The sequence below is a fragment of the Neolamprologus brichardi genome, chromosome 23 (assembly GCF_056152115.1).
Source record: "Neolamprologus brichardi isolate AB-2024 chromosome 23, ASM5615211v1, whole genome shotgun sequence".
Taxonomy (NCBI): Eukaryota; Metazoa; Chordata; class Actinopteri; order Cichliformes; family Cichlidae; genus Neolamprologus; species Neolamprologus brichardi.
The window spans coordinates 11,207,156-11,276,472 of NC_142125.1; the positions used below are offsets into that span (position 1 = coordinate 11,207,156).

General features: G+C 43.8%; 5 protein-coding genes across 11 annotated transcripts; 3 read left to right on the forward strand and 2 right to left on the reverse strand.

Annotated features, from left to right (window-relative positions):
• Nucleotides 1-424: 424 nt before the first annotated feature.
• slc35a3a (solute carrier family 35 member A3a) lies at nt 425-7,607 on the forward strand. Of its 2 annotated transcripts, none has more exons than XM_035907614.2 (8): nt 425-773; nt 870-1,086; nt 3,061-3,215; nt 3,302-3,424; nt 5,444-5,612; nt 6,123-6,241; nt 6,382-6,515; nt 6,606-7,607. In XM_035907614.2, the coding sequence occupies exons 2-8, from the start codon at nt 897-899 to the stop codon at nt 6,694-6,696; spliced, it is 981 nt and encodes a 326-aa protein (XP_035763507.2). In that variant the 5' UTR covers nt 425-773; nt 870-896; the 3' UTR covers nt 6,697-7,607. The 2 variants fall into 2 exon arrangements, with proteins under 2 accessions (XP_035763507.2, XP_006790394.2); XM_006790331.3 differs by having other exon boundaries at nt 425-757.
• Nucleotides 7,608-12,293: 4,686 nt separating this feature from the next.
• fam78bb (family with sequence similarity 78 member Bb) lies at nt 12,294-18,732 on the reverse strand. The gene is made up of 2 exons (XM_006790332.3): nt 17,619-18,732; nt 12,294-15,173 (listed from the first exon to the last, which is right to left on the reverse strand). Exons 1-2 carry the CDS (start codon nt 17,882-17,884, stop codon nt 14,651-14,653), a joined length of 789 nt encoding a protein of 262 aa, XP_006790395.1. The 5' UTR covers nt 17,885-18,732; the 3' UTR covers nt 12,294-14,650.
• A 1,744-nt stretch (nt 18,733-20,476) lies between these two features.
• Nucleotides 20,477-25,273, forward strand: rex1bd (required for excision 1-B domain containing). Of its 2 annotated transcripts, XR_015717235.1 has the most exons (6): nt 20,477-20,598; nt 21,427-21,509; nt 21,668-21,872; nt 23,907-23,995; nt 24,163-24,372; nt 24,793-25,273. XR_015717235.1 is itself a non-coding variant. In XM_006790333.3 (5 exons), exons 1-5 carry the CDS (start codon nt 20,596-20,598, stop codon nt 24,233-24,235), a joined length of 453 nt encoding a protein of 150 aa, XP_006790396.1. In that variant the 5' UTR covers nt 20,477-20,595; the 3' UTR covers nt 24,236-24,762. The 2 variants fall into 2 exon arrangements, 1 of the variants encoding a protein (XP_006790396.1); XM_006790333.3 differs by lacking the exon at nt 24,793-25,273 and having other exon boundaries at nt 24,163-24,762.
• On the reverse strand, nt 23,592-34,652 carry crlf1b (cytokine receptor-like factor 1b). Of its 2 annotated transcripts, XM_087836928.1 has the most exons (8): nt 34,561-34,652; nt 31,909-32,187; nt 30,718-30,847; nt 30,394-30,566; nt 28,082-28,239; nt 27,065-27,233; nt 25,786-25,967; nt 23,592-25,032 (listed from the first exon to the last, which is right to left on the reverse strand). In XM_087836928.1, exons 1-8 carry the CDS (start codon nt 34,616-34,618, stop codon nt 25,009-25,011), a joined length of 1,173 nt encoding a protein of 390 aa, XP_087693054.1. In that variant the 5' UTR covers nt 34,619-34,652; the 3' UTR covers nt 23,592-25,008. The 2 variants fall into 2 exon arrangements, with proteins under 2 accessions (XP_087693054.1, XP_035763392.1); XM_035907499.2 differs by lacking the exon at nt 23,592-25,032 and having other exon boundaries at nt 25,598-25,967.
• On the forward strand, nt 31,747-46,187 carry tmem59l (transmembrane protein 59-like). 4 transcript variants are annotated; one of them, XM_087836929.1, is made up of 10 exons: nt 31,747-31,777; nt 31,885-34,805; nt 35,984-36,466; nt 37,417-37,522; nt 38,138-38,232; nt 38,362-38,514; nt 42,560-42,665; nt 42,763-42,877; nt 43,393-43,502; nt 44,433-44,584. In XM_087836929.1, exons 3-10 carry the CDS (start codon nt 36,302-36,304, stop codon nt 44,450-44,452), a joined length of 870 nt encoding a protein of 289 aa, XP_087693055.1. In that variant the 5' UTR covers nt 31,747-31,777; nt 31,885-34,805; nt 35,984-36,301; the 3' UTR covers nt 44,453-44,584. The 4 variants fall into 4 exon arrangements, with proteins under 4 accessions (XP_087693055.1, XP_006790397.1, XP_035763390.1 ...); XM_006790334.3 differs by having other exon boundaries at nt 31,748-31,777; nt 43,385-43,502; nt 44,433-46,187; XM_035907497.2 differs by lacking the exons at nt 31,747-31,777; nt 31,885-34,805 and adding an exon at nt 34,988-35,448 and having other exon boundaries at nt 43,385-43,502; nt 44,433-46,187.
• The last annotated feature ends 23,130 nt before the right edge of the window (nt 46,188-69,317 follow it).

A 69,317-nucleotide genomic window follows, 5' to 3' on the forward strand; every position in this document is an offset into this window, starting at 1 on the left:
GAGATACAATACTGTCAGAAGTCTTTTTGCTTCCTACTAATGTAAGAATCCTTCCAAGGAGACAGATTAAATTCTATTACATGCCTCAATGTGTTTCTATGTATATACTGTAGTTTATTTCATTGGTAGCCTGTCCAGGATGTACCTGGCCTCTCACCCTATGGCAGCTAGGATAGGCTCCAGCCCCCCTCCGTGACCCTGAAATGCACTATAAATGATCAGACCTTGAGAAAAATGTTCCATCCCATTAACTTCAGAAGTTTAAAACCTTTACTGAAAATGCAAATCGTTTAAATGTAAAATAATAATAATAATAAAAGAGTCAGATATTTTCTGTTTGGAGTTTTCTCCCGTTTATCCTGCCGAGGTGCTGTTCCGTGTCAGCCCAGCAGGAGGCAGAGTCTCACACGAACCCGAAAACGACGAGAACACGAAGAAGAGTTGCTAACGCGGAAGTCGTCCGGGATCTTATCTTCACCTGGCTGGAGTTTTCTTCCCCGTGGAGACTCTCCGTGCAATTTACTCTTTCTTCTGGTGGATGCTTTAAGCGGGATGGCGGGTTGTGATGCATTGGTCGGTGTGAGCGTGCTGAAAAGTTAACGGGCGGTTGATATCCGGTGCGGGTCAATGGACGCCAGGACCTGAGCTGCTGTTTTGACAGCTGTGGTGATCCGCCAGCACCGTGTCCATCTGTCCGTGTGAGGAGCCGCAGAGAGCGGACAGCGCAAGACCGAACTGAGCGTCTGCGAAGTTACTGGTGAGCGAACCGAAAGGTGAGACCAACCGTCGGCATTTCCCACCGCCTCGGAGTAAAACACCTGCTCCTGTTCTTGCACCCCCCGGCTCTGTTCTCCTCTGCTCATCTTCAGTCTCCAGCTGCTCGCCGAAACGTGGCCATGGCTTCTCCCCGGCTCAAGTACCTCTCTCTGGGTGTGCTGGTGTTCCAGACCACCTCCCTGGTGCTCACCATGCGTTACTCCCGCACCCTGCAGGCCGAGGGCCCGCGGTACCTGGCCTCGTCAGCGGTGGTGGTGGCCGAGGTCATGAAGATCCTCACCTGCGTCCTGCTGGTCTTCAAGGAGCACAGTGAGTCCGTGTAAACAGCTCCCGGTACCGGCACCGGTCCTGTCATGTGTGATAAACTTTAGGCCACAGTGAAGTGTTATAAATGCTCAAACAAGTCCAGCTGGATGTGAGCAGGAACCATCACGGTGCCGTCTGAAGTCTGGCTTCTTAAATATGCCTGTGGCTGAGCAGCTCCTGCAGCAGGATGGCAGTTCAAACTGATCCAGTGATCCAAGACCAGCACTGTGAATGCTTGTGACTAAAGTGATTTTATCTTATTTCAGCTTCAGTTCTGTGTTTCAACTTCATCTGTTCAGAGTTTACTGATGTTTGCTTCATCGGAGGTCATTTTTTCCTGATTAGCTGAGAGGTTCGGTTTCTGAGGTAATCAGGATGAATTCTGAGAACTTTCACTAAAAATACAGAAAACAGGGATTCACATGTCCATGTGAGCTTCCTGATTGGATATCATCAGTCCAAAAAAACAAAACAAAACAAAAAACAACCCTCTAGCTGGTCTGTCGTGGTTGTTATTTTATCTTCCACCCGTGGGTCTCCGTTTCCCTGTGCCTTGCTTCGCTCCGGTGCCGTATTTGCTATGTGTCTGGGTTTGTGTCTGTCATGACTGCCTCACACTTGCTGTTGATCTTTGTCTGTTTGCAGAGTTACAAACATCTCGTGTGCACAGATGGTCACGTAATACTCGTTTGTAGGCCTCTTATTTCAGACAGAATCTTTTTAACACGACTGAAACTGAGAGTCCTGCTTTAAATTGGAAATGTGTCAGTGTGCGTGCAGCCTGAGGATTTGCAGTCAGGTTTGGTGGACTGTTCCTGTCGTGCTGAAACTACAGTTGGTGGGTTTTCTAGATCAGTGAGGCTCCGAATTCGTTTTTGGATAATAGCAGTCTTTTTTTTTCTTTTTCTGAAAACTGAAAAGTACTTCATTCACTGATCAGCAAATACAAATGTTTTTAGACACAGTCTCTGTTTTCAGAGGCTCAGAACAGAAGTAATTGGATGACTGCCTGAAACTGTTTCATTGCCAGGTGAGGCGTGTTCCCTCAAAGTATTTCATTGTTGTTTTTGTGATTTTTTTTTTTTTTTCTTTTTTCTTTTTCAGTGACCAGTAAAAGTCTGAGGCACTTACCCGGTTCTGTTATTGAATTATTATCATTAACATTAATTATTAACATGTGCTCAGGAAACAGACGTTCATTAACTTGAACTTGAATTACAGGAAGAGAAAAATATGGAGGAGGAGAAAAACGACTCGTGATCTGAACAAATAGCACATTGTCTGTCAACCGCAGTGGAAGCGGCATTACGACCTGGGCGCGTACGTCCGGGTCTTAGTCACCGGAACCAGCCCACTCACACTTATTGATGATGTGACTGCTGATGGAAGCAGCAGGATGAATTCAGATTCAGCCAAATGCTGCAAAACAAAACTGTCTTAAGAGCCTGAGTATGCTGCAAAAGCAGCTCGAGAGGTTCTCACAGCAAAGAAATGTGATGGTCTTAACCGCCAGGGCAGTCAGCTGATGTCACTTCAAGCTTTTCAGCTATTAAACACTAAACTGGAGGCAGAAGAAAGTAAAGATAGCTGCCGTGCCGGGCTCACGGAACATCTCAAGGAAGGAGACGCAGGATTTGGTGATGGCTGTGACTTTAAAGCTAAAAGTCGGCACTGCAATCATATCTTGGTTGTTTTATTTAAAATCCAAGTTCCTGGCTCTGGCTGTAAAGTTGGATTTCTGAGCCTGGACTAACAGGAGCCCGTCAGGCGATGTGTTTCTTGCGACGGGCCACAGCTTGGGCCAGAGAGACCACTTCTCTTTTTACTTTCTGAATATTAAAAACGGTGACGGGGAATCCTCAAGAGGCACCGAAGCGCTCAGTCATCTTTGCTTACTTTGATTTCACTCTAAAGCTCCAAGCTTGGTTAGAATTTATCATCTATACGTGTGGTTTGTGTCTTCTGTCCACGCTGCAGGTTACAGCATGCGCGCTCTCAACAGCGTCCTCCGTCAGGAAATCATTCACAAACCCGTAGAAACACTGAAGCTGGCGATCCCCTCGGGGATCTACACACTGCAGAACAACCTGCTGTATGTCGCCCTCTCCAACCTGGACGCAGCCACCTACCAGGTAAGCAGCACGGCAGGTTAATCTGCGGGCCTCGTGACCGCCGTGACGACCGGAGGATTGATCGCTTGCTCCTTTGTCTCCATCAGGTGACGTACCAGCTGAAGATCCTGACCACGGCCCTGTTCTCGGTGTCCATGCTGGGCCGCAGGCTGGGTGTGTACCAGTGGCTCTCGCTGCTGATTCTCATGGCTGGCGTGGCCCTCGTGCAGGTGCCGTGCATCTCGAATCACTTTTTCACCATTTCTTGAGACAATCAGCTGATCGTTGCATCTTTTATTTGCTCTCTTAAAAAAGCTAAATGTTTAGAGATAGTCAGATATAAAACGCAGGAATGAAAATGCACCTCTAAGGCTGAAGGAGGTGAGCTCAGAGATGTTTTGAGGCTAACAAAAAGACATTCAGGAAGTAAAATGGATTTGTGTATTCAAATCACAGTGAGCTACTTTACTTATGTTCACTGAGCTCAGAGAGAGACTGGAAAAAAGCAGTGTGTGCACGCAGCTGACACTTTAGTCCTCTTTGTCTGCTGAGCATTTACTCATTGAGTGTGCCGTTTTTTTTTATTTGTTCTGATATTTAAAGGCCAAATAAATAATGAGGCTTGTACTAGAAGACTGAGTAAATGTTGGCTGCTGATGAATGATGTGTCAGAGGAGGAATGACTGTTTTCATATCACCTCCTCCTCCTCGGCTAAACAAAGAAAATGGCAATCAGTCGGCTTTACACTTATTCTGAGAAATGTTTAGCCGTGAACGGATCTCAGTTTGTCCAAGGTACGTGCAGGAGTGACCGTGGCTTATCAGCGGCACTCCGCGAAGGCTCGCACTCACGTCAGATATGATGCTAAAGAGCAACTGTTCTGTTTCCATCTCAGACCCTACAAGCACACAGAAAACAGAGTCTGCAGAGAAACCCCGCTTCTGTTTCGCTGCTCGTTTCCAAGCTGTTACTTTTCACCCAGCGAACTTTGTTGCGGAGCTGATGGTGCTGATGTTGGAGGAATATACCAAACAATAGCTTCACTTTGTCCTGATTCTTTATTTATCCAAAGATGAAAGTGTGAGATTTCTTCCTCTGCACATTCAAAGCTCAGCATCATCTTTTTTGTGCATTAATGCCTGTGTTTTCCTGCTTACTGCAGCATATCGCACAAGAAGTCTCGCTCTGCAGCTTTTTCACAACGCAGCAAAGCTGTGACGATGCCGTGTCTGAATATTAGGTACCCGGCATGAGGGATTCAGTGAGACTTCACTGTGAATGATAATCATTACACAAAGTTCCAGTTTACTAAGTACATACGAGTTTCTCTGGAACGCGCACGTTGTATCCGCTGGATGTTTCATTGGATGTAAAATACACAGCCCAGGTTTGTTTGTTTTCTCTGAACATCATCACGTCGAACCGTGTGACACACTGGATTGTGTAGCACTGATTATTTTTGCAGCATGTACTTTTATTCAGCAGGAGATGTACAAGAGAAGAGAAGTCTGCTCCACGCAGTTATCATAGACTGTATCTAAATGATGGAGGAGGCCATAGCGGTGTTACCCATTGGCTCCTGTTTGGAAGCTTGGGTGACTGAATGCGGATGAGAGGTGTAAGTCATGAGCCAGTATCATAGACTGTGTGTGTAATACACAGGCGCCGATACCTGCTCCTCAGCTGTAAAGTAAACAATGCTTTTCGAGCAGCAGGTCCCATTATTTTTAACGTAACTGCATCAGAAATGCTCCAAAAAACACAGTGACTCCAGTTCACTGATAGCTGTGCCTGCCTGTTTTAGGACCCACCTGCTAGTCAAAGTAACTGTGACCTTTAAACAGGTGAACCTGGGTAAAGTGTACTTCAGTATTGAACAAATAAAGAAGCTTGTTTCTGCTTCCAAGACGGACGTTTCTCACGGCAGCTTGTAGGGAGTGACTCACGTTTAGAGCCAGAGAGCTGGTTGTGAGATCTGGTCTGGTTCTGTCAAATTGGCCTCTGAGCATCTCTGACGCTCGCCTGTCAGTCTTTTAAAAACGAAAACCTAAAAGTTGCTGTGCTGCAGGAACTCAAAACACACAAAGCACACTTTGGACTGTTTCGCCACATTTTGAGGTGGATAATCATTCCTTGAAATGTTTGTTGGGTTACGATTCAACTTCCTAATCGTACATGTGGGGAGAAGAAAGCTTGAAAGAGTTTTTTCACCTGTTAAAATTTAAGGCTCTCCGGTTTGTGTTTGCAGTGGCCCTCTGACTCTGCCTCCGAGAAGGAGGCCCCGTCTGCTGGCTCCCAGTTCGTCGGCCTCGCCGCAGTGCTGGTGGCGTGCTTCTCCAGCGGCTTCGCTGGTGTCTACTTTGAGAAGATCTTGAAAGAGAGCAAACAGAGCGTGTGGGTCCGCAACATCCAGCTGGGTTGGTATCTATCACCAGGCAAATCAGTTGTGAACTGATATACAGCCTGTATATGTTCTTGAAACGCAGTCCAGCGCAGTAAAAAGTATGAAAAATAAAGTGAAGGCCAGAAGTACAATGATATGAGATGCTGTTGCTTAAAAGTGATAAATGGACCAGGAAGCTCCCGTGTGTGCAGCGGTTCCTCTGGTCTTTGCTCGGGGAGCCAGCTGGGCTTTTTACCCTCCGATATGTTTCTGTTAGATGAATGTTCCTGTCTAGTTTATTTTTATCCTGGAACGTGTGAGTATGTGCTGAGTCTCCTGCGATTCCCACTGAGCTTACAGCATCTTCACCTGTGTTAAACCTCAGAGCCTCAGCAGCAGGAACAAAAAAGACGATCAAAAACGAGAATTTAATCCTTAATTTTAATCCTGATTTTAGTGGAAATATTCTTGGTGTATTACTTAAATAATAGAAAACAGCAGTGTTGGGAATGTCGCTCTGAAGTGCTCCGTCCCTGCGTTTCAGGGATGTTCGGCCTGGTGTTCGGGCTCTTCGGGATGATGGCCTATGATGGGGAGCGAGTGAGGGAGTCTGGAATGTTTCAGGGATACAACACGGTCACCTGGACTGTTGTAGCACTGCAGGTAACTTTCACTCGCTGTGCTGCCGCGTATATTGTCGAACTTCTGGGCTAACAGACTGTTTAAAGCTGGGGCTCGGACTCCCCGTTGGCCCTACAGGTCATGCCTCTGTCCATCTGTGTCTCTGTTTGTTTTCTCTTCAGGCCCTGGGTGGTCTGGTCATAGCAGTGGTCATCAAGTACGCAGACAACATCCTCAAGGGCTTCGCTACGTCACTCTCCATCATCCTGTCAACACTGATATCGTACTTCTTGCTGCAGGACTTTGACCCAACCAGGTAAAGAAAGCAGTCGCTATCTTTTTCTCTGTTTTTTCCTTTTCGCTTTTCTTTCTTTGAGCTCAACGAGTTTTCTGCTCTTGCCTGCAGTGTTTTCTTCCTCGGGGCCGTTTTAGTCATCGCGGCCACTTTCCTGTACGGCTACGAAGGCAAGCCTTCCCCCAATCCCAGCAGGGCGTAGGACACACGGCTGAAACTACAGCAGCCGCGGGAGGTCGTGCTGCCACGAAGACATGAAGGGAAAGGAGGACTGGACTGCCTTTATGTTTTCACATATAGTGTGAAAACATAAAGGCAAGCAGGTTTGGATCAGAGGAAGGTTTTTGTTTTTTTTTAATTTTATAACAACGCTGTGACAAGTCTCACACCAAAAGTGCCTCAGCTGAGAAGGAGAAGCAAGGGGAGACGAAACCAGGAGGGCGTGTTTTACTTTTCTTCTGCGACTACAACAGCACATATAATCCAGCTGCCACGCCCGGTGAAGGGAAACTGGACTGACTGATTGTCTACACCAGGAACTAGTCTGACTGCCTGTTAGTGTCACGGCCACATCAGTCACCCAGTGTAACAAAGGAGCAAAGAACCAGAGGGTGGGCCTTTCTAACTATTCTTCCAAGCCACATTTGCCACGTAGCCCAGTGGCTGCCGCCTTCACCTCGGGATGTTTAACGCTCTAACAGGTACTCCTGTCCTGTTTAAGCTCAGAGTCTGAATGAGCTTCAGCTCTGAAACTACAGCACCAAGCGGAGAAGTTACACTGAATATTGGAAATCCTGTTAACGTTTGGTGTAAGTATTAGCACTGTTGACATTTAAATCTATAAATTAATGGGCGGTTTAACTTATTCATTAGGCTTAGCTTAGTTTTCAGAACCACTGTTGACGGTTAGCGTGTCCCCTGCCTGTGTAACAGTGTCATTTGGTGATTTTTGTGGCGGAATAATCAGAATGTGGTCCAATGAAACTGAAGCTGGTTACATCATTTACAGAGAAAGTAACGTTTGATTTAATGATTTGGGGTTTTTTTCCCTGAAACTACTTTTTTTTGGGATAAAGCGGGTATAATTAAGAACTTTATTATTTTAATTACCAATATGTGAATCTTTTATAAAAGAAACATGCTTCCTTTGACTTATGTGCATGTGTCATTCTGTGTCTCCTCTTTGATCATTCTTACTTTACCACAACACACGGCATTTACATTTTCTACCCCAACACATAGACTGTATATAAAAGATGGATACCTGCTTTCAAATCTGAAGTTCGTTGGCTGCATGGATGTCCAAATTATTTGGTTCCTGTGACATCGCTGAGGGTTAAAAAAAAAAGTATTTTATCCTCCATAAAACGATGAGTGTGGCTGTTCCCCTCCAGGTGTTAGAATAAAGTTTAATATCCAGGCATCCATGAAAATGACGATTTACCAGATGTACTGGAGTTAGAAGTTAGCAGGAAGTTGGCTCGCTCCATGTTCCGTCTGAAGGATTTCTGAAAAACTGAAATGTACTGCTGTATTTTTTCTGGCTCATCTAGCTTTAATGCAGCCGTTCAGATCAACCGCATAATTTCACACGATCAATTTGCAGCATTAATATTTTTCGGGTCAAGTTAAATTTTTCTGATTTTTCACACATGAATAAAACGGATCTGACCAATCGGATCACTGCATTTGGTAACAAGTGTGATCAGAGCTGAAACGTGCACCGGTAGTGAAATATCAGTGATTTGGAAACGGTCAGATAATCCCGTGTGACCTCAGACTCACAGCCAGCTGCTGCTCCGGGTCAGTCGGCTCCCTGAAATGATTCCTCTGCCTCCTCAGATGTGGTCCCAACTCTGCTGATTCCTGAAACGTGCGCAAGATCATCGACTCAGGGATCGAACCAGAAAATTATCCCTCCTGCTGCCTGCTCCTGAGAGTCAGATGATCCAGAATCTCAGTTTCTTCCTTTTCTGGTTCAGAAACATTATTTAATTTTTCCACAATTTTTTTAGTTTTTTGGAGCAATTCACATAAATGCATTTTCGCTTCATGTTTTCACAACTCGCTCGGTGAGTAAATCTATTTCCTAACAATAAAAGATGCCAAAAAGTGGACCAAACTGTAGTCGAAAGGACCTCTGAGGTGATCCATTTGTTAATAACAACCACAAGGTTCGTCATGAATCTGCTGCGTAGTTTGGTTTACGTGCTATTAGGGCTGCCACGATTAGTCGACTAGTTATGATTACATCGACTCTCAAAATTGTCGATGACTAATTTAATAGTCAACGCAATATTTGAAGCTTTGTAAGATCCTGAAAGACGCAGGAATAAGTAGTAGGAGTTAAGAGTGTAATAACGGACTGAAACAGAAGATGGCACCAATGCATCTACAAGGATGCCAGCTGCTGTTAAATGGCAAAGAAGAAGCAGTCTCAGGTATGGTAGCTGTATCCAAATTCAGGGGCCGCATCCTTTGGAGACTGCATTTGTAGGCCGATTGCATCACAGTGACGCAATGAAGGCTGTCCAAATTTGACGACGCCGACAAATGCGTCCTCCCTTTTCCCCAGATTTAAAGGATGGGTCGGGTGTATCCTTCATCGCCCAACCTTTCTAGGGATGGGTATCGTTTAGGTTTTATCCGATACCGGTGCCAAACTGGTACTGGTGCCAGTGCTTAAACGGTGCTCGAACCGGTGCTTAAAGAATGGACAACACAAACCTCTCATGTTTAGCTGTTTTTTTGTAAAAAGATAACAAGTTTAGCCTTTTCTGCATCTATAGGGCATATATGATATCACTCTTGGCTGGAAGCAGTGCTTAAACAATGGAAAAAACACAAACTTTGTCCAAAAACCTCTCATGTTTAGCTGTTTTCCACTTTTTCTTTGGTCATTTTAGCCTTTTTGGCCAGGGTGAAGGGAGTATCTGCCATCAAACAAGAAGACAGCCGCATGTAACTACGACGGTGTTTGCTAGTTCACCTTACATGTGTTAATGTAATAACGTGGTTAGCCTACTCAACGTAAATTACACACGAACAACATTAAGCTACTCACGCAGAGAAGAACGGCTGCTGCTGCCATCATCGTCCGTCATCATTTCTGCTACAATGGCAGGGCTAGGGGCCAGGACTCTCCTCTTGGGGGATGTTGCTAATTCCGGGTCCGATAACAGGCACTACACCCGCAGTAGATGTGCATGGTGTGAGGGCTCGCAGCAAGCTATCAAATACGGTGCATTTCGGCTTTTAAAAAAACGCTATGCGTCGCCAAGTGTTTCATTGGATTTGAGGTGTTACCTCCTTTGCACAGTATCACCTTAAAGCACTTGTTGCAGGCTGCTGAGTTTGCATCTTTTGCTGTGAAGTATAGCCAGACTTTTGACCGCTTCGCCTTGGGCATTTGTAATCTGTAGCTCTTCTGTAAAAGAACGTACGTACCTGGGCCCGCCTACTATCCTTGGAAAGGTAAAATGATTGGCTAGAATCCAAAGTGTATGACATCTCAGGGAACAAAGCACCGAAATAAAGCACCGAAATGTGCGCTGCTTTTCGGTCTGGTTACTACCGTTTATGTCAGAACTGGTGCCATAATGGCACCGAATACTGGTACCCATCCCTAAACCTATCCCAGAATTCTTAGCGCGGCCCAGCCAATTCCAGTTTCTAACAATGACGGCAGCGACTTAATTTTAATATTAGTCTTTCTGGGTCACAAAATAAACTTTTAAGATATTTTCCGGCGAGGATGTAGCTGTGTAAACTTCAAATATCTGCTCAATTTATCAAGATATCACATATTTACAAAAGTGCTCTGACATTTTCAGAGACGTCTGTTACCCACCAGCTCGATAGATGACCGGGAGGTGAAGGCTCACTAGAGCCGGCGAGAACAGTGAACTCCCAGCACATCATTTTCAAACCCCCGTGGTCTTTCGCTACTCAGGTTAAACATGATATATAAGTTACTTAGATAACTTAAAAATGTTATTGGTTGGCCTTTTTCAGTGTTTTATTTTTCCTGAGTAAATCGGTTTGGCTGAGATTAAAATTATAGCTTTAACACAGCTGAACAAACGTCAAGCAGACAACTGATTAAACAGAAGAGTGAGATGGTAGAGAATTTACACTAGTGTCCTGTTATATTTTAGATAGCAAGGAGCAGACGGCTGAGTTTATTAAACTCCACCGAGACAGTCTGCAAATTTCATTAAAAATTTAATAAACTATCATCTTGTCTTTATTTTTAGCTGGCACATACCTTAAACTTTTCAAGCTTTAAGATAATGATAGTTATATAAGATGCGTGCTGGTGCAATAAGATGTACGTTTTACATCCGATGGATGCATGATCTGATTAGTCGACCAATCGCACAAATAATCGGTGACTATCAAAATAATTGTTTGTGGCAGCCCTACTTGCTATTGTCGAAGGAGCTTGCAAAGAAAAGCGTCTGGACTTCTTTAAGTTGCTTGAAGACGTTTCACCTCTCATCCGAGAAGCTTCTTCAGTTCTAAGGTCAAATGGTGGAGAGTCCCAGATATAAACCTAGTGGGAGTATCCCCCCACAGAGGGACAAAAGGACCCCCTGATGATCCTCTAATCGCCTGAGCCAAGGTGTGAAACTGGGTGTGGGTCCCAATCAGCCAGAGTTGATTGGGACGATTAGAGGATCATCAGGGGGTCCTTTTGTCCCTCTGTGGGGGGATACTCCCAATAGGTTTATATCTGGGACTCTCCACCATTTGACCTTAGAACTGAAGAAGCTTCTCGGATGAGAGGTGAAACGTCTTCAAGCAACTTAAAGAAGTCCAGACGCTTTTCTTTGCAAGCTCCTTCGACTACAATGACCTGGATGACTGAGAACCTTCACAGACCTACTTGCTATTGAAAATTGACCCTAAGCTTCATGTTCCCAAATCTTAGTTGGGCTGGAAGTGATTCCCTTATGGAGCATTCAATTTTTCTTTGTCTAGCAAAGATGTGCTCTACACATGTGAACAGCGCTAATAAAAAGTCTGAGAGGTCGACAGTGACCACTGATTGCTCGGTAGGAGTTATTGCTATTTAGAAACTAGAGCAGCTTTTTTCTAACGCAGTTAAAAAGATAAATGCTTTAAGATCCTGACTAATAATTGACCAAATAAAAATCAATTTGTGTTCAATAAGATGTGAAACTATGATCAGAAGTTATAAACCCATCTGGAAAAGTGCTGAAAGGTTGTTTTTCCAGTAGATTTTTATACAAGTATCTTATAATCACTAAAGTCGCCTCCTGCTGGTGGTTACAGAGAACGCAGCTACAGAGCCAGCTCGTCCATCTTTTATCTACAGTCTGTGAATGTACCGTGGGGAAAAAGTCTTGCAGCCTCTTGTACCCATGTAAAAATGTTACACTGTACCTGGGCTGTGGAGCGACAAAGAGGACCAAGTTCACACTTTATTTTTGGCATTTGTTTTAATGAGTTTAAAAACACTGCATGCAAAAGCCAGACAGTCTGAGAGAAAGGACTGTACGTCCTCCACATTAAAACACTGTAAAACACCGTCAGCCTGTCACTTTCAGACAATTTAACGTCGACCGGCAGGACAAGTAGGAATAACAAGTCAGATTCACACGAAGGGCCGTGCAGCGCTCTGCTCCGAGCCCACAGGCACGGCTGTTAACTGTAAAAGACACTTGAGGCCCGGATGCACTTTGATGCCAGACTGTGTGACCCTCACGGTGAAGTAAAAATGTATATTTAATTAACACGTTATTTTAATCGGGGCATGTGGGGGGGGGGGGGGGGGGGGGGGGGGGAGTTCCCCACTATAAAAGCATCAGTTCTCCGCGCAAAGTTTCAGTCCAATAACGATCACCTTCTAAGTTGTCCCATCGGAAGTGCTGCTCGCGATTGTCGGCGTGGGCTCACAAACTGCCCCTGTGTCATGGCTACAATAATCAGGGTGTTAAACTATCTCTTTGTCCACATCGCTGTGCAGTTAGTGTGTGTTAGGGTTTGCAGTAGACCGGCAGAACAGTCCTTCCTGGTGATCCTGGCTCTGTTGTTGTTCTATATGAGGTGTGTGTGTGTGTGTGTGTGTGTGTGTGTGTGTGTGTGTGTGTGTGTGTGTGTGTGTGTGTGTGTGTGTGAAGGCTTGTTCGGTTCGCACCAAGAGTAATGAGCAGCATCGGCAAGATAATGTGGTTACATCATCCATCTCTCTTCATCTCTGTCTCATCTGGACCAGTTCAGCAGAAGCCTTTTTTCTTTTTTTCAGTCCCACTGAGGCCGGATGAGCAGATCTACAGCAAATGCACCGCCTGGAAAATCATCAGAAGCAGCGTAGAGGTTTCTGGTTTGGGGCACTGTTTCACCTCCTTCTAAGGTGCACGGAGGAGAGGAAAAAGCCTGAAGAGATCAAACCTCCCGCAGCACCGACAGCATACAGAGTAACTGTAAGGCTAGACAAGCGCATTTGTGGCTCGCAGCATTCATCGGGGTCATCATAAAACATAATACAGATTAAACGATGCAGATGTGAAATAGAAAAAAATACAAAACGCACAATCTCAGCCAAGTGTGTGATGTTTTAGGACCACGATGAAGGCTACGAGCCAAAACACAACAGCCTAACAGTGAACTACGCTGAAGCTGTGAGCTCGTAGGAAAACAGCACATACTGGCGTTCATTTTCAGCCGCGAACCTTCTGACACACACATCACGACAGACCACCAGAGACGCTGCGAAGCAAACACTTCCTCTCACACCGTCACGTGTTTGGATATTTTTGCTAACTGCTGAATGGACAATTTTTGAATGGACGAAACTTTTTTCGTCACCCTGAAGATGAACCGTCATACATTTTTTCTAGATATTTCAAATGCTGTTAGAAGACAAAGAAAAATCCTGTAACCCTCAGATGAGTGGGATTTAACAGGCGTTAGTTTGATATCCCAAATCTGGATGAGCAGGTACGTTGACGACAGCTGAAACGTTGCTGCGCTTCAGCAGATTACCTTCTAACTGCAGGGCTGCACGCTGCCAGGGTTAACTCAGAAGAAACTATGTTTTGGTGTGATCTCAGTCTTACATGAGTGGAACTTGGCATCAGTACGTTCTTCAAATGATAAAACCATGTTTGACTGTAGCAGGCTGTCATCAACACAGGCATCTCTGGCTTTTCAAAAGGCAGGGAGGGAGAAGCTCTGCAGCTCGGACGAACTGGCCACGTGCGATTGCAGGAGGGGGAAATAGTCCTGCTGCAGGGCTTCAGTCATGTCTGTGTGTATGTGACTGAAACCAAGGTGTTATTTCTGCTTTTCCTCTGATATGTCAAAAACAAGGTAGCTCTGTGTTTGCATGTGACAATCTTTAAAACACAAAGAAAAGAAATGACCCTACAATGTTTCGGCTTTACAAACGAGGCCTTGTGTGTGTGTGTGTGTGTGTGTGTGTGTGTGTGAGTGTGTGAGGCAGTCCGGTGTGACACAGCAGCACGCCTGGACCCGACCCCGGGCTCCATTATAGAAAGCACACAAGCACAAACAGATACACGCGTTTGCACGCTCATGTCATCCCGGTGAGATTCTACTTGTCTGCGTCCACGATGAAGAAGAAACCCCACAGCGACACCGTCCTCGCTGGACGTGAACGCAACATAAACTCTAACAACTTTCCTCCCTTAAACTCTTACACAGCACTTAAGTGTACAGAACAGAGCAGGCCACGAGTATGCTGTCTTTAAGGCCGCGAAAACCTTTGTCAATTGTATTTAAGCTCCGTCACTTCTTCCAGGGCCTGAGTAGCTACAGCACAGGTATCAGTTACATCCCAGCGCAGATGTTCAAGCTTCAGACGAGTCTTCCCTCTGTTGTGCAGGGCCGGAGTGCATGCCTGCACACCCGGCAGCCCAACGGCACCAGAAGCAGGGACTAACAAACTTTCTAATCGTCAAAGGCAGCGGTGGGGAATTAAGGCGGTTGTCCCCTCAAGATTCAAAGCACTGCAATTCTGATGAGGTCATCAGCACGTAATGCAATTCTCAGCCTGCTTATAAATATCATTTTTGTCTGCTTTTGCGTCTCATCTGATTATCCTGTTAGCAGAATTGGCCTGATATGATATGATGTCCAAAAACGGCCAATCAGATGCACGTGGTGTTCTACTTGGGCGGTATGACAACAACCGGAGGGCCTCTCCTCGGCCTCCACATCAGAACCTGGGCATCGTTGGCGTTGGGCCTCCCCATGGCGTTAAGAGGGATGGGCTCCATTCGAGTCAGCACCCGCGGCTGGTCCTGGTGCACCCGGCCCACCAGCCTGGCCCTGGAACCCAGAGGCAGGGACGGGTCCACTGCGATGTCAACCCTCATCCTCCACTTGATGGTGTGGAGCAGGATCTTTTCCCTGGATGTGGTGTTGAGCGCCACCAGCCAGGTGGTGAAACTCTGGTCTCTTTTGATGTTCGTCAGTAAAGGCGAGTTAGATTCGCTGACCGGCACAGCCCAGGTAACGCTGGGGTAAAAATTGTCATTCATGCTGACGATGAAGCGGGACGGCTTGGACGTGGGGCCGACTATGGTGACTGTCTCTGTCGTGTTTCCGTACCAAGGGTAGCTCACGCCATCTGAGTCGCTGATGGCCCGGACCAGGCCTTCACGGAGCTGAGGCAGCTCCCAGCTGGACCTGGAGGAAGACAGGAACCAAGAGATCTCTGCGTAACTCCAACATTCATTCAAAAGATGTTTCATAGATTTTAACTGACGTTCAAACTTATTCAAAACACAAGTTAAGCCACTGTTGCTGTGTATGACGTGTATAAACATGGCACCAAATCCACCGATGAAAGTAGTCCCAAAAAAACGCATTTGATCCCTGTTAGCTGCCCCTTAATAGACTCCGGGAGCACGTGTAACGTGTCTGTTAGTTTGCTAATGATACCAGCATGACTAGATCCAGTTGTGGTGCTGTGGCGACTGTTTTTCCTACACTGAAAAAAAGAACATGTTGGATTTACTTAATTCAACAGTGTGGACACTGGTTGAACATAGATGTTTTGCTTTGGCAGCAACTTATACAACAACAACAAGTTAAGTCAACACAAGTTATTCATATTCAATGCACCCGTGCAGTTTGAGTTGATAAAATGTGATTATAACATGTTTAGATGAAGTAATTTCAGCTCTTGAAATATTTTTATCCATCACAATTTTCTCACTTTATTCCAACACTATTCAATAACTTGTTATCCCAATACTATTTGGTTAGTGCTGTTGCCTCACAGTAAAAGCATCGGTTCATTGGTTCAAATCCACAATCTGGCTAGTTTACAGTGAGTTCCATCTGAGTACTCTGGCTTCCTCCCACAGTTAAAAGTCATGCGGTTATTAGAGTTAGGTTAATTAGTGATTCCAAATTGCCCTAAAGTGTGAATTTGAGAGAAAATAGTTGTTTGCCTGTATGTGATAGACTGGTGAGCTGTCCAGGGTGTACCCTGCCTCTTACCCTATCACTTCTGGGTTATGCCCCAGCCCCCCCTGCAACCCGGATAAAGATAGGAGGATGGTAGTGGTTGTAAATCCATTCAATTTTTATGTTAACCAGACTCTAGACTTTGTTGAACATTATGTAATATGAAGACAAATTGAATTATTTAAGTATTTAAGTGACCAAGTAGTATTGGGGTAAAAGTTATTTAATAGTGTTGGAATAAAATGACAAAACTGCGAAGGATTAAAATATTCCAACAGCTCAACTTAATTCATTTAAACAAGTTTCACTCACGTTTTATCAACACAAACTGCACAGGCTTATTGAATATGAATAAGTTGTGTTGATTTAACTCAGTTGTTTAAGTTTCTGCCAAAGCAAAGCAATTGTGTGCAACCATTGTTCACTGTTGAATTAAGTAAATCCAACATGCTCTTTTTTTCAGTGTAGCTGGATTCTGGATTTGAACCCAGGACCTTGCTGTCCACCAATCAAGACTTGACAGCTTAAACCACAATAGATAGCAATAACATACACATGGTGTGTGTATGGTTGTTTGCCTCCTATAACTCCAGCGATTTTCCTGTGGTTTAAAATCTCATGTCATCTTGTGAATTTCGTGAGTCCAGGCAACTAACCACTCTTATTAGATTTTATCAGGTCATCTGAACAAGAACAAATTAAGTTGTTGAATTTCATGCAGATCCTACATAATTTAATTATGTTCACCATAGGAACATGAAATTATTTTGTTCACATTACAAGTTAGACTTTTGTAAATGTAACAACCACCCAATTTGCTTTTTTTGAGTGTATTTGGAGATATTTGTTGTTTTTGCTTTGCTTGTTTTTTGATTGGCTGTGGATTCTTATATATATATATAAAATATATATATATATATATATATATATATATATATATATATATATATATATATATATATATTTCTACCATACCAAGCTTTTAGTTATGTGATACTGTATTTCATTAAGCCGTTTTGCTTTTTAAAATCTATGTTATTACAAGAAATGTCTCTTTGTTGGGCCAAATTGTCTAGAAAGAAAGAAAAGCTATGATGGTTCAGTGTGCCAGTGGATTATCATCATCATCCCTTTGTTGTAATCAACAGCTTTGTCATCTGGAGGCCCCCTACCATCTATTTACCATGCCATGTGACCAATCCGATGACAACCTAAACCCCATCCTCTCACCCGTGCACCCACCACCCACACCCCTGCACCCAGCAGGATTAAACACCCCCTCGCATATGCCCTCCAGACATAACGCGTTTGTGTGTGTGTGAGGTGGGGGTGTGGGGGAGGACATGTCTCCGTGGGCACAATTTGAGTGTGAGAGCAGCAACTGTTGTTTAGCTCCTCTAATAGCAGCTTTTCTATTTAGGTGCCAGAGTCACAGGAACAGAATCTGTCGGTGGGCGTTTGAATGAAGGAGGCTGACGAGCTCCGTTAACCTGCTGCGTGCACAAATGCTCCCCGAGCGCGTGCAGCTCGGGCACGAACGCGTTATAGTTATTAGAGTGCACGGAGGCGCGCCGTCACGCACGCGCTCCCGTTTTCCTGCATCTGAAATCCTGTCACGCGCGTGTAACTGGGACTCAGGTGACAGAGGTGTGAACTCACATGCCGACGTCTCCGTAGGTGTTGTAAAATTCCATATGGGTGCACGCCTGGATCCAGCCCACCACCCAGGTCTCGTTGCGCGGGACTGGAGGCATCACAATCCGCGCAGACGCTTTGAAATAGGGCGTCTTGTACCGAAGCACTATGGGCGAGCTCTCCTCGATGACCGTGGGGCAGTGGTCTATGGTGGCGGACAGGTCGCACACCACGATGCTCTCTCGTTTGATGCGTGACTTGTTACAGGCGATGCTCTGGATGCAACCCATGGCTGTGCGGGTGGAGGTGGCGGTCAGCAGCGGCTAAGTGAGCCTGACAGGCCGGGGAACAGCACAGCTGGCCGGGACTCCACCGACACCGCGAGGATGTGCATCCGATGAGATTATAAGGCAAAGGTGGGTGCTACCACGCTGCAGGCCCGGGAGGGTACCCGGTAACGCAGACACCCGCCCTGCTGATGTGCGAGCACATCTGCCCGCTGCTGTGGGGCTGACCCTGCGCGCTGACCTCCGGAGGATCCGAAGCAGAAACAAGGGAGCAGATAAATCGAGTGTCACGTGAATTTTAGATGCAGGGATGATTGCATCCTCTCCTCTAAACCCCAGCGGTCAGTTTCTCCCGGAGGATGCGATCCATCCGCGCTCCTGCTGCAGTCCCTGCCCGTAACCTTTGATCCTCGCCTTTCTGCCCCGAGCTGTCATGTCACAACAGGCGTCGGGGGACCGGCGGACGCTGGGACACCGGCAGGGGGACCCGAGGATCGGGCGGCGGTGTTTGGCGGTGCTGAACCGTGCATGAGATGCTGCTGCTGCTGCTGCTGCTGCTGGTGCTGCTGCCGGTAACCTGAGCGAGGTCGTTAGGGTCCGTCATGCCTGGCCACTCGACCGAAGGGAAGCCCAGTGGAACAAGCCGGGAGTCCGAGCATCAGCGGTGGGGTAACCAGCCTCCTCCCAGCCACCACCCGGAGGGCAATTCCCGATCAAAGCCTCCAGACCCCGGGCATAAAGTCCTCGCAGTGCAGAGCGAAAGAGCGCCGAAGGATCAAAATAAGAAAAATAAGAGAAACGGTGTCATAGTAACCGCGCCGCGTGCACCGCGCCGTCCTCCGCTGAAGAAGGCTGCGTGGCTGTGCGTCGCTGTTCAGCCTGCGCGGTGCTGAAGATGCTCAGCCGACCAATGAGCGGCGGAGGGAGACCGCACGGGAGCAGCTCTGCGACCTCTCCCCCCAAAAATACCAAACCCCACAAACACGGAGCCGACACTGTCCACGCACGTGCCACTCTGCTCAAATTTTTAGGAGTGACTCCGCCCTGGCAAAGCACCTTCCCGGGGGATTTGTGTAAAGAACAGCATCTTTAACAGGAAGGGTCGTTTAATTGGTTTGAGAACATCAGGCTTTTCAAAATAAAACTGCCACAGTCTCGGCAAAACGACATCACCCCACGGTGCTCCGGCGTCTGCAGCCTTCCCCTACCTCCACCCCGGCAGGCGGAGGTTTCAGATAAAGTGTTTTACTGGCCTTGCTCACTTTACTGCTACCCAGAAATTACACTACTACTTTACATATAAGTATATATATCTACACACACACACACAATACGTTGTTCCTTTTGCTTTACGTCTTTTAACATTACACATTTTTCTGTTTATAATAATAAAACATACATGGAACATTTCCATTTATTAATAAACAACTAGTCATAAGAATCTCAGATGTGGTGCCACAAAAATATATATAATTTATTGGAGATAAAGAAGCTACTTGCTGTAGATGGAGAAGTGGGTCGATTTAAGTTGATAAAGATGGCTGAATGCAGGATGATGGCTTCTGAAAACAGCTTAAACAAGATGCAGATTCTTATTTATATGCAGTGCTGTGAAAAAAGTATTTGCCCCTTCTTGATTTATTAGTTTACAAATTTCAGATCAAATAAAATAAAATAATTTCATTTATTAAGGAAAAAAGTTATACAAACCTACCTGGCCTGTGTGAAAAAATCATTGCCAGCTTCAGGTAATAACTGCTTGTGCCACCATTGATGTCAGTAGTAACTGACATCAAACATTTAACTGGTATTGGAGGCCATTTTTGCCCAGTGTCTTTCTTATTGTTGAGTCTCTGACCTCTGACCTTAACAGAGCCAGACGAGGCCTGCAGGTCTTCAGATGTTGTTTTGGTTCTTCTGTGACCTCCTGGGTGAATTTTGGTGGGCTGGTCACTCCTGGGAAGGTTCAGCACTGTCTGCAGTTTCTCCATGTGTGAATAATGGATCTCACTGTGGTTCATTGGAGTCCCAGAGCCTCAGAAATGTCTCTGTAATCCTTTCCAGACTGATAGGTGTCAGTGACTTTGTTTCTCAGCTGTTTGTTTAGATCTTTTAGCCTGCTTCACGTTGTTAGACAGCTTCTATTTAGCGATTTCTTGATTCAGCAGGTCTGACAATAATCAGGCCTTGGTGTGACAGTGCAATTAAACTTCGCTTTCCAAAAACGTAGTTAATTACAGTTAATTTAGAAAGGGGCAATTACTTTTTTACTGTATATATCAGGTTGACACCGAATGTTTATAAGATGGCGAAGTTCTATAATTCCAACGAAATTACAGTACAGTGCGAACTTACTAAATTTTGTAAAGAAATTGTATTTGCGTTTGGACATGTGTAATTAGTTGTTTTATCTGTTTATTTCTTTTGTTTGTTTTCTTTCTGGTGTGTAATTGACCTCCTGCTTTGTTTATGTGCGTCTTCACTTTTATGTGAGGAGGGGTTCAATAAAAAGAAAGAAAGAAAGTCTCTTTTTTTGTGCAACCGACGAGTTCAAGTGCTTTTATTTTGGAAATCAGCCATTTACAACCGCATGTTCTTCCATTTCCGGGTCAGGTTGCTGATTCACATACAGGAGGAAAGCGGCGTGTCGGGCTTATAAAGTGTAAACATGGTGCCATTATAAAGTGGAGAGTCATCCCGGGTGTGTTACAGCCATGGTGAGTTTCTTATTTCACAGTTTAACTTAGCAAAAGCCCAACTTTAAAGCTAACACATGTGCTAAGCTAACCAAGCTAATGGTAATTCGGGAACCTCCAGCTAGTGATGCTGAAGCATTCACGCTGCTGTCTGAGTCAGTGAAGCAGGACTTTCTCTGTTTAGTTCGCTCCGGTAGAAACCATTAACAGAAAAAAAACAGTAACATGACTTCATTCAAAACTGGGTCAGTAATCTTGATCTTTTTTTTCATGTTACATATTAATGAGTATTTAAAACAGCCAAGACATTAGTTAAAATTCAAGCTTTCCATCGGTGTTTGTGAGAAAAACTAAACTTTTGTTATTTGGTATTTATACCATGTTGAGTGGTCACGATTTAATATGTTAGTTACACGAATGTTACCCCTGCGAGCAAGCACTTGGTGACAGTGGGAAGGAGAGAACCCCTTTTAACAGGAAGAAACCTCCGGCAGAACCAGGCTCAGGAAGGGGCGGCCATCTGCCATGACCGGACAGGACAGAAGACAAGTTATAGAAGAGAGCCAGACATTAATAATAAATAATGAGTCAATGCAAAGACGTGTATAAATACACAGTAAGTGAAGAAGAAACACTCAGTGCATCATGGGAATCCCCCAGCAGGCTACACCTATTGCTGCATAACTACGGAAGGATTCTGGGTCACCTGATATGTTGCAATGAGAAAGTGTAGCTTCAGATTTGTAATCCAGTCTGAGTTCAGTGTGATTAAAAATACATCCAGTGAGTCTCCTGCAACCTGATGTTTTAATATATTTTCCTTTTTGGTGACCTGTCTCATTTCTCCAGGTGCCTTCAGACTTTAAAGCCCTGATCCAGAGATTTTATCATCTTCAGTCCGAGCGGGTTGAAACCTACCGGCTCTTTGAAGAGTACGTTTGAATCTCGTGATAATGCTGTTAAACACACACAGTCCTGTCTCCAGTGATTACATCATGTACACAAACAAGAGGAATCTGTATTAAATGACTAATTGCGTCCCCCCCTCCCCCCTCTGTTGTTTTTGTGATGGCTGCTGAATGTTTTCCAGGGGACACGAGGCCTACTTGAGGACAGGGCCCCATTATGACTTTGACCACTACAGGCAGCTGGTCCATGAGATAACGCAGGCGTTCTGCGGTATCTCTAAGGAAGTGCTGGAGATCAAGGGCAGGCTGCACGACGAGTTTGACAGACCAGACCTCTCCGAGCACATTGAGAAATTGCAGAACAAAGAGAAGGAGAAACTTGAAATGGTATGTAAGCACTTTCTGCATGGGTCACTTTTTAGACCGAGGCAAAGTCGAGGGGAGTCTAAAATATAATATACGTCTGTGTGGTGATGAGAGATTTCCTGAACGGGCCTTTGGCAAGAAACTATGGATGCCAGTAAACATGATCACAGTAAAGGCAACAAGGCTGTGTTATTCTCTTTGTTAAACATAAATATGTATTTTACTTTAGCGAGCCACCGACAGCATGCCTTATAGTACCTGCTCTGAACACAAAGACACACACATTGTTCGCACTCGTTCAGAACATCTGAAACGGTTTGTGCTAGAAAGCAAAACTATAAACATATAGATTAAAGAAGATTATAAATGACTGTCCAGAAAAGTTGAGCAGTTGTCAAAGAGGAATTTATGTTGTTTAATAATGTGGTGTTAAACCGTACCTGACGGATAATGTTTCAGAACTTTTTCCAAAACTGGATGCAATTCTACTGATTCACCACAAGGAGGCAGAGTTTTTGCTTTAAACGAAAATCATTTCTTAATCGTTCTTCAGCTGAAAGCAGATTTCCTCACCATCATTGTTGAGTGTCAGAAATCATTTGTAGGGCAGCAGTTTGTTATAAATCCTCCAGTTTACATCACCGATGGAGTAAAGCTGTGAGAAAAGCTTCTGGAGGGATATGTTTGAGATTTCATATTTGAGACCTGGATCTTTTGAGGTTGATTTATCATCATTTTTTCCCCCTGTCCACCTCTCACACACATACACTCTCTATGCTAAGAGTTGATTTGAAAAGGAGGAATGATCGGGTCACTGGTGTTTCTCAAGACTTGCTGTGAAGATGTGGAGATGGTCACCACACGGTGGTGCCAGCAGTCGGCCAGTGGACGCATATTTCCATCACCGTCAAAACTGGAGGACACACTTTTTCGACTTACTTTGTATTAAAATTGTATTAAAAGTAAACAGAATCATCTGCTAGGAGTTAAATTGCTTCAAAAAGGCAAAGCACCACAAACACAAGTCTTGTTTGCTGGGATGAAATCCAGCAGTGAGCTGCCATCTGTCAGCCTCCACCGGTCATTCAAAGTGACCACCCTGTAAGCTTTAGTATCACTTTAAATCAACACACTGTTTAAAGATATATGTGGTGATTTTTTCTTTTTTAATGTGAAGGGGAAAATTAGCTACAGAAACTAAAAACCTTTCTTTAAAGCAGAATGGAAACATGATAACTGCACAAGCAAGTCCTTCATCCCGAGGTAAAATGCCCAGCACAAAAACCCCTCCATAATAATGTTACCATAGTGATTTAAGTTAACGGAGTGGAGGTTTTGATTGACAGCTGTGCAGATGCAGCCTGCTGTAGCTGGAAGCTTCACCTCCACCAGTTTGAGCTACTGTAACGAACCTCTTGACCTTTTTAAAATCTTTATTATTATTAAAAATGTTGATGTCTAGGCCGGATGTTTGGTTATTAAATGATCGTTTTGTTATACCACTATGAATCATAAGAACTGTGCTTCCTTACCAGCTTACAGCAAAATAAATACCATGATGTGACCTATAACGAAGGAGAAAAGGCTAACTTAATTTTGAATGACACCATACTTAAAATCACTTGCAGAATAATTTCTCTCCTTTCCTGTGTAATACCTGAAGTCATGCACTATTAAAGTTATTTAAACACTATAGATCTGTGTTTCCTTATTCTAGTGTGCCTACCTGCAGGTATTTGTAGATAAATATAATTTTACTGTCATTTCAAATATGAAACATTGAAGTTCCTTTTAATTACAGGCAGTATTACAGAGTGTTGGACAAGTTTGACCACCTCAGTGCTTCCCACATTTTCACAGACTTCGGTACATCTGGTGTTCAGAGATGCTGCTTTGTTCTTTTGTATAAAGGTTTACATTCCTCTATAATTCAGCTCCCTTTCTTCCAGTAATGTTATAAAGCTCCCATTATCTCCGGGTTAATCATCCGCCTTTCCTCCATCCTCTGCTGATGAGTGGTTTGCATAAATCTTATCTGATGTGACCTCTCAACAGACGGCTAAGCTGCAGCTGGCCAAGCAGCAGGCCCAGGATCAGCCGGAGGACCAGAGCTGTCAAGAACAGATTCAGGAAATCAAGCATAAGTAAGAGCTGCCATTACAGCCCCTCAGTTTACTGTGCTCGCTTCCCATCAGCTCGCTGCTGAGAGGCTCAGTTCTTCTTCTAATTGATCCGATAATCTTTGTAACTGTTCCATATCAAACCAGCACAAATAAAAGTGTGTGTGTGTGTGTGTTGCTTCGTTGCCCAGGATCATCCAGAACAAAGAGGCTCTGAGTGAGATCATGCAGGACTTCAAGTATGACTCAGAGGAGTGCGACTGACAGCTCGCTCCCAGGAGGTAGCCTCTGTCTCGGACACTATGAGCTGCACTTATCGATCCCCTCCCCCTCCACCCGGCTCCACCCAGCTCGCCGCTGCAGTCTTATTCCTCCCGGAGGGCCTTTAACATCCATCCTGCGTGAGTGTTTGTCTGCAGGCATGCGTTTGTGTTACTTCAGGGCTCAAACAAAGAACTCTGCTGGCGCTGTAATGAAATGTGTATATAAAATATTCAGAAGGTGTGATTGGTTTGGAGACGCTCTCTTTGTTTGGATAGTATTTTTAAATAAAGACGCTTTACAAGACAAGTTTTGCTCTTAACTAATAACCAGCTGGTGTTTGTACACTTTACATCACACACAGTAAAAATAGATAAAATATTCATTTAAATATGCAATAAGCTAAACGACATTTGAGCTGATCTGGTGACATGCCGCAAACTTTCACTTCCAGAGACGTGTTTATCTTACATTCTGTTAAACACGAAGCAGTTTGAACTTTTTTCGAGTATAAATTTGCAGTTTTTGAAGGCGTTAATATTTTTTGTTATTGCTAACAGATCTAGCAGACAGACTGAATGAAAGGCTGCTTTGTCTCGGTTATCTCCCACTCGGGCCTTTTAAAATCAAGAGTGTGTGAGCGCACAGCCTCTGCAGTGTCCCTTGGACGGGAGTTGGACCTCTCAACACTGCGGGGACCTTGTGGACCAGTCATCTGTCAAGCTTTCTCGATGTGCGTCTTGAATTAAATGCCACAGTCACGCCGAGTTTCTGTGCTATGAATTATCTTCTTGCAGAATCTGAAAAGACAAAAGCAGATGGTTCTTACTGGGATCATTCTAGGAAAAAAAAAAGCCACCTCCACTAATCGTCACATTTCTCCGTGTGACTGCCGCTTTTCTCCTCGTTCTTATTCACCGTGTTGCCTCTCGCTGCCTTTCTCTCGAGGTAATCAATGGGAAGCTGTCACACTTTGCGGACAAAGACATTATTCAGATGACAGCTTGTCCCCTATAAAGCACAAAAAAAAATCCAGGCACCTCTGAGCTAATCGAGTCAGGCAGACCGAAGGTTTCTTCAAGTTCAAGGACTGAGCATCAGAGGACGTGAACTCCTCACAGAGACTCACAAGCACAGCAGATCTGGAGGCTTTGCGTGCCATTTGGGCCGAATTATTTCTGTGAAAGGGGAACGCTCGCGCCAAGAGAAAACAAAACACAAAAGGAACACATTACCGAAGGCTGTTAATTACATTTACGTGTTCATTTCTCTTTGTTGTGGCCATCAGATGAAGATGAGAAGTCCACTCATTAAATATGTAATAAAATCAGAGTGCTCGACTGAGAGCGTGTCTACTTTCATGCTTCCACCTCTGGGCCTGTAAAGTCTAAACCGCACATTTTACTCGATCATAAAGTACAGACTGAAACTTCACAGAGCAAGTTCAAGAGAAATCCTTCCCCTTTGTGTTTGCAAAGATGCCGACCATATGATGAAGCAAAGGCAGGGTCAGACATTCAGCTGGGGCCGCGGACACAGCCGAGCTTACCTACCTGCTTGCGCGTTTTCTGCGATTTCTGCAGCCACACCCTCCACTGATCGTACAGTTTCATCGACATGCCGCCGCAGCCGTAGGCGTGCTTGCGGACCCAGCCGAAGAACTGCTTGAGTTCCCGCCGCAGCGTGGAGTTCTGCTCGCCGCTCTTAGGGTCGCACGAGCCGCTCTGCAGCTGCTCTGGGAGGACACGGGGCGGGGGGAGACAAAGGAAGTGAGAAGATGCACAGGTGAAGTGTGAGCACAGGTGTGACTTTTTAAATAAAAGAAGAAGTTATGTATTAAAGAAAATGAAGCATGTTCCTGACCCGACTGCTCTGTGAATATTTGGAATGATTCGTATAAGTTTGGAGTTCTTTTCAGGTCTTTATTAGACAATCAAACGGAGCAGGGTTGAATTGAGACGCTGCCTTCGGAAGGGTTGACTCTCACAGGCGGGAAAACTCGTTCAAAACAGTCGTTGCTGCAGACAAAAGCTTCGATTCCTATTTTTTCTAATCAATCAAAGACATTAAAATACGCTTTCCATCTTTTTGTACCTAATCTGTCTGATTGCGTGATAAAAACGAACAAAGTTACTCTATCGTTGCTCAACACTGCAAAACCGAAAATCCAAACAGAACTTTAGTTTCGTTGTGACGCCGTGTGTTTGTGGAAGCGACACTCGGTTTCTGGGAGAGGGCTGTTGTCGTCTGCCACCATCAATTCTTTATTGCAAACAACAGAGCCCGATAACGACTTCCTCCCCCTGAAGTAATGACCACATAACCTATGTAACTCATTATCTGCTCCTCCAGCTCCCAAACCTGCTTCCACTCAGGCTTTATAGGCCCTGTGTGCGCCGCTGACAGACATGCCGCTTTTTAACTTGATCAATGTTTGAAGCCGACGACAAAAATCTATCAAACGTCCCCGCGGCTCTCCGCAGTTCCCTCTAATCCTCCGTCTGGAGATCCCTATCAAGGTACGTAGCCTATTGATGTTTGGTTCCTTTTAGGCCACATGCGGTTTGAATCTCCTTGTTCAGGATGTTGGATCGGGAAGGAGGACACATTGTTCTTTTTTTGGCTTTTAATTGGCAATGAAAGGTTGATTATTGGAGAGAACGGAAAGAACGGTCAAGATTTGTGGGCATCACAGACGCTTGGGAAGCATTTAAAGGCCATTTAAGCAAAGAGACAGTCAGGGACAGGAAGGACTTTAGTGACGAATGTTTGCTACATCCAGGCTGATAGCTTTTACTTGGAGACGGCGTCTACTGTATTTCAAGTTCCTACCACTGCTGGGCGTGGAGGCGGCGGTCGGATGGCTCCAGTCGCTCCAAATGCCGGCCTTCCTCGAGCCAAAGATGCCCACTGGGTTGCACCTCACCTGGACAAAATAGACGGTCCCAGGCTGGAGGCCCGCGAGGCGGCACGATGTCAGATTGCCGACATCATCCACCAACTGATGGAGGGGTCAGAAAGAAACAGAGTTTGTAAGGAGATAGTTTTGACAGCTGGTGGAGGAAAAGCAGAAAGGCCATAATTGCCTCAACGCCGGATATCAGTGTCACTGTTAGGGACAATAATCCACCGTGAATCCATTTCACCTGCTTTGATCCGAATGAAAATGAGGACTTCTGACCTGAAAGTGCTCAGATCCATTCTGCAACGTGAAACTGAGCTTAAACTTGAGTCATACATGATCAGTCCTGCAGCACATGCTACGAGCCCCGATCTCAAATCCACAGAAGACCTGAGACAAATTCGCCAACTGTACCTGAAAACTGCAGCTGTACCAAGAAGCACGCTGCACACTCCTTCAACAGGAGATAACGATGTGATTTTGGCTCTGCTATTTTCTCCTGACTGCCTCTTATATAAAGTTAATTAATCATTTTTAATTTCACGGTCTTAGCTCTGAACGCCTCCCTATATTATTTTTAGCGTCTAAAACTTCTGTTTGCTCTGCTTTCATCCTGAATCTCCTCTGGATACTGGTGACTTCGTATTCAATAAATATTACTGTGTTTGCTTAATCTTCTCATTCAACAGAGAAACATACAAAGCAGAGAAACAGTAAGGAGCTTTGGTTAGAAAACATCAAAGAGAGTTAAAGGAGGAACATTTTGTGCACTTTTGGATCAAAACCGAGCTTCAACACTTAGAAGCTATAAATCGCTAATGACAGCAAGGAGAAGATTTGTTTTACAGCAAAGCAAGAAGCTTCACTTTCATCATTGCTCACACGTTTCCACAGTAGCTACAGAGAAAGTGTGTGTAGGCGAGTCTGCGGGTTTGTGTGCGGACCACCTTCCAGTCAGCGCTGTCCTCCAGTCGGTAGCGTATCTGATATTTGGCCTGAAACAGGATGTCCTTGAGCTCGGGGGGGATGGCCCAGCGGACCGTCAGCTGGTCCTCGAGCTCGCCGACGCGATTGACCTGCACGTTGGCGGGAGGGTCTGTGGTCACTGCACACACAAGGGACATCTATTAAAGGGTTTGCATGCAGCAGGTGTAAAGTCCAACAAGGCAGGGATGACCAGTAAGAGATGAAATGAATGAAACTACTCGGAGGCTGCTTCTTAAACCATTAACACTCTTACGTGCAGCTTTAGAGTATTTACTATATTTGGCCTCATCCTGGGTCTGCTTTAGCACACGATCAAAGCAAGAGCTGAAGCTTCACAGGGAATTTCCACGGTACAGATAAACTAAATAAATAGCTGTCATGTGGAAGAAAAAGCAGTGCAAATAAATATTTAATGGGGACCAAATATTATCCAACTTCATATTTATATCTTTGAACTCCATTACAGCAAGCTCGTGTTCATACTAATCGTAATTTATCTGATACCAGGACCTGGTGCAGCCTTCTTCCGATTGGCTGCCTGTCAGAAACAGCAGGTTTCAGCATCATTTGCCTTTATTTTTTCTGTAGCAATAACCCCAAATAAAAGAAGCCATTCTTGCACTGGAGAAAACAACAGCTTACGACCACAGCTTAATAAAATGACTGTGATGGTGTGCAAGATATAGTCTGATCAAACTGGCATTTACATGAAAAATTGTGTTAACATGGAGCAACTCAGATTCATTTTTATTTCCAAATCACACCAGTCGCCTCAAGACAATCAGATGAACCCCTGTGAGCAAAGACTTGGAGACAGAGGGAAGGAAAAACTCCCTTTTAGCAGGAAGAAGCCTCCGGCAGAACCAGGCTCAGGGAAGGGCGACCATCGAGAGACTGATTGGGTTGAGAGGAAAAATACTAGACAAAACCCACACTGTGGAAGAGACGGTGATTACTAATAGGTATTTTTTTTAACTAACGGCGTATAGATGCCGCTTTCAATTTAATCAGAGAAAATCATACCAAAAATAATCGCCTAAATTTGCTTCCGTCTACAGACAGTAATTCCCATCTGAGATCCGAGAAATTCAGAAATTCCTCCACATTATAAATTTGGTTTCTGCAGGACGGTGATCTTTTGCAGCTTTGCTTTCAAACAGGAAAATAACCAGAACACAACCAGCTGGTGACCAGTCGAGTGGACTCCCTACTTCAAAGAGTCGTGCTCATTATTCATTCACTGTGACGTGTTGGCATCTGTCTCCAGTTAGAAGTTACACAGCACTTATCTGCAAACCTGCACACGTCTGTCAGAAAGAAGACAACCTGCAACTGGTTGCTGCAACCTGAGATTTTTACTAATCACAGGTAGGTTTCCATGTTTTGTTTTGTTTTTTACTGTAGTGCGAATGACTCATTAACATGTACCCTGGTATGATATTTTGGACCAGCTGATTACAAAAATGTGTGTGATTAGGACAATTTCAAAGTGATACCACGTTATAGGAAGACTACTTACTGTCATGTTCAGAGGTTCCTAATTTATAATTTTAATAGTTAAATGCTATTAAAATGATAAATTAAAAACCTGGTGCTGTTCATTTAGTGTGTGCGCTTCAGTTTAGGTCAGTCTGTAGTTCCTGCGAGAGCACGTCGTCCCCTCAGTCAGAAATAAAACAAAGTGACTCGAGTGCTTTGAAGGGGAGGAAGATGAAGACAAAGAGGATGGCAACACGAGAGGGAACACTCGTTAAAAATGCTTCCCATTTGTAACCTTCCGCTTGAGACATCGCTCACTGTGTGTCGGCTGACGTGTCTCTTTGTTCGGCTCAAGATGAAGAGGGAAACGGAGCCGGCAGAACTCATTGTTTCTGGTATTCTGGCAGCGCAACGCATCACACGCGGCGGCGCTCCTCCTTCGCCTCCAGCCCACTCACAGCCTCCACGCTTTCTGTTCCTCAGCGTCCAATGAGGATTCACAGAGAGAAGATGCCGAGTTCCAAAACACAAAGGCTGCTTTATGAAATGCGACAGTTTACCGGAGGCCTGTGCAAGCAGATGAGGGCTACACTAATCATAACGCCACAATTTAAATTCCAGGAACCTGTGAAGCCGTCACATGCGGGGCATCTGCTAAGGTTAACTTTCACAACATGACAGTTTGTCTTAGAGCCACACGCTGGAGCTCTGCAGACAAACGTAAAAGGAGAGGGGGAAGCGTAAAGCTGAGCTGAAACCCTCTGTTTACTTTAGATAGACGTCTCTCACTCACCTACATCGAGGATGTCCAGGGTGGTGATGTCAGAGGTAGCAGAGCCCAGCTGATTGGTTGCTTCCACCCAGATCTCGTACGGAGTGAAGAGGGCGATGTTGCGGGGGATGTAGCAGGAGTAACGCTCGTTTCCCGTACTGTAATTTTCACACTCCTTCTCTTTGCCGTGCCATCTGGACGCAAGAACAGAGACTGAATCTGGTGTTTGCCGCCACAGAGGCAGACGGTGTTTTTAGGCGTGAGGGTGAACTCTCCAGTCTAGCTGAGGGCGGCGGGATGAGGTAATCACCTGTAAGCTGCGACAGCGGGTCTGGAGGCACTCACCTCAGTTTGTACTTGAGGGTGTATTTGGTCGGGACGTGGGTCTCGCCCTGACCACCCAGGCTCCAGCTGCAGCTCAAGTCCTTCGTGTTTCGGGACCAACAAGTTAGATTGACGGGCTTCTCGGGAGGCACTGGAGACAAAACGGGGCAGAAAACAGAAGAAGAAGAAGACTGGCGTCAACCTATTACAATAAATAAAATAAAAAACAAACAAACACTAATGTCGCCTTAAAGATACTGCATGAAAAAAAGCACAGACAGACATAAAGATTATAATCAAGAAGGAACAAAGAGTAAGAGAGCATTAATCACACACAGAGTGTGAGCCATCTGATGCTTCATGTGGTTTTAATCGAGGTTTCTTAAAAAAATGAATTTTGTCCAGAAAAAGTTCAGCTGGAAATCATTTAACTTTGAAATCAACTCAACTAATCTTAAAATGTTCAGATCAGAAATCTCTGAGAAAGTTACAGATTTACCACATGAACGTCAGACTTTACTCGAGTACTGACACCTCACTTCCTAACCTTAACTGAAACTTTTCCACAAACATGCGTTTTTAAATGTTTTATATAATTTGGATTTTATGAGTTACATATCTCAGGATATTCTGACCAAAGTGATAAATTCTTATTTACATATAAGCAAGTTTTTCAAATTCATGTCAGAGTGAATGTTTATTACAACCTGAAACCCTTTGCTTTGTTTTTGGACCATCTCCTAATCTTCCCTCTCAGTATTAAATAGGCTTCGTTCCCATAAAATCATCTATTATGGAAAATATATGATTATACTTTTATAATGTAAATATTGTGTATGTGTATGAGTATAATAATTTCTGCCTTCGTCAGCACATTAATGCAACAATGAGAATTATATGAACCTGCAGTATCACTTTAATAAAAATAACTATGATTAATATGATTAATATGATAACTTGCACAAATGAAGATTTCTGATTAGGCAGACTGGATAATAACAGCTGAATTCTTTGAATTTTGCCCCCTACAGGACGACACAGGAGTTACATCTCCTGGTTCATTTTCGCCTGTTTGGGACTAGTTAGTGAGTTTATTCTGCAGTGATTGCAGTTCTGCAAAATTAATACTGAGCTAATAAAGCTGATCATGTAATTATGAAGTGTGCTCATTTATAATGTCATCTGCAGAGTCAGTGTTCACCCTCCACTTACTGCCCACGTAAAGGCAGGATCCAGCCAGGACGTGTCCGTTCGCTCCGTGGCACACCAGGTTGTCTCCGGACCGCTGCTGGGATCCACTGAGGCCGTGAAGGGTGACGCCGAGGACGCTGGGGGACACCACACTGTAGGCGCTGCTGGACACGCGCGCTCCGTTCAGCGTCCAGTATAAAGTGCTGGCGTGCACGCCGAGCTCAGGGCTCAGCGTGCACGTGGCCGTTAGACTGGAGCCAATCAACAGAAAGGGGTCCTGGGGGGAGATCACCGCCACATCTGGGTGTTGGAGACACATGGACACAAAACAACCTCTTAAGCCAAAACCAGTATGAAGGCTTCATGTGATAATCAAGTCCTGTCATAATCAAGTTCTCAAAGTCGAATTAGTATTATGCTGTAATTACTGAATGTGACAGAATAAATACCCAGAATCTAAAGTTGTTTAAGATTATCTACAAAACCAGAAGATCCTCACATCCAGGCCTGACCAATAAAATAATATAATACATCATCCTTTGACGGTTTTTAGAACAGTCCCTCTCTCTTCCCCCAGCTAGACATGAATGTGGAATAATTTAACCAAAACGTTCCTCGGAGGTGAAAAATCCTGTAAACTTGCTAATGTTCTCTTTCCTAACAGGACTATATTTAGATTTGAGGTTTGTAGCCCCCCCAAAGTCATTGTTTAACCATAACTAACTGCGCTTTCTTCAGCAGCATCCGACATCAGCGCTCGGCGGCTGTTTGTCTGAGTGTTTCTCAAACCGACAGCAGAGCCCGAGGTGAAACCACAGCACTTATAACAAGAAATCATTAGAGGCTAAATTTTTTGGCCAGCCGTGGGAAAACGTGTGTGTGCGCGAGTGTGTATTCATGTCTTTGTGGGGACCAAAAATGGGAAGTTTGCTATACTTGCGGGGAGCAAATTCCCGTTCCCCACGAGTTTGAAGGCATTTTGAGACTCAAAATGTGGTTTTGGTGACGGGGTTACAATTGGGCTACGGTTAGGATTAGGGTAAGGGTTAGGCATTCATTTTCCATGGTTAGGCTAAGCATTATGTCAATGAGATGTCCCCACAAGATATGAACAACCGACGTGTGTGTGTGTGTGTGGGAAGCAGCAGCCTCTCGGCACATATTTATGACCCAGTAATGAAGCGGATTTATGGAGCCCCGCTTGGATCAGTCAGAGAGGTTACCCCGCTTAGTGGTGAAACCCTTGAATGCTTTTCCATACCGCGACCGTCTGAGGCGTGAGGTTTGCCCCTGTGATTGATGCTCATGAGAAGCCCTCATCTCTGTGTTTAAATGGCACCACCGGGCTCCTTATTCACAGATATTTGAGTTAATGTGTAGAGTTTTATGAGCCGTGCTGCAGGTGGGCGGCGGATAAGCTTTCTAACATATGTTTCACTTCAGTGTTTTAATCTGTAATGTAAAGAGACAATGTTTGAGGAAGATCACAGCAGTTCTCATCCTCTGCCCGCGGTGAGAGGGAATTAACCACAGTGCTAATTACGAGCGCAGTAAACAATATATCTGTGATAATATGAAAAATGAATACTGTTCTAACTGCACACCTCAGCTCACGGACATACAACATTAATCCACACAGCACAAGTCTCTTTGGCGAGCTCTCTAATCTTTCTTCAGGAACAGTTCTCCTGCTTTGTTGAGGGAAACTCCGAGAATTTGAACCAAACATGTCAAATTTGGATTCAGACCTCTGGCCACTGGTTTCCAGTCCAGTTCTTGGTTAACCTGGAACACCCCAGCCTTTCTTCCCCGTTTCTCTTGCTTTTTAGTCAGCCTTCCACTGAGACCATTTCTGATGAGGCTTGGTGAAAGCCATGCTGGTGCAAAAGCAGTTTATTCCGTCAGACTGTGCTATTTTGGTGTTTTTTTTTAACTAAAGGAATGGGAACTAATGATGTGTTTTTGCAGCTAGTGACAAAAAGCCTAAAGACATCAGTTAAAACTAGTTATTTGCCAAGTTTTCTGTTATATGTAGGCACAACATCCCATAGTTCATCCCTTGGGTTAGATGCCTTTTCATGCTCGCATGATTCAGTGGTCAGTGTTAACAAACAAACAAAACCCATTCCTCTGAAAATGGTCAGGTCTGACGACAGGACCGAACATGAGCGAAAAGGCAGCCAATCTCCAAAGAAACACTTTCAAAGACCTTCAGAAAGTTGGAGAACTGTTGCTCAAGAGCACTCGAGGAATGTCTGGCTTCTTGGAGGCAAAATATAAAAATATCTTAAAGGGAAATTAGGAGTGGCTCAAGACTTTTGCACAGTGCTGTATACAGTTATCTGGCATCAGTTTTGCCGTAAAGCAAGTACAAAGTCATAGGTAAGATTTCCTTTATGATCTTCTTCTTATTACCTCACTGATTGTCAGGTATCAGACACAGACACATTTACTGCATTACTACATTTTAAATAACGTTACTTTGCAGATAGTTCTGAGTTACCAAAGTTTATTCCTTATAAATAAGAATTATTACAGGTGAGGAACAAACTTGTTCACGCAGTTGAACATGAACTTGTTCTCTTGCTTCGAGCGCTGCTCTGCACTCTCCTTTAGACAGGATCAAGGTGACGTAGCTTTACCTGAAGTTACAGAAAGTTCGGTGTTACTCACGCGTCGTGGAGAACAACACGCGTGGAACCAGGAGGATCACCAACACGATGGGAATCATGCTTCTCTCTGCTGCTGTCCGCTCGCAGCTCCAGGAGCTGAAGCTGGAGGAAGAACTGCGCAGCTGCACTCCGTGAGAGAGGATCCCTCCTCTGACTGCAGCCCTCACGCCCCGCCCCCCACAGACACAAACACACACTTGCACACTTTCACTGCTGCCATCCTTCCTATGCAGAGAGATGCTTCAGGTGAGGCGGTGACAACTGTCAGGTTTGAAAATCTCACCTTTCCTGACATCACCACGCCTATTACAATACGTCATTTCCTGTCAGTGTTAGGCGAGGCTTTATCCTCACCAGTTAGTGATGGAAGTTAAAGTCATGTGATACTAAATGATTTAAAAAAAAGAAAAGAAATATTCTTCTGTTCTCGCACAGCATATTTTTTAACACAACCCCACTAAATGCAAAAGCTGTGGGGGTTTGTTTTGTTTTTACACCTGTAAAACAACTTATTTTAAGTTATTACAGTTTATTAGCTCTAATGCAGGAGAGCAGGTAATACTGTATTTTGTGTTTTTAATAATATTTGGGCTGCAGTCTTTCACCACATGGATGTAATGCTTTCACCTCTGAGTGAATCTGTTCTATCCTGAAGAGTGAGAGGCATGCAGTTGTAAACTCGCCCAATCCAGATGTTATTTCACAAAACACATTTTAAAACATCTGCACCAAAGATATTTTTACCGATGTAAAAATGGATTTAAAACATCGCCCCTGCATTCACACAGAATTGGCACTAATGAGATGACGGGAAGAACAATGCAGAATAAAAAGTGCATCACGTGTTCTTCCAAACACAAGAGGAAAAACTGTAAAAGCTCATCTGCAGGTGAGGCTCTGCTTAAGTTTTTACACAGAAAATGGAGCGCTGCTCGGGTCGATGTCGTCGAGATTACAGCATCAGCATTAGAGGGTCCCGAGAGTGATTAGAAATATTAAGAATAAAAAATGACACTCGCCCACAGATATCCACCCAAAGCAGAAACGAGTAATGGACAGTCAGAGACAGAGGAGGAGCCAAAACACTGTTTCATTAAGAGCTTACACACAGTTTGCTCAGACACTCTCAGATACTGTCAGTTACTCACAAATACTCACGGATACTCTTAGAAACTTACAGATACTGTCAGAAACATATGGATACTCTCAGGTACAAATGCTCACAAATACTCTCAGTTATATGTTATATTATATTGTATTATATTATACTATGTTACATTATATTATGTTATGTTATAGTACGTTACATTATGTTATATTATTTTATGTTATGTTATGTTGTATTATGTTATGCTACATATACTCTATACATATACTTCTATAACTAGCATCGGTTAAACTTTTTCATGATCCCCTTTTTTCAGGTAACCCAGCAGTAAACCGTTCTTCTAACAGGCGTGACCGTGAGTTGCGTGTTGTGTCTCTGTGAGGTCTCAGGTGTGGGTCAGGTCCTCCTCTCCGCTGCTCGTTTATGCACTGCAGCAAAGGCTGCTCTGCGGATCGAGTAGGCTGTTTGAGGGGGGCCGGCGCGTGCGTGATGATGATGATGATGATGCGCGTGACGCCACGGGCAGAGGCAGATCAGCGGAGCGGCAGACGGGACCCGGGCTGAGGCAGCAGCAGCATCCGCAGCAGCAGTGGCGCCACAAAGCGACTCTCCGCGGCTCTCTCCGGGATCTGGCATGCTTCGGCTCGGCGGCAGGATGTGCGCGCTCTCGGCCCTGCTCTCCGTGCTCCTCGCTGGACTCGCTGCAGCGTCCTCCGATCTGTTTGACGACCAGCTGGGCGACATCAATTACTGCAAGAAGCAGTGCGCGCTCACCATCAGAAACAAAAGCCCCGCTAAAGTAAGTAGTCCCCGGCAGGCTCCATCCCGCTGCGGCGCGCAGCGCAGACTAACGCGGGAGCCAGAGCTCACGATAACCCGCAGTGAACGTGTTTAGGTCCGCGCGAGGGCCTCAGGGACGCTTCGGCGCACTTAGGCCGAAAATGGATGCAGCTGATTCCTGTGTGCATCTTAAAGGCCAGTCGAGACGTGAACTGCGTCAGTGACCCACTCGGATCCGCTGTTTGTAGACAGGTTTACGCAGACAAGGCCAAACCGGAGGGCGGCAGGCTGAGACCGTGAGGTTTGTGAGTTTCCGTGGATTACAGATTTTATATCTCGGGTGTTTGTCTCCCCCCTCCTCCCCCTCTCCTCCTCTGCTGCCTTCAGGTGTGGTTCAGACACCCTGCAGGGCGACAGGGGGCAGAGCTGCAAACGCCCGGTTTGAAATCTGCGATCAAAAGCTCTGCGTCCATCACACAGAACTGCGACCCCAGACACGCTGTGTACGCATTCACCTTCGCGCTTTGGGATAAACAGCCTTTCCCCTCCCTGCGAATCAGCGCGGAAACGCAGTAAAGATGATGAAAAGCTCAAGGCTGTAATAAACTGGCCAAAAACCATTTTTGTCTCGTCTATTCCCAGCGAGGCCACCAGAGGACGCTGTTTCTTTATTTGCATCAAGAGTGTGGTGAGAGGAGGATGCAGCAATGTGCATCCTCCTCTCACCACCACAGTATCCTGCAAAATGTTCATGGAGCTCGCTCATTACCATCAGCTTTCTCTGGCAGCATCTAAACGCGTCTTATAAACTGTTTATGTCAGGCCATAATATTACAGCTGCACCGTGTCATTACGAATGCCATGACCCATCTATGTCACAGCTCCTAACAAGGTTATCTGGAGTTTATCCAAGACTACAGGAGACATCTCTCATTTTGACCACCCCCCTTCTGTCTGTTTGACTGCTAGGACTCCATAATGAACGCCTGTCACCGTGGCTGTCGCCTCTACTCCATCTGCCAGTTTGTCAATGGCAATGCTGGCTTTAATACCAGCAGGGAGGAGTGTCAGGGAGGTGAGTCAGTGTGTCAAGCTGTCCATTGGGCTGTTGGCTTCTATCTATCTATCTATCTATCTATCTATCTATCTTTGCATTTTCTTCAATGTTAATTGTAAATCAGATTGAAAAAAGAGAATCCTGAAGAGAGGTCACGAGGGTCAAAATCCATACGAAGCACAATGGTTCTTTTATCTCGAATTTGGTGTTTTCGTAGTCATTGGAAAAGACAGGACTGGAGTTGAAAATAAAATCTGGAGAGCAACATCAAAGCTCTGGTAAACACTGCAGTGTTTCCTGAAAGCTGGCAGGCTCGTTTTTGTCAGGGTGGGGGGTTTCAGGCTGTTCTCCCTGTTTGAACTGCTGTATTGAAAATCATTGATGTGATTTGCTGTCCAGACAGCAGATACCTCGGTTCCTCCTGCTTCAGTAACGGCATTGTGGAGCGAGTCGTCTCGGTTGTGTCCGTTCTTTCTGCCCTCACCTGTTTTATTTCTTCTCTGCTGACTTCCCTTTTGTGCTCATTCTTTCTCTTCTCACTCCTTCATCTGCGCTGACAACCTGCTTTTGCTCTTTTCCTTTTTTATATATTCTGTCATACTTCACTACTGCGCCCTCTCTCTCTCTCTACAGCATGCCAGGAGGCATATATTAAGCTGCTGGAGCAGGAGGCCTGCAGCACCGGCTGTGCCAGCCAGCCTTCCGAACCCGAGATCAAGAGAAGGAAGGTGAGAAAGAGCACTTTGCGCTCAATAGGTGCACGCAGACACACACAACTTATGGGTGTCGGTTTAAACTTGGCACAAGTGTGTACACAGGAGACCACCCTCACTGCCGTCCTGCTCTTTCTCCTGCAGCTGAAGGCCATGACTCTCCGCCCAAAGCCGCCCTCTGTGATGGAGGCCGTGTCCAGCTGGTGCAATGACATTGTCAGCTCCGCCCAGAGTTTCATTTCATCCACCTGGACCTTCTACCTGCAGGCTGACGACGGCAAGGTTGTGGTTTTCCAGGTAGGACCAGGTGGCACTGGGAGACGGGGAACACCATAGAGCAGGGATGTCAAACTCATTTTACACTGTGGGCCTCATACAGCTTTGATATGTTGGCCGGACCAGTGAAACTTCAATTTCTGTCAGTGTAAACAAGTTTAACTCCACAGTGAGATACCTTAATGTAAGACAGAGAAGCAATTTCATCAGAAATGCTGACGACTCTTTGGGCTTAAACTGTAAAGACGTAAATGTGTTTAAAATGTAATTTAATTACCTCGGTGCATTGTGAGTGGCCACAGGGGGAGCTCTTCATCAGCAGGAAAAGCTGTAAACTTGTGAAAACACCAAGATTTATGTCCTTCACATAAATTCACAAAGCCAAACAATTAGGCCAGATTGGTGTCTTCGCTGGGTCGATTCAGGCCCCCGGACCTGATGTTGGACACTCCTTCCATAAGCTGTATATAAAAGAATGATGTAAGGAGATAAATGCGGGTTGGATCTGACTGCAGTAGCAATGCAGGAAAATGTTCACTGAGGTCATTGATCCCACGGCAGCCACACGCGTCATCACTGGCTGGCTGTTAGGAACGTTTGTTTTACTTTTCAGTTATGCCCTGAATGTGTCACCTGTAAATAAAAACAGCAGCGTGAGCATTTACGCCACTTTTCTTACCCGGTATTCAAAACGAATTATGACAAACCACCAAAAAGATGGAATCCTGTTTTTTGCTTCGGTCAGATCTTCAGTCTGTTCTACAAATTTCACACCACGTGACTGGAAAGACAGAATATTTTAATTTGCATGTACACAGTATCTGCACAGTCTATTCAGGATATATTCGTTCATGCATGGTCTGTTGCCTACCGGTGTTGGAAAAATATAAAATGACTACTTACGGTGATTTTACGCCTCATATGTTTTTAATTGGAGGTTAAAGCAAGCCAGCGAGCCCTTATAGATTACTGGATGAGCTCACCTCTGCTTCCTTCCCGTTAGAACTGTGAAATGCATCCTCTGGTATACACTGTGTACAGCCTGGGCCACAGCTCATTTTAGAGTCAGTGCATCTGTGAAGGTTGAGTGAACAAGGGCACACAGCGGGGTGGAGGAAAGGTGGCTGAATTCAGAGAGCTGGATGGGTTTTTTCCCCCTCACAGCACTTTAATTGTTTATAAATTTCCTTTTAAATGATGTCACTTCCCCTCGCTGCCATGCATATTTGATGACCAGCTGTTGAGCTCACCTCACGATGGAAACTCACTGCAAGATTAAACAGAACAGACTACGCCGAAGAACAGTGAAAAAGTGAAAGTGCTGCTTCCACTGTGGTGCTGATGCAGACTTTCCTGCATTGACAGCTGAGGTCATGTGTGTCTGGTGACCTTGGCTGACTTGGAAAAAAACTCTCTATTATCCATCGCCGTGCGTCTTTAGATGCAGAGTGGAAAAAAGATTCAGCATTTGTCGCGTTTTCTGTTTTTGAAAAGAGTAAATTCAGATGTTAGTGTATCTTTTTTTGTTAAAACCAACACAGTAAACCACCTCTACATTAAAGCTAAAAATAAGATTGGGTCTGTTTAACCACCGACTGCCCAGCCAGATCCTCCAAAATCAAAAACCATCTCTCCCAAGTGTTTTCCCGTTTGTATAAGTGACTTCAATGGCAGTTAAAGCTACATAATTAAAGGCTTCCGTGGGAAATGATAGTATTTATGCACTCGAACGCATACACACAAAGGCTTCTGTGTAACACAGAGCTGTCTGTTATGCTGAAATTCATTATTAGGTATAAAAATGTGTGTGCATGCTGGGCTGTAATTCTCAACCTCATATATGGAGCAAGCGCAGAATATGAAATTACCGACATTTCTTTTGGACTCGGTGATGGATGTTTGCTCTTTATGGCAGCGACACGCAGACTGGAGCAGCAGGGGGAAACCAGCAGTCTCCGAGAGGCAGTGAGAAAACTATCAGGCCTGTGTTTAGTGGGCAGCTGGCGAACCGCCACCAACTCGACAGATTGACTCCCCGAGTGTTGAAACAACAGAAAAAGTCGGGCTAAGGATCGGGACAGCAGAGAGGAGGGGGGAATAAACCGCTGTTGCCTGAAATAAAAATGGCATGGCGGACTGTATGCAGAGAGCTTTGCCTGACACCATGCTGCGAGGATAATAATATGAGCAAGCATCATAAAAACAAGCAGGCGGCTCACAGGAACCAGACAGTATACTCAGTCATTCCTACTGAAGGGAAAAACAAACTCGTAATTTTAAAGAAAGCCTTGCAAAGCAGACCTCTTTATACCTTCTCACCACCACCTTGTTGTTTTGACAGTTCAGCCCTCGATGAGGTGGCGGGAGAAGAGCGTTTGAAACAAAGTGGATCGATTAAGCGCCTCTTCCAGCTGAGCCGTGGTTTTTGTTAACAAACAAATTGAACTCTGTGTGTGGTGAATACACAAAGAGAAGGCACTGCTCCATTTCTTCCTGCATTAGTCATTCTGCCCAAATGAATTTTAAAGAAAACGCCTGAACACAACGCAAAGAAGTGGTGACACAGCAGCGTTTGGAGGAAGTCTGACTCACAGGTGTTTCGCTAGAATTATCGATATTGGTGAACTGACATAAGCACGGACACAAGCGACACGTGTGCTGGATGCAGAGCTGCTGCAGGGAGCGAGGGTGTGGATGACAATCACAGTTTAACTTGGATCCCTTCTTGATGTTGATTGATCAGGACTGTGAGCTGGAATGGGGGGGTACACCTTTTTTTCCTTCGAAAGGGTAGCACGATAGCCCCCCCGTATGCATATGTTAGTGCATGTTTCCTGCATAGGCACAGTGAAATTCTCTCGGCCACAGAACAGGAAGGCTCGAAATCTGAGGTACAACCTTGACAGGGGAAGATAAACAGCCGCACACGCTCTCAGATCCACAGCTACGACCAGTTTATCTGACAAACACGTCGTGGAGGACACCCCCACAAGCGAAACGAGAACATGCGCGCCAGAGGGAGTGTTCGCCCGGGGCACCAAACAGGCTAGGACCGCCACTGAAAATGAGTGAGAATAAACTCAGTTTCCAGAGTGACTTGCAGCGCGTCAGCAGTCCTTTGCTGCTCTGGTCATGTGACTCACTCACTAAGTCAGCAGATCACTCATTTCCAAAACAAAGGAAAGAATAAAGTGAAAATGATCCTCGATTATAGTGTCCGACACAGCAAGAGGTTTCAGATCCCGTCGAGTGTCCGAATGGATGAATAACGGGGAAGAAGACACTCCACGGGGATGTGTTGTAATGTTAGTAGGCCGGGGAGAGTGTGCTGTTGCTGAGGCCAGCAATAGTATCGTTACAACTGACTACAGCTGCTGTTAGAGCGGAGGGAGGGTCAGCAGTAGGGAGGCAAAATCCTCTTTTAATGAGTTCTCCAGGGGAACCGAAAACATCGCGCACGTAATGAAACACACAACAGTGCAAATGGCAACAGCAGGCTCTATGTGGGTTTAAAAAGATGTTTTTCAGAGATGGTGTCCCACTAAAAGGAGCTTTAGTGAACTTATTTCAGTGTCTGAGAGAAAAGGAAACTGAGCGTGCTTGAAAAAACGAATTCTAATGACGGCGTTGGTTTCACACAACGTTAAATGCTGAAGTACGAATAACTGAACTTTTACTGAACAAAGGAGAAAGATTCAGAGTCCGGAAAGACTCTGTCGTTATGCTGAGAAACTCACGGGGAGCGTTTGTAGACCGTACCCTCACAGATGGCTCTTAAAGGGCTGAAATGTCCTTGAATACAAGTTTGAATCATCCCTGCAGCTCCAGGGCTGTCTGTGGGTAAGAATCTCAAATCTTTGTATGAAGGAGAGAAAAGAGAAGCAGGTGTTTTGTGTCCAAAGTCAGAATTGTCGCAAAGATTAACTGAATGTTAAAAGTTTTCACTATAATCGTGACCTTAAGGTGACGTAGGATCACCTAGATGCCTTCTGTGGGGTTTCTATGTGTTTGCTCTGACTTTTCTCATCGCTTAGGAGCTCCTCTGATGTTGTTTTCCACTCCTCAGAGCCAGCCAGAGATGGAGTACTCTCTGCCCGAGCTGCAGGCTCCTCGATCCAGCGTGGCAGACAAACCCTGGCCTCAGGTCCACTCTCACACCCAGAGGCCCCACGGTTAGACCAAAATGCTCTGCACATCCATGCTTCTGCAATATCCAACCATTTGTTGTTTCAGCTAGAACTGATGTCCACTTTTTTAACTGTGTGTCAGGTGCGAGGGGACACGGGGAGAAGGGAACTCCCAAAGCTGCAGCGAAAGGGAAACACGCCGTCCAGCACCCGGAGGACCTCGCATCTGAGCACGACTTCCTCGGCTGCATGTCCAGGTGACACTGTGGAAAATCACCAATTAAATGATTTAAGCAGAGCGTTTATCATAAATTTAAATTGCTTTTACACAAGCGCTCCTTGGAGCCTAAAATGAACCTAAAGACACTTGAAACCTGTTTGATGAAGCTAATCTAACACAGCTAACAGAGCTGCAGTGTCGTGCAGTGTTTGGCAGTGGACACATTTAACTCCCCGACCTTACACTGACGTCCTAACTGACAAAGACAGCTGAACAGATGAAGTTCATCCTGTTTGCAAAACTCATAAAACGCCATTTAGAACCACAGAGAATCAAATAAAGTGATTCTTTCACTAAATGAGTTACAACATGCAGAAAAATACCTCTCTGATTCGTTGACTTTGAACTTTAATTGCATTAACGAGATGCTATTTAAGTCTATACAACATCTGCAGTGGATTTATTTATAATTTGGCGATCTTCTCGGTCTTTCTGGCCCACCTCATTCTCACGCCCTCCCCTGCTCCCCCGCTTCCTTCTGCAGACGTTCAGGCCTTCCGCGGTGGATTTTAGCCGCTTGTCTCTTCCTGTCTATCATGGTCATGCTGTGGCTCAGCTGCGCCAGCCTCGTTACCGCACCGGAGCAGCACATCAAGACACAGGTAACCATTTGGAAAAGAAATGACTCGACATTAAATCATGAATTCTGCTCTGCCTGGGTGGGCAGTGCACCTGTGTTTTCTAATCTCGGAGCTCCTTGAGGACACCTTTAAAGTAACACAAACCAAACAACAGCCCACTTCTGTCTGAGTCTGGATTTCATTCCAGGAAGGCGGCATAAACATTGCTTTGATATCTGATTCTTATCAGCATTTCCCATCCACAGCAGCTAGCATGTCTTCTCCCGGTCTTCCCTTTCTGCTCATCCAATCCGTTAGTCGTTGAGGCGCACTTCATGTGCAGCCTGTCACAGCCTTAAAACATGCTACCAGGCTGCAGCTGGATCATCACACGCATGTTTTGTGCACTCCGGTGTCTCACTTTGCTTTGTTACTGAACATATCTCAGCCACACATACAAGTTTTATTTGATTTATTTATCTGTTGATAGTTTACACAAGTTGTAATTATGAGTAAATAGAAGCTGCTGTGAATGCACTGGAGGACGTACATTGTGTCTTCAGTCTTCTCAGAAAGCTTTAAAGAAAAGGGAATGTTTCAAACATTAGATAATCGCAGCATTACCAACTTAGACTTTGAAGAATTTTTATATATTTGACTCTGATAAACTGGGAATACACAGATGTGTGTTTGTCAGGTCTCACGTTTTTGTCCTGGATCCTCAAAACTCGTGCGGTAAAAATCCATGAAAAACAAAACAAAACAGGATACAGATAGAAATCTCTTCTTTCCATCGCTGAAGCTGTCGGCTCCTGTCAAACCTCAGACGTGTGCCTTCTCTTCCCTTTAGAAAAAGGAGCTTTTAAAGCAGTACACAAACGCTTTCCTAGAACTGTCAGTTTATCCATGCCGTATGGTATTTTGTGCCTTTTTAAAAATATATATATATATATATTCTTTGTATCTTTTTAGTTGAGTATCAACGGAGATAAAGAGTTTCTGGAAAACGCCCACAAGGTCAACCCGTACCACCTGAGTCCCGTCATCGCCGTCACCGTAAAGCAATCGGAGGAGAGCCAGGAAGCCGGGCCGCTGCCTGTGAAGGTCGACTTGAACAAAACGTGCGTTTAGGATGGAGAGCGGCTGTCTCGCTTCAGCGGGTGACTAAACTCTGAGGCTCGTCAGAGAAGAGGGGTGGGGTGAAAGAAACACATTACGATGCTTACTCCATCAGCAGAATTTTAAAGAAACATATTCTTAAGAGCATGGCACCCTCCATCTTTTAAAGTGATCTCACACAAACATATAGCTCGTGTCAGTCAGTTGGATTTTTTTCTGTGTCAGCTCCACCTGTCATGCATTTCATTACTTTGTACAATCCAGGTTTCGTCAAGCGAGGTCGTTCCCTAATGGTTAGCCTGCTCATTGCTTATTGATGAGTCTCGTCTCCGAGCCACGCGCGAGACAAGCAGAGAGGACAGACCGCAGCCGAGAGCGCTCGTGTCATTCGTCAAGTGTGGACAAGAAGACAAACGCTGAGCTTCATCTTAGATTCAATTTCCCTCGTTCTCAGAGAGTTTGGATTAATTAGCGGCTTGCTCGCAGCAAAGAGGGGAAAAAAAGCTCTGAGAGGAAAGGAAGATGAATGAAAGGTGAGCGAAACACTCTGAGAGTAATCCCTCGCAGTTTATGATCCGTTTACTCAGTCAGCACCGTGATCTGTGCAGAAATAGCCTCGAAATTGAGATTCGCGTCTCGACAGCGTGAAACGGTTCTCAGGTGAGTGACCCTCGCCGGGTTCGGAGGTACAAAAACAGCACGTCGGCGTCTGTCGTCGCCTCGGTCCCGTGCGTTTTCTGGATCTTTGTCTTTTCACACAGCTCGAATTAAATCTTAAACCGGACGCCGTCTTTAAAAATGAGCAAAAATCGACCTTAATTTATTTTCTCCTCGTTATATTCCGAGTCATCAAAGTGAGTTACCCGTTAGTGTTTTTGCAGTACCATGTACAGCTCAGTCATCATGCAAATGTAATTAGTCTGTATGTAAAATACTGTAACATCAGCTAGAGAGAGACACACACACAAAGACAGATCACACCTGTTGCTATATTATTAATAATGCTATTGTTATTATTATGATGATAATTATTCTGTTATTGCTCTTCTATCACTTCAAGACTTCATAGCTGTTATATGTGCTTTCTAATAGCTGACTATTTTGTATGTCCTAGGAGCACATACTGATGGATTCCCTCTGTAACAGTGTGTAATGCAAAGCTTTTAACACAGACCTTTGTTATTGAGCACAGTCGCAGTCTTAGAGAAGATTTTCTGTTTTCCTCTCAGTGCTTTAGATGTCCTGTAGCGCTCTCTTTTAATCCAGGCTATGTAGACAAAAAAAGCGTGCATGCAAGTGATTCTTTGATAGTTTATCTTAACCGCTCGCCACTACGGCACAACTCTACTGTAGACTTGTGATTTTTTGTGTTCATATTACTGTAAACCTTGAATAGAATGCGTAATAACGAATGACAATATCCTCATGATATACAGGAAGGACTCTTAATAATAATTTTTTTAAAAAGCCATCCGATCGATATCTGTGCCGGAGGTATGCCGCAAGGAACGTGAAGATGGATTTCAAACTGTATTGTTTCCTTTTTACTGGTCTGTTAATTTTCAATGAAACGATACAACATGATGAAATAAAGTGTTTTCATGGTAAGCGTGACTTTTTTCATTCCTAAAGAAAACCTCAGACAAAGCGCGCACTCGTGCGTGCTTGTGTCAGCGTGTGTGTGAAGCTCGTAAAGACAGAAATAATATCAGGCTTAACGGTAGCATGGAGAGCAGAAGATTAATGGCAAATGGTCCGGTACTTATATAACACTACACTGAAATCACATTCATACAGTGCTTTATTCTAAGCCTTTAAGCACTTTCTAACTGTGACGCCGCACACGCAGTCCAGTGGGTGCTCTGGGGACCATTAGGGCTTCAACGTGCAGACAGGAGGAGCCGGGGATCGAACCACCAACTGTCCAACCTCCTCTAACTTCCGAGCCACAGCCGGATACACTACACAGATTATTTCAGAAGCACCCAAACACAGTAAATGAGCACATGAACGTCACTCACATGTGTCGCTGCTGAACATGTCCCCCAGCCTGAACAGAGCGGGTCACAGGGTGCGGGCGAAAAGGTCATCAGGCTGAAATGTTGTTATTCACTTTTATACGGCCAAGACAGGCAGCCCATCTGAATTCATTATTCAGTCACACTAATAACATTTTTAAATAAGCTTTAACATGCTTAAAGCTTATTTAGCTTATAAGCTAAATTAATCTAGTAAATAATTTGTTTTCAGTTTCCAACAAACAGGAAAATTAATTGACTAATCATTTTGCTATTTTGTCATTAGTTTGTTTAATATCAAATAATTATTTTTGAAATGTATATATTTTTAATAGTGTATAATATCATAAGAGGCGATAACAACTATGTTAAATTATGACTTTTAACTTTTCCTGTATTATTTAAAAATGTTAGAGTTGTTTTGTAATATATATTTTTACTGATCAGTGAGCCCATTCTCAGCCACAGTGTGTAAAAACCACACTCACCATACAGCAGTCATTATTTCCACTTGCCTAATATTGCTGCCTCCACGAGTCTCCAGCTGTGGTGCTGTGGTGTCAGCTGTGAGGTGGAGCCTCCGTGGATCCAACTTGTTTGTCCAGCACATCCCACAGATGCTCGACTGGACTGAATGTGAAGGATGTCAACACCTCAAAGTTGTGCTCCTCAATCAATCCGGAACCATTTTTTGCTTTCAGTGCATTATCCTGCCGAAAGAGACCACAGCCATCGGGGAGCACCGTTTCCATGAAAGTTTGAGCGATAGCAGCTCATCCACCTGGTAGGACCACCCGGGCCGGTCTTCGCTCCAGTGAGCCTTGGCCGCCCTTGACCCTGTCTCTGGGTCGCCGCTGTTCTTTCCTCGGACCTTTTAATAGACACTGACCACTGCAGACCGAGAACACCCCACAAGACACCATACTGTCAAACTCACTCAAATCCTCACACTCGCCTATTTTCCCTGCTTCGAACATCAGCTCTGAAGACAAAATGTTCACTTGCTCCCTGATGTGCCCCGCCCACTCACAGATGAAGAGATAATCCACGTTATCCACTTTACCCGCCAGTGGTCGTAATGTTATTCAGCTAATAAAAGTGACAACAATGAACCAGGACACCCCACCTGGCTCATACTCACTCACAACTTCTCTTAAATAAACATTCATTTCAGCTCTATAATAGCCTTCGAAACGATGTTTACACCATTGACCTTTTTATTAATCATCTGCAACACTTTATGAAAATATGTTGCAATTTTAAGCCACCAGACACTGTTCATTCATAGTTTTTATAATCAGTCATTTCCTTATTTGCTGTTAAAGAACACAAAGTTGGACTACTTTATTAATTATTGTCATTGTAAAGCATCCTATTGTTGGAAGATAGATAGATAGATAGATAGATAGATAGATAGATAGATAGATAGATAGAATTTCCACTAACAGGCTCTTTTCATTGTGTAATAACTATTTCAGTCCACTTGGTGGCAGCAGAGGTTTGGTGGGAGGGTGATTATAGGACTTTCTGCTATTTTTAAAATCCTGAATCCTGCTGAAGCTCATTCATCTAAACGTGAGTGGGATTATTTTTAAGATTGTTAATGCTACAGAGAAAAGAGGTTGTATTTAGTTCTTTTCACATCAGACACTTTTCCTTAGAGAATCCTCCTGTATGTGAAGACAACTCTATATAACTGTGCCATTACAAGAGGACTCCCAGGGGTAACCGAGTATTTCAAAATAAAGCTACTGGGACAAAGTGCTGAGAGAAGAAAGGATGCATCTACCTGCATTCGCCTGCAGGAGACAAACACATGCAATGAAGTTCTTCAGCTCAGTCAGAAGAGAAGAGAAGAGAAGAGAAGAGAAGAGAAGAGAAGAGAAGAGAAAAGAAGAGAAGAGAAGAGAAGAGAAGAGAAGAGAAGAGAAGAGAAGAGAACATTTTCTTAGGCGTCTCTGTCACAGCATCAAAAACAGACGAGATACAATGAATTCATAATCAAACACCACAAAACAAGGGCAACACAACAGAGCTTCCAGTGCATGTGTCCAATTAGCATAACATGCTGGATGGCTGTGTGAAAGACAGACAGACGGAAGGAAATATCAAAACATGCCTCAGCTGTGACACATAATCAAAGGGAAGAAGCTTCTCTACACGAGGGTGTGATATTACACCACCCAGTGATGTTTTGGCAGGATACAGTTTGAAGTGGGTGGTGGTGCTGCTGTCACTGGTCACCATGCATGGTGTGTCTGTGAAGGCAGCGCTCTCTATTAACACTGCCGTGCTTGTGTGTGCCAACAAGTGACGACAGGTAAAACAGGCCCGTAAGTGAAGGGAATCAGAGTGAGTTAAGATGAAGACAAAGGCAGGGACCGGGAAGGTGAGGATGGAATATTCTGGGAGTTTTCTTTTGTTTTGTCATATGAGCTCAACTCCTCAAACTGCCGCGTGAGCACAAGGTGCAAATCTGTGTCTTTAACTTCACACTCAGCCACCCAGGAGACGGATTAAAGCTCAGATCTGTCGGCCATACATTCAGACACTTTAGGTAAAGAGAGAAAAATTGCCTGCTGTAGTACCACTCCAGGAACTTGACCGAGCTGGCCTTCGCTCTGTGTGCACTGAATGATTTGGCAGCGGTGGGATCTCACTGATAACAAACTGGAGAGAGTGGGAGAGAGAGGTTTTCTGTGAGTGAGACTATCAGGTCTGGTTAAAAATACATTTTTATTTATTTTTCTGTCTGTCGACGAAAAATAAAGGAACGGATTGTTCTTTTCACACAGACACGTTGACTCAATTAATGCAAATGGGCACTGCTGTCTCACTCTCGCTCTGCACGCCATAATCAGGCCTTCCGTGTGGACGCAGGGAAAGATAAACTGAGACTTTATGGTCCTTGCTGCCTCGGGCTCGGACAACACACGTCGCACAAGCTGACATTTATGACCTGACGAGAGCTCTGTCTGTACTTTGAACACAGCGTGTGGACGACCGTTTAGTAACTGAGGGTCTCGGCGCTGCTTCCCTGCAGCATCAGGGACCAGGAGAAGGTATTCGGCTGAGGTCAAGGAAACTGAATCTGCTCTCTCTATACGATGATCTGAGCGCAGCTTCAGAGCTGCCTCTTTGCTCTCACAGATGCTTCTGGTGGAGTCGGTCAATGAAAAAAAGGCTTAATGTAAATGTAATTTGTTATTTGTGTGTGTGCAAGTCTTCCGCTCTGCCCCACAGCACAAGAAAGAGAACAGCAACTGTGAATCCAAAGCTCCAAATTATTCTCTGTTTCCTCTCTGATCACCAAGTCATTGTCATCAGCGTGTCGTTCAGCCTTGGGGCGCATCTGAGACCCCGACAGTCAGGTGTCCCTCAGCTAAGCGCCCTTAGGGGGCGCTATGGAATCAGGTTTGAGCGCTGGTGGCCCCATTATTACAATTTAATGGTTTATGTGAGTGAAGAGGTAATGTTCCTCTCTCGCTCTCCCTCCCAGCAGAAAGCTGTGTGCTGCTCTTATCTGGCCAGACCTGCTGCAGGAACCAACCTGCAGTGCATTAAACAAGCCACCACACACACACACAAACACACACACAAACAGGGGGTCTACACAGAGTCGCGTGTGTGTGTGAGACTGTGAAAATGAACAGAATAATGAGAGAGGAGCGACAGCCAGAGACAGTTAAGGGAAGGAGAAGGAGAGTTCATCAGGGGGATTGATTGGATGCTCCATTGTCGTGTATATTTGTGAATAATTTATCTCAAATATTACACTCAGAGAAAATGATGAACATGTAATGTGTTCACGCGCTCGCACGGAAGTGACCTGGAGATGAGAAGTTAAATAAAGCTGCGCTAATAGCGGGAGTAATGGTATTAATAGGCAAATGGGTGCAAATTGGCTTTTTAAAATATTAATATTATACATGACACAGCTGAAACTTACGCCTTTGCAGGTGGGTTTATTTGGCACCCACGCAAAAGGGTCCACGTTTTCCCCAGCCACGCAATATTCTGACTACTTGGGGGTGGACGCATTTTAAAATTAAAGTCTTGAATGGAGCTATAATGTGTGTGTGTGTGTGTGTGTGTGTGTGTGTGATGAAACCTGTCAGCTCTGCAGCCGTCTGAGTCACACCAACTGTGTGTGACAAGTGTCAGGATGGATGTGATTGTGTGTCAGATAAGCTCCGACATGCTGGAAACTTTTGTGTTTTTGTGGAGGGGGTGAAAAATCCCCCCCACACGCATACATACATACACACACATCCACGCGGACTAACTTTATTTCACCACATCTGTCACAAAGCTCGCCTGCGCCTAAAACAAAGATTCAATCAGAGCTTTAACAGCGCGTCAGATCTGAATTCCGAGCACCCCCCCACCCCCACCCCCACCCCCCGGTCTTTCACAGCCGAAGCAGCCGTGCACGTACACATGGGGAGACAGACATGTACATACAGCACGGATGCTACCCGGACTATTAAACTCCAAGCTGCCCGACACGCCACTCTCTCCAAACTAAGCGCGCAGGCACGAGAGGCGGTTTCAAGCTGCCCTCTCTGTGAATTGATTCTACTATGAGCCTGCCCGCACTCTGCTCTCAGCGGCAGGGGAGGGGGGGAAGCCGCGAAGAACGTTAGCCCCTGGCCGGGTTAAAACCTTGCGTGATCCTTAAAATATCACAACACGTATTTTGACACGTGTCCGTGACATTTGTTTTTTCGCAAAAAGCACAAAAACAGCTTTTTAAAGAGTGAGTTGGACGAGTCTCTACGCGCGCGCCACCCCCGCGCTGCCAGATGGAATCGTCCACAATTTATTCCAGGGAAAGACTGACAGTTTTTTGGGTCATGAAGCAGCTGTTCAAGTCAGCGGCCTGTCCCCCCTCCGCTGGAATAAGAAATTAGATCATTTTAAAGTAAATAACTAAAGCCTCTGGCCGATAAGGAGGAATTATAGAATGGTGTGCAGGTTCAATTTAATGTAGAGAGAGAGCCCCCACCCCAAAACAGTTGAATCCAATAAATACGACCCCTCCCCTCCTCCATGAAATTATTTAACACATTGGTGCTAGAGTTACACCAACTTATTATCAACACAGGGGATGGAGGGCAACTTACTGAAGAATTACATTTGCGGGGCAGTTCTGTGGTGCTCGGCTTTATAATAACTGCTGGTTTGAGGTAGAGGGAATGATGTGATGTAAATAATGACATGAAATTAATGTTTGGCGTTTGAATGAAATTTTAGGCTCCCGAAGGTCAAATTAGATCATGTTGAATGCAATCCTGATTAGTTTTGATTCCTAATTGTCAGAACTGATTGCCAGTGTCACTGATGATAATACCGTCTTAACGAGCTCCATTTGCGTCAATTATCACTCCACTTAGAGTTTGACAATAATGTAATGTATGGGAGAGATGCATTATATTAATTATGGTCTTTGTAGTTTACCTGAATATAGACTCGTGAAGTTGTTTTTGCTCCACTCTGCCTTTTTATACCTCTTTACGCACCATTAAAACATTTGCTGAACATAACGCCTGTTTGCCACCTTTAAGTCATTTATCGTTTTGACCTTTCAGAGCAGGTACGATGTAAGACTTACTGTGTAATTAATTCTTCTCCCTTTAAAACAAATGCCATCTAACACCTTGATTCTATTAGTTGAACATATTCCAGGTTTTAAAGAGCTGTGCTGAGAGGCACTTGGTTAAGTAACATCCCAAGTATTGTGCCAACATAATTAAGTTTCATGAACCACATGCTGTATCAGATTAGCCCATAGATTCGTGTCATTTTGGTATGGAAGGAAGTATATTACGTGTAGCTCGTTATCAGTACAGAGGAGCTAATTCTTAATGCTGCCATCAAGTCTGCCATGCTGAAACGTCATTTAGGAACTATTTTGTTTGTAAAGAGAGGCCGTGAGTCTCCAAGCTCCTGCTTCATGCATCAGATCAAGTATCAGCTGATCATCATTTGTAATCCTGTTATATCACCAAATGTGATTAATTTTACAGAAAACTAAATTTTCATCAGAATAAACTCCTCCTGGTGTGTATTACTTTGAAATTTGTGATTACATTTCCTTCACTGTCCATCAGTACATCATTTCTTTATATGTGGGGTGGCATATAAAGGAGACTGACTTCCTTGTGAATTTTTGAAGTGCTCTTTGAAACTCTTTAAAAATCTTTCTTTGGATACTGGCTGCTTTTCACTCATTTTCAGTCCCAGCCTTGCCAAAAATAACAGTTTGACAGACATAAAACTGTTATTCCCAAAGAGCTATTATCTGAAAACTTTGCGTATCTCAGGATGGTGTGCAGTGTGTCCTTAAAAACATGGATGAAACTGGGCAAGATGAGGACAGAAGAAGACGTACAAAACTATCTACAGCAGAATCTGAAAGTCCTATTCATAAGAAACGGGAAAAATCCAGCAAAGACCTGAAAGAGGACCTGATCTGGACTTCCAGCTGATCCATCTACTGTTCACTAAAGCCTGATCAGAAATGACTTTAGTTGAGGGGTGGCTGTCAAGAAGCCACGCTTATGGAAAGTTTTGTTCATAACATCATCAGTATGTACGAGGTCATGAGAGAGTTACGACAGTGAGAGTCTACAGTCATCTGTGAGACACGGTGGAGGTGCTGTCATGGTTTGGACTGCATTTCAGTCAGTGGTGTTGGAGATCTTATTAAAACTAATGGATTTATGAACACAGAAATCCCCCATCAGATTTCATCCACCATGCAGTACCACCTGAAGACCATCTGATTGGCAGCAGCTTCATTTTTCAGTATGACAATGATCCCAAACATACTGCCAGTGGAGTAAAATTATACCTGCATAGGAAAACACAATGGAACACCATCAGTCATGGATGGGCCTCCCCAGAGCCCGGACCTCAGCATGACTGAAGCAGTGTGGGATCATCCTGACAGAGAACAAAACAAAAGGCAGAAACATCCAAAGATGAAGCTTTCACTGTCCTTTAAAAAGTCTGGAGAGCTATTCCTGAATATCCTCACAGAGATGACAGAGAGCTGCTCAGAGTTCACACAGAAGGATGAAGGTGGACACACGAAACATCGACTTTCAAACTTGGTAGAATTGTATAAACTCTGTTTTTACCTTATTTTCCATATATGTTTGCACACGTATTCATAAATCTTTACACTTATTTTCCATTTTCCTAGCAAAATGTAAAGAAATTAGGGGTGACTCAACATTTTTACACAGTATTCATACAAAACAACAATAACACCAAGGACACTAATTATACGGTCTTTATGTAATAAATGAACAGATCGTAAGTGATGTCCATGTGACCAGATGTAAACTGTGTCGGCTTCTGTTTTCTGTTAAATATAAAACTCCAAAATCATGGACACAAGTTCTCACGTTGTGTATCCGGACCAAGGCTTGTAGAATAGTCTTTCATACAGTGTTACCCGAGTTTAATTGCCTAAAGATAAATATAAAGAAGTCTGAACGCTTTCAAAGAGATATTATATGAGATTCTCTTTTTTTAATCAATTTCTTTTATCAACTGATCCATTTCATCTTCTCTCCTCATCCACCTGATCCATTTGTCTCTCTATCTACACTTCTCCCTCCCTCCACACACTTCCCATCTGTTGGCCTTCCTCCATCTCTTCTTCCACCCCCCTCCCTTCTCCTGTCTGCCCAGAGTCACCAGTCATCCACCAGCATGCGTTCCTCCTCTGGTCATAATTGAGATCATATGTTGAAGCCAGCGCTGAAACCCAACACGGGACGTCCACATCAAATAAAACCTGCTGTCAGCAGCAGGGCCTGGCTCTGCCAAGCGGGGTGAAACCGTATCTGTGTCGGCCTCACCAACACACCGTAAAATGGGAGCCCAGAAGACCAACAGACATATAGACAGACGGACCACACCTCCCTGGGAGACATTCCTTTCTCCCTCCATCAAAACTACACTTTCTGTAATATTGGTTGGTGCGTTCTCAAATGTCAGAGTGAGGTTTGCAGGCCTTTTCACCTGCAAAAGCTTGTAACTGTCAATCACTGCCAAAAGAGTGAGACGCACACCGATCTGGATGGGATGCGATTTGGATCCGCAGGCCAAGAAGCGTGTCGGCTACTGTCTCTGCAGTTTGGTCATGCTTTTGGCATTCTCGTTTGTCATCTGATTGCATTACCGTCCTGCACAAAGAGCTTCTTATCCAAGTGTACTTAGCTGACTTTTGAAATTTACTCATCTTCTCTTCAAGTTGGTGCCAAAGCATGAGCATAGCCAGACCACTTAGGTATTTTAATATCACCTTGATTTGTTCATGACGATTGATTTTCAGCTTCATGGACACTGATTCGAGAAAAAAAAGGCAGGGCAGACTTTTAGTGTAACCTATCTTTTCTCCCAACTGAGTGTTCACAATTACAGTATATACATTTAAAACCTCTCAGCAGCTCAAGTGCAGGCCAGGGGCATTTCTCGCCATATTTGGGATGGCATTCAGCTGAATTCCAGTTGAGGTTGAACTTGTTTGCGTCTCTGCAAATCGGGTTCAGTATCACTTCCATCAATTCTGAATACCTGATCCACACTTTCAGATGACAATAGCTCCCGAGAGACTACATTTGCTTCACTGGACATACATAATTGTATGCGATGCACTTATTCTCAGTAACCAAGGATTTTAAAGGTCTTCTCCTTGTGGTGTTGCATGCACACGGTTTGTGGCCTACCAGGCAGGGGCAGCAGCATTTCCATTTCTCAGCAGATACGACGGAGATTGAATTGCCCTTCTAGTCCCCGTGTCTGAGCAGTGGAGATAGCGATCCAGAGTAAGAGCTGGAAGACGGATGGAGCATCGGCAATGATGGTACTGCTGCCGGTGTCCTGTTGTTCGTCAAGTAGTTGAGAGATCAGATGCTATCGGGGCAGGAGGTGTCTGCTCTGCAGCCTGAGCGCTGCACACAGCAGCCAGTTTACGTAAAGGATAAACAGTGACCCTGGGGTTGTAATCCACTAGAAGGCTGAGCAGGAGCTGTGTGGATTATTGGAGACTAACTGCAGCCTCTCCACTTGTTTTACACCTCAAGAGGATCCTAATTGAGCTAAATCTCATTATTTATGGCTGGCTATGGAGACAGTAATCAGTGTGGCTGGTGTGTCTTTAAACAGATCAGTCAGACGCTGGATCTGTGCATACATACAGGTTCAGTTTCCAGGTTGCTCTCAGGGGAGGACTGAGCAGTGGGAGGGAAAATGTTCGGCGGTCATTAGAGGCTCCAGTGCGCTCTTCATCACTTTGTTGAACACGTTCGAAAGCGAGCGAGACATTTAGAGACAATATGACGGTGCTTTTGCTGCAGGCTAAGCACACCTGGCAAAAAAAATGAACGTCACTGTCACTCCTAAATGACAAATTTAATATTTTCATAAAACAACATTTAACAAGATATTTTCCGACTTTATGTCTTCTGATTTAATGAATCTGACTGATGGAGATCCAGAATATTCATTGCAAGCAGCTACCTAGACCAGCAATTTCCCGTATTATTAAAAGGCAGGGATCGTTGATTTGAAGATATGAAGATATGAAGTTTCATTGCTGGCTGATATGAGAATTATGAATGGTGACAGAGGGCAAGAGCTGACCCTGTGTGGAGCCACGGTACTCGGGACTCTGCGGCTCCACTGATAGACAATGGGGAAAAGAACCTCCGAGAGCAGTTCACGTAAATGTCACGCTTCTTGGACTGCTAATAAAAAAAGAACAGGACTCACAATAAAAGCTGCATTAGAGGAGCAAAAGAAAGAGAAATTAAGCAAGCAAGAAGGAAAAAGGAGGAGGAGGAGAGACCAGTATGTTAATATATTTCAGACAAAAGGAAAAAGATATCAGATGAAATGACGACGCAGAGATTTTGCAAAGATTTTGAGATGGCTGGAGCGAGGTGGCGTGGAGCTGAGCGAAAGAGAGAAAGATGAACGAGAGAGGGGGTTTGGGAGTTTAGAAACCTCTCAGCCATATGCATTTCTGTGTCTGCAATATACATGCAAATGGTGGCATGCATGAGTGATATGAAAGCAATGAGCATAGCTAGTTTTTCAGCCGCATTACCCTGAATGATGCCAGGCTCCTGCCTACCTCACACACAGAGCTCACGGGGCTGCAGATGATGCTGGACATTTAAGTCTTTAATTTAGCAATTTTCCTCTATCGGTCTTCTCCCGAGGCACAAAAATGAAACTCCCCAACAATCTTCGATCTTTGCAAACCCCAATTTGTATTCATGACTGCTGAAGCTGAAGTTGTAGCTTGTGTTTCAAGAGTTTTTAACTTTCAATTAGATTTTTTTTAAAAATTTTTTTTATAAATGACAGTTTCGGAAGAAAGATAGAACAGCAGAAGGACAGACATCTCCCTGTAGGAAGAAGAATCTGGCTTTGATTTTGGCACATGCACAGCACATACAGTTACAAAGGAAATCGAGCATAGAAAAGCCAGGAAGACATAAAGCTCCGAGGAAGGAGCTCTGTGTTTGGCTGCCGGATGAAGGGAGTCCTGTCTGCAGCAGAATTTATTGGTGCATGTGGATTCTTGAGAGGATATCATACTGTCGATTTTACATGAAAGAACTCGATAGCCAGCAACAGTTCTGCATACAACATGTGGGTGGGTTTGTGCTCAAGTCTGTCAGAGGACCAGATTTCATATCATTAATATGAGACAGAATATTTTTTGGAACGTGTTAGAGGGTCGAGGCTTGGTTTTAGGCCTGAATAATGCATTTTCTTATATACGTCCTCACAAATAGAGGCATGTATGTACACTTTGGCAGATGTAACGATCCAAAGTTTTGGCATGACCCATATATGCAAACCACTAGTCTTCACACCTAATCCATCAAGTATAAAACCCACCCTGTCCCATATGAAGCAGAATTTATGGTCAAGCAGAAGTAGTGTGTTCGGAGTCTACTATCTGCCGTCTACTTGCAAGAGTGTTTGGGGTCGATGGAGGCAGTGTATAAAGGATGTGGTCCATAAGGCAACAACGAAGTAGAGCAAAACTCTAACATACAAAGATCTGAAGTGAATCTTCACGGTTCAAAAACCACGAGAAATGTCCACTGCATCCACTGTCTGTCCACTGTCGCTCTCGTCCTTATTCTGGACCAGTTGTCAATCAATCAGCACTGGGCAGATGTCAGTTGCAGTTGGGATTTTGATGCATTGGGTGAAAATCCCTCTTTGCTCATTATCTGAACACAAATGTGTACGCAGACACATTTGCAGGCTTAAATTATACTTAAATCATCACTGGTGAAGAGTCCAACTCTACTCAACTGTTTGCCAAAGTCTCGTCAATGAGGGGACAAAAACACATACTGCTGGGTTAGGGTTATCCCCAGTAATGGAGGGTAAATGCCAAGTGTAGGGTTTGTAATGTAGACAGTCCAGTGCATCACTTTGGTCAAAACTAATATCTCTACAAATGTTTAGTGGAAATTGGTCAATTTAGAGACATTTTTGGTCCTTCAGGAGAGAAATCCTTCTGCTATCATAAGGCCAATATGATGTTTTCCAAAGCATTGCATTAAATTATAGTAGAGATGTACATGATGCCTATAATCCAAATAATTATTGGGCATACTGACTTTTGATCTAACGAAACTGCTAGGTCAAATTTTCGATTTTTCCATTTAACCTTGGTTAATCACTTAATGTCTGCAAAGCTTATGAACCTCTGCTGTACTTTGTTCACAGTGATAATTATTTAGCAACACGTTTAAACTGATGCAGTGTTCAGTATTTAGCTCAACAGACCGCCTCGCAGGTCTGCTTTTATATCAGTACACGTATTCCACAGCCGCAAGAGAGCGATGCAAAGGTCTGCTTGGCCTTCTAAATTTTGTCTTTGCTACACTTGAATGAATTTGCCCAGGCACTAAACTACAAAGGCATTGACTAATGATGTTTACATGAGATCTTCACACGTGTGTGGACTCATCCACAAGCGAGTATCATCTCATCCTTAGAGTCATGGTAAAGCGTTTCTGTATGATCGAGTTGGTATTTGCAAGGTGAAGGTTTACCTATGCATGCATGCATGCTTATTCAGTCTTTTCTGCGGCTCCCCGAAGAACCAACAACCACCAACAGCACAAGCAAGAGCAGCCCATAGGCTTGTTTGTGACACTGCCCCCTAGTGACAATAAACAGCCACACGATCTACAGTTTGCACAGCCATGTTTGTTTCTGTCACTGAATGTTTTTGTTCCTGTCTGTAAGTCAGAATATCAGCTTACTATCTCAAAAATTATGATGTACTGACCTGGAAGTAGGCTTAGGGTTAGGACTAGGGCTGGTTTCTAGAATCGATTCTATTCCAATTCACAAGGTCGATCGATTCGATCCACGATTACTATCAATTTGAATCGGGGAAATGTTGCCTCAGACAGTCAGAAAGATTATAATTCTGATCATTTATCAGTACATGTCCATATTTTTATAGTTTTAAAAAGAAAGCTGACACTTGTGAGCCTTTATCAAAGGTGTAAGCATCCCAGCAGGTGCCTTTGTGTCAAAGAAACTGGGGATAAAAGACAGACAAACACAAAGGAGATTTTCCTGGCCTGGCTTTTTATAGCAGATAAACACCTTAAAAATATTCTGCAGTAGAACAAAAACTGAAGAAAACCATGAATCAACATATAAACATTACGTGATGCTGCTGAAATGAAGCAGAGCAAAGTTACAGAGGTTTTATTGGAGACACAGCTAAGCATGTTGCAATTTCGCATAATTTTATAAAGTTTAAATTTCTTCAGTATTGAACAGCAGAAATTAGGCTTTCTTGTCGGAAGTCAGTTAAATTTAAAAAAAGATAGCGGCCAACAGCACCAAACAACTGGTGGGTAATAAGCAGTGTTGGTCAAGTTACTTGAAAAAAGTAATCAGTAATTAATTACTGATTACTTCCCCAAAAAAGTAATCCCGTTACTTTACTGATTACTTATTTTCAAAAGTAATTAATTACTTAGTTACTTAGTTACTTTTTAAAAACATGATTTACAACCTGAATAGGTGATAAAGCGATAGATCTTTCAGCCCAATTCTACTTTTTCTACATAATCCATCATACAAAATGTAATCAAATGGAAAAGTCTCTTTTTAAAACTTGTTTTAGCGGTCCTTTTGCTCTATTTTCACCTGTGAAGCAGGAGTAGAGTAGGCGGAGGTTTATCCTGGTGCAGGTGTGCCGCAGCGGTCAGTGGAAGGATACCGCAGTTTCTCTGTGAGTTTCTCATTACGTCGTAGCTACTCGGTGCTTGTTTGGAAGTTTAGGGGGTTTTTTTCGCTGTAAAAAGAAGTTTTCTTCCCACGCACAGCGGACACTAATGTTTTTGTCTCTTTTTACGGAATCAAACTCAAAATAAGGTCAGTACTTCCACGCTTTAAACGCTGCACGCTCATACTCTCTCCCGCACTCGATATATTATCCATTGTTGATCTGCACACAGCTGTTGTCACAACATCACACTCGCTTACCTCACTGTCATGAGACATTCTCGCAAGAAAATCACGGTTTTAGTAACGCAGTAACGCAGCGTTCCTACGGGAAAGTAACGGTAATCTAATTACCGTTTTTGCAATAGTAATCCCTTACTTTACTCGTTACTTGAAAAAGTAATCGGATTACAGTAACGCGTTACAAGTAACGCGTTACAAGTAACGCGTTACTGCCCATCTCTGGTAATAAGCAAGCGAACAATGCAGAAAACAGAGATTTTTAGATGGGAAACTGTTCTTGAAGTACACGGAGAGAGAGAGAGAGAGAGAGCTGTGCATGAAGTGTGATTTTATTGTGGTGGAAGCAAAACAGCAAAAGTAAGAGGAATTCATTACGATGTTTATGTGAAGCAAAATGTGAAGCATCGTTTGCATCTTCTTTTGCTGCTGTTTCAATCAATTTTGTTTGGAGAGAGACAAAATCTGCAGCTTCAGAATCTAGCGCAAGAAAAGACGTAAACACAAAGCGCGGACCCCCCACGCATCAGAATCTGTGAGCTGTCAGCTTTCAGCCCAGACGGCGTGTCCGTGGACGTGCTGTCAGGTGAGAAAGCCGACAAAAAAATTTACGCCCTCCTATGTGTTCAGGGGTGGAAACTGTGGACTCCTAAGCTGGAAAACTGATGAAAACTGTTTGGAAAAGAAGCTGAAATTTGCTCTTCAACATAAAGTCTAGTAAAATCTTAGAGTGATCGGACTATATTTGAGGTAGAGAATCTGAAATAGGGATGCTGTCCGGAGATGCCTGTGAAGATGACCTTGAAGGTGAGGATGGGAATATTTAAGTCAGGCACGGCTCTGGATGTTTATGGAGACAATCGCACCTCACAAGTGTTCAAGGAATTAGCAAGCTAAACATACAGCAGCGATCAATGAAACAAAAGGGCCACTTTTAACAAACAGAAATGTGAATTATGGACAAAGGGCTATCCTGCATTTACAGGTGCAATGTGTGACAGTGTATGAAAGCTGTTAGCATCACACCTGGAGTGTGTGTGAGCTTCATAAACACGCAGGAGTTTTAGAGAGCGGAGAAAGAGGAGTCCGTTTAAATGTCTGGATCCGTAAAAGGATTAATATACATGTCACACAGGGCACAGGTGTGTGTGTCTGTGTGTGTGCATGTTGTCTCTGCAGGATGTATGGGGAGTCCTGCTGATTTTATCATTTTGAGCAAACATCTTACTGGCATACATTTTTTTATTGTGTGCATTTGTACATGAAGCAGTGTATCCGGCCACAGAGAGATTTATTATTCCTCGTGTAGTTCTCGTGGACGTGCGTGTACGTGCACGTGCGCGCGCAGGTCGTTGTGCGAAGAACTGGCAGAAGCCTCCTCGCTCCTCTTCTCTCCTGCAGTAATCAGTAAAAGTGGAGCCCTGGCCTTCTCTACCTCTCCCTGCCTGTGGTTTGTTCACATACCGTCTCAGCAGAGCGGGTAGGAATGTGTGTGCGTGTGTGTGTGTGTGTGTGTGTGAGGGGGTGTAAGAGTAAGCATTTCTGTGTGTTCCTGTGTGTAGTTGTGTGAGTGTGTGTGCACCTAAACTTCCAGACTGTGTGCATCTCGCTCTTTGTGCTCACATCTGTGTGTTTGTGTGTGTGTGTGTGTGCAGGGAGGGAGAGATTTGGTGTTTGTGTGTAAGAACAAGGGGTGGGGGTTGAAGAGGCCCTGTAAGGGAGAAGACAGAAAACCTGATGGTAGTTAGATGGCCTTTTCCCTGCAGTAAACAGCAGGATATACATAGATTTAAACCAGGCTTTTTAAAGTGCTTTTTCATCATATAAGCATGATAAACATTTTAATTTTTAAACAGTGCCGATGATAGCTTGGCCAGACTTTAATTGTGCGAGGGATAATATTCAATCTCAAAAAACGGTGACAAATTTAATGCAAATCTGAATTTTCCATCAGGGTGCAGGCTTCATGGGCAATCTGCTGTCTCAGATGAAATGCTGTCTGTTGTATTTTTGTTAAACGGGAAGCAAAAAAGACACGCAAGCCTGTGAGTACTGGTGTTTCACAGTCACATGCAGCCAGAGGAGGCTGGAGGAAGGCATTAAAACACCATTGTTTATGCCTTTTCTCAGACAGTGAGCGGACTCGGTGAGCCTCTCAACTATTTCCCAGAAACCGCTTTGCGCGCTTGCAGTAACACGCATTCATGCCGACGCACACGTGAATTTGTGTCGGAGTCTGTCATGCCGCACGCGTGATGGACATGCAGACAAAACTGTCTCTCTGTTTTTGTTACACGGACACGCAAACACACGTGCACACACGCGCACACACGCCTACTATCAAGTTCAGTAATGAACTGCCGCTCTCAAATGAGGCACAACGCAGGGTTTATATTACACCGGCTTGGCATGATCCCTCAGCTGATATAATCACAACGTGATGAGGGGTTGTGATGACACATGAACAGAGAACATTTGGTGCCTCTCCAAAATATGACACTATTATAATAACCCACATAACATGCCGCTATGATGACTTTGCAATCATGGCATTATCATATTTACAGAGTTTCAGTAGCATGCTTTCCAGTTTACTCCAGTCTTATTCTACAACCTAATTACTAACAGGAGTGGCTGTGTGGCCTGTAGTCTGTGATGTTATCTAGAAACACGTTTTGAAGCTGGTCCATCACCTGCTTCTTGGCCAACTGTGACTGGAAGCCAGGGTGATTTTCCAGAGATGTAACGGCTTTCTGTCCTCCAAGACTGATGAACTGTGGTGAGATCAGCAAATTTGGGTGTAAGTGCTCAAACAAACAGATTCTCTTCCTTTTTAACTCTGTAAAAGCTGACGGATCATTTGTATTGCACACTACTGACCCCTGATAGTGAGAAGAGGGGGTCTTTAACTAAAACTGCTCAAAAGTGTGGAAACATCTCACCAGTTTGTACCTTGTTTGACGCGTGCAGTCTATAGTATTATATTTACAATTTTTATTAAGACAGCTGAGTGTTGGCAGCAGAGTTAAGTTAACGCATTGAAGTTAAAATTCAAAGAAATTAAATTATCACAGACATTTTATTAATAGTTTTAGAAGTTGTGATCCTATTTTCACTTATAATAATAAACAATATATATATATGTACAATAATCACAACATGTGACAAGTTACTCTGTAATAAAGTCAGAGAGTAACTATGGCTGAACATCGACAGCGCGTGCTCACACAATGGAAAATGACCTTCACATCTTTATATTGTTTGTACTGACTTTACTGGTTAATGATTGCTAGATGCTCAGGTGTTCAGGTGAGTCAGCCTCAGGTGCTGCTGTGTGCATCTGAATTAAAGTGTTTGTGATTCACGCTGACCTTCCCACTTGCACCCAGTGCCACACTAACAGAGTAAAAACCACAGTACAAAAGGCTCCCATCTTTCTGTCTCTCGCCTTTCTTTGAGCTCATCCTAAGCCACCGCCCAGTCTAATTCCAGCTTGCGTCTCAGAGCGCGGAAAAAAGGAAAACATCGAGTCATAAACACGCCAGATTAGGTCAGAGTTGGTTTCATAACCACTTCATGACCTCTTACTCTCCCTCTTGTATGTTTTTCTTTCCCTTTCTGCCGCTCTTCCTCTTTTCTCTTTCCTTCTCATTGCTCGCTCTTTCCTTCCTGCAGCCTCTCCTTCTCATCTCTCAGCTCTCCACTTTCTGCAGACCAATCTGTCTTCTATTTGGCTTTGCTCTCTTTTCCAATCTTCCCTATCCCCGGCTCGCTTTTTATGTGCTCTATCTTCACACTCTTTGGCCCACTTTATAAGGTCCCGCTGTACCTCTAAACTTCACAAGTCCCTCACTCCTTGTATTTTCCTTTTGCTTTTTTTCTCCTTTTCTCTGTCTTTTCTTTTTCTTTTTTATCCTCCTGCTCACACAGAGTTTCTTTTTCTTTTTCTCTGCAGCCATCTTAGTAACCAGCTCCCAGCAACCTGATGTCTCAACACGACAAAAACACGTTTTATTACAGCACGTGCAGCAAATCTATAGATCTGAAATGAAATGCACCCGAAGAGTTATTTTCCCTGTAAATCAAACATGTTCATAGTTTTTGGGTGTTTTATGTTCTTTGTTGTTTTAAACTTTGATTTTAATTTGTTCCGTTTCTAAAACTACTCACAAATTTAACAGATGTCTGTCTGTGTTTTTTCACAGCTCGCAGAGATGCCGCTTTCACGTTCTTTAGAAATGTATTTTTCTGACAAAGACTAGTTTTTATCAATGCTACAAAAGAACCTTAACAGGCCCTCCATCAGTTTTACATATGAAGATCTATAAACTCGTAATGAGAAGTACTGCACAGCCTGTGAAAAACCATTATAATGTCTTCTGATAAAATAACCCTGATAATGTCTCAGCTTCAGTTTAGATGTTACGTATTCCTGGCAGAAAACCAACCTTTCAAATGAAGTTTGAAAAATGACATTGCAAGATGGGTCTAATGAAAGTTATAAAGTAGGAAATCTGACAATCTGGTCTTAAAATATGTTAAGGCCAGATTACTCTGTTAAAGAACTACACTGCACGTTATTTGTCTGGCCATATTTGGCAGTTTGGTGTGAAAACCTGACTGTCACACCTGAGAGAATAAGGTCGCGCCGCTGTCCGAACCTTCACACCTAGCGTGCACTTACCACTGGGAATGCTCCGTCTGGGTTAGGTTCTAGTCACCAGTCACCTCCTGTCATTCATCACTTAGGTAGAACTACAGATATTTGTTTGAAAAATACTCTGGTAAAAGTTGAAAAACTAATTTGACTTACTCAAAGTGAAAAAAGTAGAGGCTCTGCAATGTTTAAAAAGTAAAAAGTGGTGCTTTGGAAGACGTTTCAATCAGCTCACAAAGCTCACTTATATAATGTATTAATATAATATTAATACAAGGGAATGCAAACTTCATTTCAACTTCTAATTTTTAACTCTAATGTGTGTACTCAGCTTGAGCTTCTGTTATGTAGAACACAAACAGAGAAAAGACAAAGGAATTAAAAAGCTAAACTCTGTTTTCTGTTGCCTGCACTGTAGTCGAGTGAGTTTTCCTCCACAGCTAAAGAGATCAAATGAATAAAGTCAGAGGTTAAAGTGGAGTTTGGTAGCAGGGGAAACTATGAGATCAGTTGCAGTTACATTACAATAGAAAAGTTACGATAATTCCTGTTGTGATTTTGTGTATAAGTTGTGATCAGCTGACCTGTGCTGCTGCTCTTTGTGGTGTGAATTCAACAAGTTATCAGATGTTACATGAGCCATCGTGGCTGATTGTCCACTTGTAGACAGCATAAAGCTGGTTTAACCTCCTAAGACTCGAACTCTTTCAAGGCATGCATTTTTAATTTCTCTTTGATATTTGGGCATATTGGGACCCGATGAATGTAAAAACAAAGAATTACCAGATTTATTTATTTTTTACCTGATTTTTGTTTCTAAGAAAAATGAGAGCCACATATGAGGATATTCGTTTAAAATTTTGATAGAAGAGTAGCAGTATAATGTCCTCGTAAGTGGATATCAGGCCCTTGTAGAGCAAAATTGATTATTTTAGAATAAATAACCCAAACTGTGATGTCCACATATGTGGACGCCAGGTCCTAGGAGGTTAAAGGTGGAATTCAGTAAGTAAATTCTTACTTGTGATTTGGTTTAGATTACATTTAGTTTGCTACCCTGATGTAACCGATCATTGACCATGAACACCACAGCTGCTCTGCACCACCGAACCACTGCAAACCTCAGAGCAGTACTGCAAACTAAGTCTGCAGCAAACCAAGACTTCTTTATCCAACTTATCATTAACACAAAGTTACTGGACTTGAATTTATTTTTATTTTGTATTTTTTTTGCAGGATGTTTCATAATATGAAAAAAAGAACATATAGATTCAGCGTGTTAAAAAGATTAAGCTTTAAATTTCCGGTAAATCTCTTCCTTTGAAAATAACCTCTCCTTCCTCTCTCGTCTCTCTGTTTTACAACTTTTGCATCTCATAGTAAAGTTAGCTTCATTCTGGTAAATAAGGCAGTAGCTAGCAGACAGATTATGATAAAATGCACACAAACAGTTTGCTGATGTTTGATGAGCTGTTAGAAATTTCGCATTTGAAATTACCTTCTGTAGCACTAGCTAGATGCTTAAGTACCACAAAAATAACTTATTTACATCTGCACCCTCTGGCCTGCTTTAACCCCTGAGCATAGTGCTAAAAATGATGTTTACATTTTTGCCTCTTTCTTATTTGCCATGTCAGCCTTTGCTTTGAAATGCTTAGAAAAACCTATGGTGACTGTTAAAAAGTCCCATGCTGGAGCCACTGTTTGGTTTGGCTGTTCCAGGCTACTGTAGAAACAGGACGGCACACCATGATGGAAGAGATCCACTCCTTCTGAAGATACAAAGGCCTCTTTCTAAGGTAACAAAGACAAAAATTAGTCATAGTTTCAAACAATCATACACTAATGAAAACCTAATAATGGAGGAAAAATATCTTTATGTGGGTGTGGACGGCAGATTTCTGGCTCTGGAAAGTTACAGAAACAGTTGATGTTGGAAAGTGTCGGGGGAGGAGGTTCTGAATAAGTTTGACCATCCAGCGTACATGTTTGATGAAGCGCTCGCTGCCTTTTCAATCTTTTTTCATCTGTTTCTCATAAGTCCCTCAACTTTCTGCCAGTCTACTTACTTAATACTTAAGTATTCTTTTAATGGTTACCTTTATTTTGTATTCTTGTGATCCCTCTCAGCCCAACTCAAACACTGCATTACTCCTGGAAAAACATAGTTGTAAAATTAGGCTCTGACATTTGGTTTTAAGATAAGTCGATCCTTTAATAAGCTCTAAACATGATTTGTGATTAGATTTTTCAAAACATTTATGAAGAAATTTCTTTTCTCGTTATTTTCTTTCAGTCCTTCCAGAGTCTAAAACAACAGTTCATCCCAGAGCAATCCAACTCAAATTAATGAGATTCTCTTCGTTTATTTTCCAAGAAATGTAAAAACAAGTCCAATCAAACATTTTGTAATACCAGGCGCACATGTTGCTCAGTGAACCAGCTCGACTGTACTGATAACACCCACCCAGTTTCCCTGTTAGCAAATGAGAGATAGAGCCACAGGAATAAAACCATATAGCCTCGGTACACCAGACTGAAGAGTCAACTTATCTAAACCTGGGCTAAAAGGATAACAGGTAAAATAGCAACAGTCAGTAAATGTACTGGTAAAACCGAAAATAGTCTTGCTTTTCAAATTAACATTTTAACATTTATATGCGATGAGATATTCACTCGTTTTATTACACACCCCTGTTCAACTGCTCATTAGCCTAAACATCTAATCAGCCAATCACCAATCACATGGCAGCAACTCAGTCCATTTAGGCTTGTTGACATGGTTAAGTTGAGCTGCCGAAGTTCAAACCAAGCATCAATTTGATTCAATTCAATTTAATGTAGTTTTATTTCAATAGCACCAAATCACAACAGTGAGGTGGTTTATATTACAACACTACAGAGATCATACTACTCCCAATGAGCAACTTGGGGACAGTGGGAAGGAAAAACTCTCTTTTAACAGGAAGAAACCTCCAGCAGAACCAGACTCGGGGAGGGGCAGCCATCTGCCATGACCGGCTGTGGGTGTTAAGAGGAAGACCGGACAAAGACAGAATGGGGAAGAAAGGTGATCTAAGTGACTCTGAATGTGGAATGGTCGTTGTACAAGAGAAGATGGTCTGAGTATTTCAGAAATTGTCGATCTGCTGGGATTTTCCCTCATAACCATCTCAAAGGAAAAGAGAAAATATCAGATGAGCAGAATTCTCTGGGTGGAAATATCTTGTTGATTCAGAGGTCAGAGGGGAATGGCCAGACTGCTTTGAGCTGATAGAAAGATAACGGCAACTCAAATATCTGCTCATTATAAATAAAGGTATGTGGAAGATGATATGATATTTTCACATCAGACTGCCCTTCGTACCAAATGAGCATCATTTAACCACCGCAGCCTGCCCGAGTGTTGTCGCTGACAGCCATCCTTTCGTGATGGCTGCTTCCAGCAGGATAACGTTGAATGTCAGTACAGACCTGAGTCTGTTTCCAGCACCTTGTTGAATCTGGGCCATGAAGAACTGAGGCAGTTCTGAAGGCAAAAGCCGTTACTAACAAGGGGTAACTGATGAAGTGGCTGCTGAGCATATAGAGAAGCACGTATGCAGTGTGTATGATGAATCATTACGAACATATGTGAAATTTCACAATTTCAACAGTGTGACTACACTGGCATATATTTTCCTGCTGGGAAAAATGTGTTGCACAACTTTTATATGTATGTTTGGTAACACAGAAACTCTTGCTTTAGGAATGGATCTTGAATGATTTATAGACCATAAAATTCATTGATCACAGCTTTTCAGAAACACGTAATGTAACTCAACTGAAAACAAACAGCATGGCCACTGGGCACGTTTGTGGCCAAATATTCTGTAATCTGTTGTGGTAATTTAATTAGCTAAGAAAGAATGTGATTAATCAAATCAATTAGATTGCACTATGAAACATAAATCATGTTTCCCCAGCCTCATTATCAACCTCAGGGTGGATGTGTTAGTGTGTGTGTGTGTGTGAGAGAGAGCGTGTGTGAGTCTGCATGCAAATATGTGTATGTGTGTCTCAATGTGGCAATGTGTCCAAGTGTGACAGTGAGAAAATGTGGATCTATCCTTCAGCAGAAACCATTTTATCTACTGAGGGTAGCAGACTGTGTGTGTGTGTGTGTGTGTGTGTGTGTGTGTGTGTGTGTGTGTGTGTGTGTGTGTACAGCTAGTGTACACAAGAGAGTAGTTGGAGAGGAGAAAGAGGGGGATAAGCATTTGCAGGCTGCAATTATGGATAATTTTCCAACAGCAGCAAAATTAAAGCCCCCAAAACAAAACAAAGAGGGCAAATTTACTCCCTGGACGAGTCTGTCACTGATGCACACGACACAGAGACACCGAGAGAAAGAGCGTTGGTATACATACAAAGCTTCCAGCAACATCTGTAATACAAATATCGACAAGTGATGTCTGTGATGTTGATGAGTCAGTTCGGATCAAGCACGGATTGCAGAAAGCCCGGAAGAGGAGGAGTGTTAAC

What these genes read in the sequence shown, in the direction of transcription:
- slc35a3a (XM_035907614.2), top strand. Translation starts at nt 897, where the DNA reads ATGGCTTCTCCCCGGCTCAAGTACCTCTCTCTGGGTGTGCTGGTGTTC. An exon ending in GCTGGTCTTCAAGGAGCACA is followed by an intron (nt 1,087 to 3,060) that starts GTGAGTCCGTGT and finishes TCCACGCTGCAG; the next exon opens with GTTACAGCATGCGCGCTCTC. An exon ending in GGTCCGCAACATCCAGCTGG is followed by an intron (nt 5,613 to 6,122) that starts GTTGGTATCTAT and finishes CCTGCGTTTCAG; the next exon opens with GGATGTTCGGCCTGGTGTTC.
- fam78bb (XM_006790332.3), bottom strand. Translation starts at nt 17,884, where the DNA reads ATGGGTTGCATCCAGAGCATCGCCTGTAACAAGTCACGCATCAAACGA. An exon ending in ACCTACGGAGACGTCGGCAT is followed by an intron (nt 15,174 to 17,618) that starts GTGAGTTCACAC and finishes GTCTTCCTCCAG; the next exon opens with GTCCAGCTGGGAGCTGCCTC.
- rex1bd (XM_006790333.3), top strand. An exon ending in ACCTACCGGCTCTTTGAAGA is followed by an intron (nt 21,510 to 21,667) that starts GTACGTTTGAAT and finishes AATGTTTTCCAG; the next exon opens with GGGACACGAGGCCTACTTGA. An exon ending in ATTCAGGAAATCAAGCATAA is followed by an intron (nt 23,996 to 24,162) that starts GTAAGAGCTGCC and finishes TTCGTTGCCCAG; the next exon opens with GATCATCCAGAACAAAGAGG.
- crlf1b (XM_035907499.2), bottom strand. Translation starts at nt 34,618, where the DNA reads ATGATTCCCATCGTGTTGGTGATCCTCCTGGTTCCACGCGTGTTGTTC. An exon ending in CCTGGACATCCTCGATGTAG is followed by an intron (nt 28,240 to 30,393) that starts GTGAGTGAGAGA and finishes TTGTGTGTGCAG; the next exon opens with TGACCACAGACCCTCCCGCC. An exon ending in AGGACAGCGCTGACTGGAAG is followed by an intron (nt 27,234 to 28,081) that starts GTGGTCCGCACA and finishes CCCCTCCATCAG; the next exon opens with TTGGTGGATGATGTCGGCAA.
- tmem59l (XM_006790334.3), top strand. Translation starts at nt 36,302, where the DNA reads ATGCTTCGGCTCGGCGGCAGGATGTGCGCGCTCTCGGCCCTGCTCTCC. An exon ending in GCAAGGTTGTGGTTTTCCAG is followed by an intron (nt 38,515 to 42,559) that starts GTAGGACCAGGT and finishes TCCACTCCTCAG; the next exon opens with AGCCAGCCAGAGATGGAGTA. An exon ending in AGCAGCACATCAAGACACAG is followed by an intron (nt 43,503 to 44,432) that starts GTAACCATTTGG and finishes GTATCTTTTTAG; the next exon opens with TTGAGTATCAACGGAGATAA.